The sequence below is a fragment of the Anolis carolinensis genome, chromosome 2, assembly GCF_035594765.1.
Source record: "Anolis carolinensis isolate JA03-04 chromosome 2, rAnoCar3.1.pri, whole genome shotgun sequence".
NCBI lineage: Eukaryota > Metazoa > Chordata > Lepidosauria > Squamata > Dactyloidae > Anolis > Anolis carolinensis.
Window position 1 is genome coordinate 215,186,208 of NC_085842.1, and position 71,560 is coordinate 215,257,767.

The 71,560-nt window shown below is 40.5% G+C and overlaps 4 protein-coding genes across 7 annotated transcripts; 3 read left to right on the forward strand and 1 right to left on the reverse strand.

Annotated features, from left to right (window-relative positions):
- Positions 1-10,073: 10,073 nt before the first annotated feature.
- smu1 (SMU1 DNA replication regulator and spliceosomal factor) lies at positions 10,074-24,664 on the forward strand. Its single transcript, XM_003224635.4, has 12 exons — positions 10,074-10,234; positions 11,966-12,176; positions 13,057-13,209; positions 13,685-13,795; positions 14,250-14,378; positions 15,247-15,366; positions 16,438-16,554; positions 19,226-19,353; positions 19,433-19,559; positions 20,810-20,977; positions 22,281-22,433; positions 24,178-24,664. Exons 1-12 carry the CDS (start codon positions 10,209-10,211, stop codon positions 24,274-24,276), a joined length of 1,542 nt encoding a protein of 513 aa, XP_003224683.1. The 5' UTR covers positions 10,074-10,208; the 3' UTR covers positions 24,277-24,664.
- A 1,461-nt stretch (positions 24,665-26,125) lies between these two features.
- dnaja1 (DnaJ heat shock protein family (Hsp40) member A1) lies at positions 26,126-36,875 on the reverse strand. The gene is made up of 9 exons (XM_003224634.4): positions 36,714-36,875; positions 34,645-34,790; positions 34,093-34,270; positions 33,469-33,573; positions 33,120-33,347; positions 30,739-30,853; positions 29,700-29,815; positions 28,734-28,834; positions 26,126-27,690 (listed from the first exon to the last, which is right to left on the reverse strand). Exons 2-9 carry the CDS (start codon positions 34,774-34,776, stop codon positions 27,475-27,477), a joined length of 1,191 nt encoding a protein of 396 aa, XP_003224682.1. The 5' UTR covers positions 34,777-34,790; positions 36,714-36,875; the 3' UTR covers positions 26,126-27,474.
- Positions 36,876-37,006: 131 nt separating this feature from the next.
- On the forward strand, positions 37,007-59,113 carry aptx (aprataxin). Of its 4 annotated transcripts, XM_062971719.1 has the most exons (9): positions 37,007-37,091; positions 39,696-39,756; positions 50,200-50,333; positions 51,967-52,013; positions 53,635-53,961; positions 55,141-55,200; positions 55,744-55,970; positions 57,124-57,227; positions 57,998-59,113. In XM_062971719.1, the coding sequence occupies exons 3-9, from the start codon at positions 50,204-50,206 to the stop codon at positions 58,150-58,152; spliced, it is 1,050 nt and encodes a 349-aa protein (XP_062827789.1). In that variant the 5' UTR covers positions 37,007-37,091; positions 39,696-39,756; positions 50,200-50,203; the 3' UTR covers positions 58,153-59,113. The 4 variants fall into 4 exon arrangements, with proteins under 4 accessions (XP_062827789.1, XP_003224681.1, XP_008114832.1 ...); XM_003224633.4 differs by lacking the exons at positions 37,007-37,091; positions 39,696-39,756 and adding an exon at positions 45,961-46,082; XM_008116625.3 differs by lacking the exons at positions 37,007-37,091; positions 39,696-39,756 and adding an exon at positions 46,095-46,319.
- A 3,685-nt stretch (positions 59,114-62,798) lies between these two features.
- Positions 62,799-64,285, forward strand: actl7a (actin like 7A). The gene has a single exon (XM_008116623.3). It carries the CDS (start codon positions 62,873-62,875, stop codon positions 64,094-64,096), a length of 1,224 nt encoding a protein of 407 aa, XP_008114830.1. The 5' UTR covers positions 62,799-62,872; the 3' UTR covers positions 64,097-64,285.
- The last annotated feature ends 7,275 nt before the right edge of the window (positions 64,286-71,560 follow it).

Genomic DNA, 71,560 nt, shown 5'->3' on the forward strand with positions numbered 1-71,560 from the left:
TTCATACTTAGGCTGACTTTTAAGTCTAAAGTTTAGGATGGTGACTGGGTAAATGCCCTTGGAGGGCCGCATCTGGCCCACAGTCCTTAGTTTGAGGATCCCTGCTCTAGAGTCACTTCCTCTCTCTTGGCACTGTGTACATGATGGACAGCAATTCCAAGGTACACATTAGTCATGTATGACAGTTAAGCTCTGTGTGTTCTTGGAGGGGAAGCATATATTCATTGCCCAACCGATACAGTGTGTCGGGGAGGTCATAAATCCCCATGAATTTTCTGTGCCAGGAGATGGAACTGGCAAAACACCAGCATTGGAAGATGTGCAAAAAAGCTCAGAGAGGTCAGAGAGCTCTTGAGCAAAATTGCATGAGATGGGTCTCTGGCAGCGATCTTGTAGACAGCCTAGGAACTCAGCATGACTCTTGGCCAGTAAATGAGGCATGTGACATCAGCAAATAAACAAGTTATAGATGAGGTTGTGCAGCTCTTCCTCTTGGTGCCGATCACTTCTGCAGGAAGTTAAACTACGCCATAATGCATGAATTAGGAAAGCAGTCAAAAGTTACATCGTCTGGTAAGGTGTGGAACAAAGAACATATTACCATTAAATTGCAAGGAATATAGAGAAGTATAAGGGCCCCCCAGTTCTGAGGTGCTGAGCTTGCGGACCAAAAGGTCACAGGTTCGAATCCGGGGAGCGGAGTGAGCACCCGCTGTTAGCCCCAGCTTCTGCCAACCTAGCAGTTTGAAAACATGCAAATGTGAGTAGATCAATAGGTACCGCTCCGGTGGGAAGGTAAACAGCATTCCATACGGTCATGCTGGCCACATAACCCTGGAGGCGTCTACGGACAACACCGGCTCTTCGGCTTAGAAATGGAGATGACCACCAATCCCCAGAGTTGGACACGATTGGACTTAATGTCAAGGGAAAACCTTTACCTTTACCCTATAGAGAAGTATTTCTTCCATACAAAATGCAAACATTTGCTTACAAATAAATAGTTGGGATAATTGACCTTGATTCCAATAGAGGCATTTAAAGTTGTGTCGAGGAGCATTAAAAGACATAGCAGATTTGTTCAGCCTCCTGCATGGCACTGTGTATAGCTGAAACAATGTTTTAACCCCCTCCTCGTGTGTCACACAACACATGGTTTTCATGAAATATGTAAGAAGCAATCATGCAAAGATGTATTCTCCCTTTCCTCTATCATCCTGACTTCCACCTCAGCTAAAAATCATTTTAAGTTGTTGACTGTTCCTGTTGAATTCTTTAAAAAGCATTTGACAGGAACTCTCCAAAACCCCAAATTCCTGAAGCTTGACCCCCGCTTCCTTCCGCCACCCGGGGCAACAAAACAAAACAGGAAACTCTTGCAACAGAGGAGAGTGAAAGCCACAATGGGCAGGATAAACAGAGACTGTTTTCTCCCACTGAAGTTCGCTATTTGCCCCCTCAGTTGGACTGAAATCTGGAGGAAAACCATAAACTTGTATAAACTTGTATGTGTATAAAATCCACATTGAATTGGATTATATGGCAGTGTGGACTCAGATAATCCTGTTCAAAGCAGATATTGTGGATTGTCTGCCTTGATATTCTGGATTATATGAATGTGTGGAAGGGCCCTCTCTTTTGCCTCGAAGTGTGCATTTCCACCACATCCTGGAGACAGGACAAAAGATGGGCCAGGCTTTATGCATTTAGGGGGGAAGCTCACCATAGTATAAATGAATTAAACTTGTCATATCCTGTGTGCTCCTCCTGCTGATCAGATACTTGATGCGGAACTTGAAGTTTCACGTTGTGGTCCCTTGCTCCCTTTTCAGTGGTGATTTATCCTGAAATTGGACTTGGTCTTCAACCAGAAGATGCCTCAACGAGTGTTGTCTAAAATGGGTCCAGGAATGGCCTAGAGTTACCGCGCTTGGCTATGAAAGCCTGGAAAATGATATTCAGCTGAGTCACACCACAACTTTTCATTTCTTTCTCAACTATGGATAAATTCCAAGAAGGGAAGGCTAAAGCCCCTGGCAAAGTACGCACAGGGAGCGTCCTGATCCCACTCAGAACACAATGGATTTCTCCCTCGGAAAATCAAATCCATGTGTGTTGTCGAAGGCTTTAATGGCCAGAATCACTGGGTTGCTGTGAGTTTTTCAGACTGTTCCAGAAGCATTGTCTCCTGACATTTCACCCACATCTATAGCAGGCATCCTCAGAGATTGTGAGGTCTGTTGGAAACTAGGCAAGTATCTGTGGAATGTCCAGACTGGGAGAAAGAACTCTTTGTCTGTTTGAGGCAAGTGTGGATGTTACAATTAGCCACCTTGATTAGCACTGAATAGCCTTGCAGCTTCAAAGACTGGCTGCTTCCTACATGGGGTGATCCTTTGTTAGGAAACGTTAGCTGCCTCTGATTGATACATGTCTTGAATTCCTCTATTTTCAGAGTGTTCTTTATTTTCGGACCTGATTTTAAAGTTTTTTTTAATACTGGTAGCCAGATTTTGTTAATTTTCATGGTTTCCTCCTTGAAATTGTCCCCATGCTTGTGGATTTCAATGGCTTCTCTGTGTAGTCTGACATGGTGGTTGTTAGAGTGCTGCAGCATTTCTGTTGTGTTGTGTTCATGTGCTCTGCTATATCTGACTTCTCCAATTGAATTACTCTGCACTCTGCTGTGCCTTTCATGCTCCATGGTTCATGTTTGGGCAATGCTGCATTTGGTGGCCCCTATGTAGACTTGTCCACAGCTGCATGGTATACAGTAGACTCCTGCAGAGGTAAGAAATAACACACAGCAACCCAAATCCATCAGTTGGGAATGGCCACCCATTGTCCCATCAAGGGAACTTTACCCTCTGGCAGCCGATGCCAATCAGCAGACATTGTTTACCCAAAGCAATCCTATCCCAGACTGATGAACTATCCACAGGCACCAATCACAGACTGTAAACCTTATCACCATTAATGGCCTTTTGAACCAATAAGACTGTGGACTGTAATTTCCACCAATCACAGCAAATGCCTATTCTTTCAAACTTCTATAAAATGTCCATGCTTGTAACTGTGGGTTATGTTGGATTTGGGAAACTTTCTCCTGACATCCCTCTTTGGCTAATGGAGCAATAAATGATCTTTGATGCTGTCCTCTATCTCTGCGTGTCTCTATTGGAATTGATTGGTGCCAGCATGCTGGGAAAGTGAACCAGGAGATTTCGGACATCAGAAGGGCTGCTTGCTCACAGTCCATCAAATAAAAGACCCATCCCAGCATCATTACAGCTCTCTTGATCAGTTGAACACACCTCCTTTCTGGTTCCCAGCCAGCATCACACTCCATTCGGATAACTCTCTCCAGCATTTGTGTGGTTATGTATCTCAGCTTTAGGCTAGGAGCCCCTGGTGGCTCAGTGGGTTAAACCCTTTTGCTGGCAGGGCTGATAACTTGAAAGTTGGGTTGCTGACCTGAAATCAGTCAAATCCAACCTGGAGAGAATGGGGATGAAGCCTCCCACAAGGATGATAAAAACATCAAAAATATCCAGGCATCCCCTGGGCAATATCCTTACAGATGGCCAATTATCTCACACCAAGAAGCGACTTGCAGTTTCTCAAGTCACTCCTGACATAAAAAAGCAGCTATATCCTACCTCCTCTCTTTGTTCATCCTCAAAACTGACCTTGTTACCTCATCATCATAACACAAGTTTTGCATTACTCTTCACACACACTGTTTACCTATGAAGGTACCTGCCAAGTGTGTTGGTGCCTCACCAAACTAAAAACTGGGTGAGTATGAAATTAAAGTGTTGTCTGTAATTGCCTCAAGGATGCTTCTAGGCCAAGAATCCTCAAGCTGCAGCCCTCCAGCTGTTTGAATCTCCAACTCCCAGAAGTTTCAGCCAACTTATTCAATGGTCAGGAATTCTGGGAATTACAAACAGCTGGGGAGACACAGGTTGAGGATGCCTGCTCTAGGATGAGGACTCCTACTGCTCATAACTGAATGTTGTTCTGCAGCAAATGTGACATTTTTCCTGAATGAGTTTTACCTATTTTTTATTTATTTACAGTATTTATATTCCGCCCTTCTCACCCCGAAGGGGACTCAGGGCGGATCATATTGCACACATATAAGGCAAACATTCAATGCCATAACATAGAACAGAGACAGAGACACGACGCAGGCACGGGCTGGCCTCAAACTCATGACCTCTTCGTCAGAGTGATTTGTTGCAGCTGGCTGCTAACCAGCCTGCACCACAGCCTGGCCTAGAGATATAATCAATCACCGTGACATCACTGGAGACAGAGGAAGTAAGGTAGGGCAAATAAGGTAAAAGGTAAAGCCCTTGATGGTGCAGCAGGTTAAACTGCTGAGCTGCTGAACTTGCTGACTGAAAGGTCAGCGGTTTGAATACAAGGAGTGGGGCGAGCTCCCGCTGTTAGCCCCAGCTTCTGCCAACCTAGCAGTTGAAAAACATGCAAATATGAGCAGATCAATAGGTACAGCTCCAGTGGGAAGGTAACGGCACTCCATGCAGCCATGCCGGCCATATGACCTTGGAGGTGTCTACGGTTAACACTTGCTCTTTGGCTTAGAAATGGGGATGAGCACCAACCCCCAAAGTCGGACATGACTAGACTTAAGGTCAGGGGAAAACCTTTACCTTTCCCTATAATCAATCAAATCTGACAGTGTGGTGACATCACTGGAGACAGGAAGTCAGGTAGCGCAAATAAAGGCAACTATTATTGCAAGAATCAGCCTCGATTCTAATACAGGAATAGATCGTGGTTCTGGTTCTCATCTATGTACAACAATGTCATACTTTACTTCTTCATGCAGCAATTTCTCATAAAGAGGAAATGATAATGATGCCGTTCACACTTTACTAAGGGCCAGCATGGGCTATAAGCCAGCGCTTCACTTTGCCAAGAACATCTGTAACCTCTTAGGATAAACATTTTGGCAAAAGCCCTCACGTTGTGATTAAAGAGCCAAGAAAGCAAACATACAAAGCTTTTTGTGGCGAGAAGATTTGTTAATTTGAATCCCATTCTTGTTTCGTATTTTATTTTTCCAAACACAAAAGGTCATATTTATTCAATGTTAAAGATGAAAAGACATTCCCATAACAAAAACCAGACAAGTTGCCTTTCTTGGGGGTCCTAGACTTTGAATTCACTGCATAATTATTTGCTGAAAGTTATTTATGTATAAAACTTTTATTAAAGCCTGTCTTCTTGAGAAAAGTGTTTTGTATTCCTTTAAGGGATGTGTATGTGTGCGTGTGTGTGTGGGGGGGGGGGGGGAGGGGGAGGATATAAAGTTTTCATCCTTTCCTTCCTGTCTACGAAAAAGCACATCTGTGCCTCCGGTGGCCTAGGGGATAAAAGCCTTGTGACTTGAAGGTTGGGTTGCTGACCTGAAGGCTGCCAGGTTCGAATCCCACCGGGGAGAGCGCGGATGAGCTCCCTCTATCAGCTCCAGCTCCATGCGAGGACATGAGAGAAGCCTCCCACAAGGATGGTAAAACATCAAAAAAACATCCAGGTGTCCCCTGGGCGACGTCCTTGCAGACGGCCAATTCTCTCACTCCAGAAGCAACTCCAGTTGCTCCTGACACGAAAAAAAATCACATCTGTGTGGCTGAAGAAGCTTCAGACCAAAGGAGAAGTGAGTGATTCTCAACAAAGATAAAAATGCCAATACAGAAAGGAAACAAATATCTTGACAGAATTAAAAACAACAGCTCTAAATTAATCAACAAAAATACAAAAAATATAAATAAAACCAAACTTCAAACACGATTTTTGTCAAGCATAGATCCCCCCCTTCCGGGTCAAAATATAAAATTGATGAAGTTTGTACCTCAGCGAATGGGTCCAGTGCCTCTGGACCTGCTATCCAGTGAGTTCAAAAGCAGAAATATTGTCCATGCTGATAGAATTAGATGGTCTGTTCCCGAGAAAGGGGAAATGTCATTGTTGGAGAATGGGGCATGACCTCCTGGCGTAATGGTAGTTATACCAGCTGATGATTGTCATTGTAATGTCCAAAGGACTGATACAAAGGATGGTGGCCTTGCAAATGGATCCTGCTGTTCTCTGTCCAGTATAGAGCCAGTAGAGATGGACTAGCCCAAAGATGATGGGTGATTAAATCCTTCATGTGTAGATAAAGCCCAGTAGGATAGCTGGATGGACTTCCCAGGGCATTTGGTGCTGGCAAAAGATCAGTTAGAGGTATACTTGTCCAAAAGGATTTTATATTGAGACGTAAGATATCATATAGTAAATGCACACATGCAAAAGGATCCATGGATATCGAGGGAACCCTGCGAATGGGTAGTAAGATAGATATCCTTAAGGAAGAGAAGACGTACACAAGGAATCCGTGGCTACCAGGGGAAATCCTGCAAATTGATATGTCTTGGTATCCACGGGGGAGGTTAGAGTTGACATGGGGTTATTGGGAAAGCAGGAGAGAGTTCTATATAAGATATTCACATAAAAAAGGGAAAAATAAAGATCTGTGGATATGGGTGCTCCCACTGAGAGAACAAGGGCATCCACAGAGATGGGAGATTGACTAAGGGGTTCAGGGAGAGGGTTAGTTCACCTTGATTGAATCTGACACTAATTGCACTTTTTTGGTCCAGTTCGTTTTTAGAGCCGACCCAGGATTTTATCATAGTATATTTATCTTGACCTGTGACTTGTTTTATTGTTGATTGTTTTATTGTTATGTTTTTATATTGTTTGTGACCTGGGCTTGGCCCCATGTACGCCGCCCCGAGTCCCTTCGGGGAGATGGGGCGGGGTATAAAAATAAAATTATTATTATTATAATATTATTATTATTATTGGGGAAAAGAATAGAATGAGCTCCGTTCCAGGGACTGTGGAGGGTCATGGAGGCCATGAAGGCCAGGTGCCAGCTGTGTGTGTGTGTGGGGGGGGGGGGGGGGGGGATGCGAAAACTGGAGAAAGGGAATCAAAAGGCAAAAAGGAGAAATACAAAGACAGATATAGAGGGAACCCTGCGAATGGGTAGTAAGATAGATATCCTTAAGGAAGAGACACACCAAGGTGCATGTTTATTTAGGGTTTGGGGAACAATATAACTAAAAAAAGGGAAATATTGTATTGTAAAGTATCCCAGACACCTGTAGCTGCTGCTGGGGCTCCTCCATACCTCTGGTTGTTCATAAAAAGGGAATTTGAAAAATAAATAGATCCCGCTACCTGCGGAACTCTTCGCTATGGTGTCAAATGCATCAATTTAATATTTTGACCTGGGGAGGGCTGCTCGACAACAACCTCCTTGTTGTATTTTTCCCTTTAAATGTTAATTACATTTCACTGAAACAGAAACATAGATAATAATCCAAAACACATTTTAAAATCTCAGTTTTGAAACTCCATATATGACAGTATAGATGGGCTTGTGTATGGAGGCAGACTTCAGGCAGAAGGAAAGCAGTCTATATTTACTGAAAGGTAAGTTCAATTTTATTCAGGAGCATTTGTTTAGCTTATAAATCCTATCGAGGGTTGCTGTAAGTTTCCGGGCTGTATGGTCATGTTCCAGAAGCATTCTCTCCTGATGTTTTGCCCACATCAGGAGAGAATGCTTCTGGAACATGGCCATACAGCCCAGAAAACTCACAGCAGCCCAGTGATTCCGGCCTTGAAAGCTTTCAACAACAAATCCTATCGAGATTTGTCCATCCTTTATATTTTCAGCATGAGTTCTGTAAGGTAAAAGTAAAGATTTTTTCCTGATATTAAGTCTAGTTGTGTCTGACTCTGAGGATTGGTGCTCACCTCCATTTTTAAGCTGAAGAGCCAGCGTTGTCTGTAAACAGCTCCAAGGTCATGTGACCAGCATGAGTGCATGGAACGCTATTCTTTAATGATGCAAAATCTTCAGAGAACGGCTGGATGAGTTTAGAAAATGACTGCATGGGTTATCTAAAGATGCAAAATCCCAAAATATCGGAATAAACTCTGTAGACATGTCTCAGGGCCCTTCCACATAGCCATATAACCCAGAAAATCCCACAATATCTGCTTTGAACTGGGTTATCTGTGTCCACACTGCCATATATCCCAGTGCAAAGCAGATAATGTGGGATTTTATTCAGCTGTGCGGAAGGGCCTCCTATGACCATGCTTTCAGGCTATGAACCTATACCAGTTGATAAGCTGTTAGGAATTGTGGGAGTTGAAGTCCAAAACACCTGGAGGGTCAAAGTTTGCCCTTGCCTGACTTATACATTGACTGCAATGGGATTTACGCCTGAGTAAGACATTTATAGAGTTATATCACCGGCATTCTCTTCATTTTGTCATATTGTGCAACAAAGTGGTTCTTCATTGCAGAGTTAATGCAGTTTGACATCACTTGAACTGCCATGCTCAAGGCTATGAAATCAAGGGAGTTGAAGTTTTACAAGGTCGTTAGCCTTTTCTGCCAAAGAGAGCCGGTACCTCACTAAACTACAGCTTCCATAGCATTGAGCCATAGCAGTTTAAGTGGTGTCAAAACTGCCTGAATTCCAATGTAGATGCATCCAAAGAGTCGGCCATTGCTGTACGTTTTCACGAAGCAGAGTAGTTGTGACTTGGGTTGCAGTGAGTTTTCCGGCCATGTTCCAGAAGCATTCTCTCCTGACTTTCCCCCACATCTATGGCAAACATCCTCAGAGGTTGAGAGGTCTGTTGGAAACTAGGCAAGTGGGGTTTATATAATAATAATAATAATAATACTTTATTTTTCTATCCCGCCACCATCTCCCCGAAGGGACTCGGGGCGGCTAACATGGGGCGATGCCCAAAACAATACAGAATTAAGCAATTACAACGAATATCAAAACAAAAACAGTTAATAACATAAATCAAACAAAATAATCAATTTAAACATTAAAAAAACAATGAAACACATAAAATCAGAACAAATGAGTAATAATACAGCATCAGCCACTGGAGATAAAAGGGGTGGAATAAAGTCCAGGGTGGGAGAAAGAACTCTTGTCTGTTGGAGGCAAGTGTGAATGGTGCACTTGGCCACCTTGATTAGCATTGAAAGGCCCTGCAGCTTCAAAGACAGGCTGCTTCCTGCCTGGGGGAATCCTTTGTTGGGAGGTGTTAGCTGGCCCTGATTGCTTCCTGTCTGGAATTCCCCTGTTTTTCAGAGTGTTGTTCTTTATTTGCTGTCCTGATTTTTGAGTTTTTAAAATATTGGTAGCCAGATTTTGTTCATTTCCATGGTTTCCTCCTTTATGTTGAAATTGCCCACGTGCTTGTGGACTTCAGTGGCTCCTCTGTGTAGTCTGACATGGTGGTTGTTAGAGTAGTCCACCATTTTTGTAAATAAAGTAGAGTCTCACTTATCCAACATAAACGGGCCAGCAGAACGTTGGATAAGTGAATATGTTGGATAATAAGGAGGAATTAAGGAAAAGCCTATTAAATGTCAAATTAGGTTATGATTTTACAAATTAGGCACCAAAACATCATGTTGTACAACAAATTTGACAGAAAAAGTAGTTCAATACGCAGTAATGCTATGTAGTAATTACTGTATTAACGAATTTAGCACCAAAATATCACGATGTATTGAAAACATTGACTACAAAAATGTGTTGGATAATCCAGAACGTTGGATAAGCGAGTGTTGGATAAGTGAGACTCTACTATACTTACTGGTAGCCAGATATGGTTCATTGCTATGGTTTCCTTTGTGACTTGCATTGGCAAGAAAGCTTCGATCCTTCTGTTGCTGCCACTCAGGATTCCAGCGAGGCGGCGACACAGAGCCTATTGAGTGCCCAGTGACGTCACGACGGAAGTATTTTCATTGGTCGCAGCTTCCTGGTTCCGCGTTGCCAAGGGAAACCGAAGGAATCGACGGTGGGGGGAGGTAGGGGAGGGGATCACGTGACCCGCCACAAGCCGGCGGGAGGAAAAGCGACGCGCGCCTCCCCCTCCCTCGTGTGACGCGCCTTGCACTACTTCCTCACGTGACTGAAATGCTGTCTCAGAACAAAGAAAGCTTCCACGCTATGTATCTCTATGGCAGTGGTCTGAGAGAGGGGTTGACCCGGAAGCGGATCCTCGCTGAGGTGGAAGTTGCGTTTAGTTTCCGTTTGCCTGGCTTTTGGAGCGACGAGAAGTGTCTCTAGTTCAAGATGTCGATAGAAATCGAGTCCTCGGAGTGAGTCTTTCGAGGAGGGAGGAGGGAAAGGGAGGGTTTGGGGTTTTCGATACATCTTTGTTGATATCTAGTTATTAGGACCGAACGCCTCTCCCTCCCTCTCAATTTTCCCCACACTCTCTGAGCTCATCTATACCAGGCATGGGCAAACCTGGGCCTTCCAGATGTTTGTTATATTTATATACCGCTTTTCTCACCCCAGGGGGGATAATGGCAAAATTCAATGGCTAGCATACATATAAAACCAAGTCATTGAATCTAAACAAGAAACATATAACTATGCTTTAAAATAAATAAGACCATTAAACAAGATACAGTAGAGTGTCACTTATCCAACACTCGCTTATCCAACGTTCTGGATTATCCAGCGCATTTTTGTAGTCAATGTTTTCAATACATCATGATATTTTGGTGCTAAATTCGTAAATACAGTAATTACTACGTAGCATTACTGCATATTGAACTACTTTTTCTGTCAAATTTGTTGTATAACATAATGTTTTGGTGCTTAATTTGTAAAATCATAACCTAATTTGATGTTTAATAGGCTTCTTCTTATTATCCAACATATTTTCTTATCCAATGTTCTGCCGGCCCGTTTATGTTGGATAAGTGAGACTCTACTGTACTGGCATTCTGTGTGAGACTCTACTGTATAGACAACATTTAGACATGAAGACATAGAATTAAAAACATCCTAACATAAACATTAAAATCACATGATCCAAAATCGTAGACCAGTAGAATTGTAGAATTCCAGTTGTCAATTGCACATGTTCCCTGTTTATTTCTGCACTGCATTAATTTACTGGCCGAAAGCTTGGTCCCATAACTTAATTTTCTTTCTGAAGGCCAAAAGGGAGGGTGCTGATCTAATCTCACTGGGGAGAGTTGCAGAGCTGGGGAGCCTCCACTGCAGTGGTTGTCAACCTGTGGGTCCCCAGGTATTTTGGCTTACAACTCCCAAAAATCCCAGCCCCTTTACCAGCTGTTAGGATTTCTGAGAATTGAAGGCCAAAACATCTGGGGACCTACAGGTTGAGAACCACTTCTCCACTGAGAAGGCAAAGCAGGTAGGACCGAGAGAAGGGCCTCCCCAGAAGATCTTAACCTCCATGATGGTCCATAGAGGGGGATACATTCCCTTTATAGTGTACATAACACTATGTAACAAAAACTGGAAAAAAATCTATATTCTTAGTTTGAAAGTATCATTTCCTGTTTAATTGTGTGGTACTTATTTTGAAAGTAGTTGATATACTCCAGAAACTTCATTTTTGTGGCTGCCACAAACTATGTTGAATTGGTTGAGACTCGAGGAGATATTCATTGAAAAACTATAGCAAAATGTACAGCAGGATGTCCCACAAAAACAAACTTTTTTTCAGTTTAATAAACTTTTTCCATGTTTTTATGATAGAATCAATTAGGAATTGACATCTATAACCCAAGAACAAAAATAGTGTTGCATAATGTAATGACATGTCTTGGTGATGGGACCCAAGTTTAATTACAAAGTCCACTGATGTTTCAAATACGCTGTACACATATAGCTTGAAGGTAATGTCATACACCATGGTTTTGTACACAAAACAAAGTTTGTGTACAATAAACCATCCAAAAGCAGAGGTGGGTAATAAATAAAATGTTATTATTGTTATTGGTACTATATTATGCTTATGTTTAGCTAAAGAAACATACCAATTAATTGTACCCATCTTTTGTGTTTAGTGTCATCCGACTAATCATGCAGTACCTGAAGGAGAACAGCCTGCACCGTGCCTTGGCCACTCTGCAGGAGGAAACCACAGTGTCCCTGAACACAGTGGACAGCATAGAAAGCTTTGTGGCAGACATTAATAGTGGTCATTGGGATACAGTGTTGCAGGCAATACAATCCTTGAAACTGCCGGACAAAACACTCATTGATCTGTATGAACAGGTTAGCACTTTTCCTATCTTCTGTATTTGCAAGATAATAAACCATTTGCCTTTTAATCTGTACCTTATATGTATACTTGATATCAGTATATGATGATAGTTTCCTCTTTCTGAAACTAACTAGTCCCAATAGAGAAACTAGCAATTTTTCCACTGTCTTATTTTTCTGCTTTCAATTTTTTTGAGCGTACAGTAAAATGTTGAAGTAGATAACACACATAATACATACATTCCTGTAGCTTAAATTTTACAAGCAGATGAATTGTTCTAAAAAAAAATAACACTTAAGTAAGAGGTTTGGCATTGAAATAAAACTGTTCAGCCTGCAGATTGAAAAATCCTGTTGGAATAAGTAGTCCTTTAGATGACTTATATAGGTGAGCATTCATCACCTACATCAGAAACAGACCTACTAGATACCAACCTAGACATACACCCATCACCTTCTGTCTAAATACATTGTGTTACCAAGTTTATTACTTTTTTGACTCCTGTCATTTCCTCTTTATATGCAGTGATAGGAAGACCAATGATATCTGTTTGCACTTCTCTATATTTCTCTCTCATAGATGATCAGTTAAGGGATAGTGAACTGTTGAGAAGCTGAAGCTGTTTTTACATGTGGATAGAGTTGACTAAGAACTATTTTGTGACTGACTGACCCTGCCTCCTCTGATCTGCGGCCTTTGCTACTCTAGTTCATTAGTCTGTATCATGCTTTGTTTAAACAGCCTAGTACTTTAATTTTCTATTTTCTACCTAAATTGAAATTACAACCTACCTTGGATTTTAATTTAAGCAGTAACTCAGAATAAAATGTGATGTCAATAATTGGATAGATTGAAGTTTCATTGATGTTCTATTATTTTCTGATACTTTAGGTTGTTCTGGAATTGATCGAGCTTCGGGAATTGGGAGCTGCCAGAAGCCTTCTGAGGCAAACTGATCCAATGATCATGTTAAAGCAGACTCAGCCAGAACGATACATTCATCTGGAGAACCTTTTGGCTCGGTCCTATTTTGATCCACGCGAAGTATGTATACATTTCATAATGTATGTTTATTTGGTAACCTCTATCATTAATAATTTTACAATAAGTACAATTCTTTCTTTTTTCTGCTGCAAAAAATCTGTCTACAAAATGCTGAGCCTGACGGTGTGTTTATGAGCATCTGAACCAAAGGAAGTAATGTTTGGGAAAACAAACATTTCATTTAGTAATTGGAAGTCAGTGGTAGTTGTTGGCTGGACTAATATTTTGCTTTGAAATTGGGAAAGATATCAATTCTATCTTGAAGTATCATTTTCCAGTTAGTTAGTCTTTAAAAAACTCAGTCTCCACAGATGTAAAAGATGTATGTGTACCTAGTGTACTTTATTTGCACATTTACATCACTATGTCCTAAAACATACAACTGCTATATATATTAAATAAATAATATATGGAAATGTCTTGCTGTGTTCCAAGTTTCTAGAAAGTTACTAGTCCTTATATTATTTTCTGCTAGGCATACCCAGATGGAAGCAGCAAAGAGAAGCGGAGAGCTGCCATTGCCCAGGCTCTGGCCGGTGAAGTCAGTGTTGTGCCCCCATCTCGTCTCATGGCATTATTGGGACAGGTAATTTTTTTCCCTATAGATGTGCATTGTATGAAATTGAAAATGGAGAACTTTGTACATTATTGGATGCTGGTTTAGTTAAAGCTTGGTCCTTCACATTACATTTCAAATGTGATTTTTCATGGGATGGGTTTAAAAAATCTCAGTAACAGAAAATCTAACCGTAGCTTAGTGCTGATGAGAGCAGCCAAGTACCTGTCATTAAGGAAAGGCATACAGTTGTCCAGCATTAGCATATTGCAATTATCAAGTATTTTATAAGTGTTGTTTTATGTTAATTGATATGGTTATTGTTTAAATGTTGATGTAATTTACTTGTATTTTATGTGTTTTATGGCACTATTATGGACTGTGCTGTAAGCCACACCGAGTTCCTTCTGGTAGATGGATACAAATAAAGTTATTATTATTATTTATTGAAAAGCTGTCTGATTAATCCCTTTTAACTTCTCAGGCTCTGAAATGGCAACAGCATCAAGGACTACTCCCTCCTGGTATGACTATTGATTTGTTCAGAGGCAAAGCAGCTGTTAAAGATGTTGAAGAAGAAAAGTTCCCCACACAACTGAGTAGGCATATTAAGGTGGGCCCTAATATCCATTTACAAAGAATGAGCCTTTTTAAAAAAGTGAATAACACTTTACTGAATAACAGGAAAGACGTAACTTCTTCTGTTGACCCCATTGGTATAGTCAGGTCTGTAACCATAATTATACAGAGTGAAGGAGGGTTGGTAGTTTTGTTGGGATAAAATAACAATGGTGGCAATAATTTTGTTGGGATAAAAAACAAAAACAAAATCTCAATCTATCTGAAATGCCTTAATTTGTTCATTTATAATTTTCATGTGTTTTTCCTTCCAGTAATTCTAATTCTTTTTACAAGAAGCAAGTATTTTTTTTTTACTTTTTTTTGCATTTTAAGAAAGCATCTTAAATTGATCAAAGTAACAGCTCTCTTACATCTTTAACCCTAGATATAGTCACACATGTTTGATGTTTGAATGGTGAATAATTTTGCTGCTTTGAATTTGGCTGTAGAAGGGAGAGCTGCTATCTTTTTGCAATACTTTGTCATGTGCAGGCTGGCTGGCTTTCTTGCCTCTATTTCAAGTCATAGTAGTATGAGTGTTGAAATGACATGTTTATGTGATAATGGTTGAAAAAAACGGTCATTCCAGTTTGGCAAATGAAATATAAACTGGGTTTAGCCTTTGGTTTTGGCTTTTAACTACTACAGAACTCATAGCAAATGCCTTTTAAAGTTTACTTCTTTCATTCAAAAAGAATCTAGCATTTTAAAATATTCATTTGGCTTAAGCAACTAATGTGATGTTGCAACTGATCAGTCTAGAACTATATTATATTATAGCAGCAAGAGAAATACAAGATAAAATATAATTTACTATTTTAAAATGCAGCAAACTCTTTATGTTTGTTCACTCAAAACAGTTTGGCCAGAAATCTCACGTGGAGTGTGCTAGGTTTTCCCCAGATGGTCAGTATCTGGTCACAGGCTCTGTTGATGGATTCATTGAAGTATGGAACTTCACCACTGGGAAAATCAGAAAGGTAAAATCTTGGCTTTCAAGTAGCTTGTTGAACATTCTTTGGGTTAAATAAGCAAATTTGGGTTAAATCAGCAATGTTGAATTACAAGTAAATATTGCCTGTACACTTGTTGAATTTGGAGTTATGATATACTGTAATTCACAGATTCAAATGAGAGTTTTTCTCTATTTTCAGGGGCTTTAAAAACAAGGTGCACCTTAAAATCAGTGGCGCCTTAGATTCGCCATGTTTGGGTTTTTTTCTTTGCCTTTCAATTACCTTGCCTCCAAGAGAGGAGGAGAAAGGGCCCCAGCCCCAAACAGCTCTGGTTTTGCCTATTTTTTATTGACTTACCTCCAAGAAAGCGGGAGGGGGGTGGGAGGGAAGGGCCCCAGCCCCAATGGCTCTGCCAGGCCCCCACCATTGCATCCTCAGCCAGACGGTTGTTTACTGATCTGGCTGAGCCAAGCACTACTTCCTTGCCTCTCCAAAGGCCCATAGAGCTAGTAAAAAAGGCTCATGCAGGCGAGATGATTTCCAGGTTGAAATAAAAACGTGTTGTGAATGCAGAGGAAATTCTAAAAAATATTCATAGAAAACATGAATCAAAGGCTTGAAAATTGGATATGCCTTACATTCGATGGTGCCTTAGATTTGGTAAAATACCGTAGCATTCCAAAGCGCATGTCACTTCTGCAAAAAAATACTGTTTAAAAACTAACAAAATATTCTGTTGTTTGTCATTGTTTATCAATCACTTTACATTATGGTGAAATTTTAATGCTCTCTCAAACAGATGTGTTTCTGTTTTCAGAAGAAGCTCATATTGATGCTATTTTGGCGAAATACATTTTTTTAAACTTGAGGCTGATCAAGAAAGGTCAGAAAAATAGAAAATTAAACTGGGTAGCAAACCTGGATTTAGAAATCTACTAACAAAAATAGAAAACAGCACCTGATAGATAAACTAGTGATGTGGATTAGTAGTAGGCAGCTTCTTTTCTGAATTTCATAACCATATATCTACTACCATCTTGTTTCTCTTGTTGTCCTCCTTATGGTTTTGGACACTTTGTTCACTGCTCTGTTTAGGATCTGAAGTACCAGGCACAGGATAACTTCATGATGATGGATGATGCAGTCTTATGCATGTGTTTCAGCAGAGATACCGAAATGTTAGCGACTGGAGCACAGGATGGGAAGATCAAGGTATATGTTACTAGTTTTATTACTAGTTTTTAATTCTGTGGTTGTTTTGAATTGTATTTTTGGGTACTAATATTCATTGTTCGTATTATGTTTACATTGTTGTATGGTTTCCTTTGCTATGTTGGAAATGGCCCTGAGGAGATAGGGTGGTATATAAATAAATTATTATTATTGTTATTATTATTATTATCATCATCATTATGTGGTGTGGGGAACTAGAGGCAAGGAAGATTGTCTTTAGTAGTGATTTCTAAATATGGGGGAGCTGTGATGAGTTTCTGAGTTAAATTTGAAACATATGTCCCTTTTAAAAGCAGAAAAAGTAAAAATGGTCCACCCACAGAGAGATAGATCTCTGTGTTTTTGTGACTTTTTACATTTTTTTCCTGATGACAAAGAAGTAAACACAGAACAATATCTCATGCGGTGAGATAGTATAGAGAGAAACATTTAAGGCAGGTCATGTTGGTTCTTCTCTTCATTAAGAGTAATGTGAACAATCCAGTTACACACACTGATGAAGAAACAAACATTGCAGAATTGCGCTCTCCAAATAATGAATGTCAGTAACATTGAACGTACAGAAATTCTGGGGCCAGCATCATCTGGGTGAGAGTTTGGGCTTATTAGTCTGTTCTATTTTTCTCTTGCCATACACAGTTTGAGCACTGCAGTCTTAAATGACTCAGAAGTTATATATTATCCTTGCTTTTGAAAATATCAGCCTACAAGGTGATAAAAATGTGTTTCAGTTTTTCGTGGTAGCAATGTCTGATGGGATTATCTTCTTTAAAGCCTTAATGCTGATCTTCCTAACTTCTCAAGAAAATGCAAATGAATTTGTTTTAAGTGGGTTTATTTCTATGGGTAGTTCAATTGCATTTTAGCAATAATTGTGCTTTAATAATAATTGTAATAATAACCTTTTGTATGTTTCAGTTTATGATGTCATGCATATTCCAGCCATGTTTATTTTACCTTTAGTAAGCCGCCTTGAGTCCCATCAATGAGGCAAAGGCATGATATACTATATTTCACTACATAATAGTCAATTTTAATTCTTTTTTTTCTGGAAAAAAAGCAGGGGTGCTATCATGAGAAGAAGAAAAAAATGTGCCAGTGTTGCATATTTGAAAGTCATGGCTGACTGCACCCACGACAGCTTTGCCTGTGCACCCCCACTCCCTTTGCAACTATGGCTCTTGAGTATGAAAGCACTGGGTTGAAGAGTGACAACACCAGCTTCCGAACTCAAGCCAGTGAAAAATCATAGCTGCAAGGGGAGGACAAAGCTGTCATGGGTACATGTGATGAGGAAATCCTGGATTCCTCCCGCACTACCTAGACTGTACAGTTTGTCTGCCAGCAGTACATTGGCATGACACACAAGGCATGGTGAATCAAAGCATGCACCAATTACGCAAGGAAAGGCAAGACACCAGTTTGGGACCCAAAAAGAGGAGAATGTGATGAAAGTGCTCACATTCTTTTTCAGACTTTTCTTAAACTTGACCATTAGTTGAGCTGGGGTTTATAGGAGTTGTAGTCCAAAACAGCTCAAGGGTGCCATGTGGCTGATTTCTGATATAGGTGCTTTTGTAATATATTTGCTTCAGAATAGGTATTCCATTGGTGCTAAACTTGTGGCCCTCCAGGTGTTTGGGACTTTGGCTCCCAGAATTCCTTTCCATTGGACATTGGTCAGAATAGGATTTGTCGGAAAGGAGAACTGGGGAAGCAGGGTGAACTACAGTGTGCCATTGGGGTTTGGTTCCATGACTCTCAGTAGATACCAAAATCAATTGATGCAAAAGTCCTATTATATACACTGGAGTCAAATGATAACTGTTACATAAAATGGCAAAATCAAGGTTTGCTATTTGGATTTTTAAAAATTTAGCCCTGGATGGTTGAATGCATGAATGCAGAACCTATGGGTACAGAGGACACATAGAAAACTTTTGTAGGTTTATTTGCAAGTTGGTTTAAATACTAAAATGCAAAATGAGTATGTTCATTTCTCTACTTCTGTTTAGTTAGCCTGTTTCTCCCCAATCTTCTCTGCATATGGAAAGATTCTTCATTTTTACTAATGTCAGGTAATCAGTGGAGGGTGATTAAAATGATCAAGGGTTGGAGAACAAGCCCTATGATGAGAAACTTAAAGAACTGGGCATGTTTAGCCTTCAGAAGAGAAGGCTGAGAGGAGACATGATGAGAGCCATATATAAATATGTGAGGGGAAGTTATAGGGAGGAGGCAGCAAGCTTGTTTTCTGCTGCCCTGGAGACTAGGATGCAGAACAATGTCTTCAAACTACAGGAAAGGAGATTCCACCTGAACATTAGGAAGAACTTCCTAACTGTGATAGCTGTTCAACAGTGGAATTCTCTGCCCCGCAGTGTGGTGGAAGCTCCTTCTTTGGAGGCTTTGAATGTGATTTCCTTGCTTCTTGGCAGGGGGTTGGACGGGATGGCCCAGAAGGTCTCTTCCAAATCTATGATTCCATGAATATATGCCTGCATCCTCACTTGGTTCTAAATTAAGAAGAGAGAATTTGCCGGGGAGTATAACTGACATTAGCCCAAGTAGAAAATACTAATAAGAATTTTTCACTCATTTAAACTCTGACAATTTCCTATTTTAAAACTTTTTTAAAAATTTCTTCCAGGTGTGGAAGATTCAGAGTGGGCAATGCCTGAGGCGATTTGAAAGAGCACATAGTAAAGGAGTCACTTGCTTGAGTTTTTCAAAGGACAGCAGCCAAATCCTTAGCGCCTCTTTTGACCAGACCATCAGGTATGTTTCGTTTTTTGAGCTTTACTAGTCAGCCTGACTTGGAGGAGTGACCCTTATGGTGGCTTTTATGCTGTAACAGGATCCATGGCTTGAAATCTGGGAAGACGCTCAAAGAATTCCGTGGCCATTCTTCATTTGTGAACGAAGCTACATTTACGCAAGATGGGCATTACATTATCAGCGCATCCTCTGATGGCACTGTGAAAGTACGTTTGGGCTACTGACTTGGCACTTGTCGTTTTTGTTTTGCTGGAGTGAATACTTGTTTAGCTATGTTGTAAATAGCCTTTCGACCAGTGAGGCTTACAGGAATGGAGCTGACATTGTGCAGTAATATACTCAAGTGATGGAAAATCACTTAGTGGTTTTTCACTTTTCTTCTACTTGTATCTTTCTCAGATATTGTAAAATGCATGCTCTGGAAAGAAATCTCAATTTTAGCTGACCTTGTTTCTAGAAAAGCTGCTTATTTTAAAGAAAGTCTTATTTTTGTTTTATAAAGTCACTGAGGGACGTGTCTTCTTGCTGCGGATTCGCTTTTTTGAATTCAAAAAAGTCAACCCCAAGTTTATGCCAAGGGCAGTTTTTTGGGGGGCAGAATTATGAATTTTGATAAATTGAGGGTCATTCTACAGAAAGGGGGAAATGCCAGCACTACCTTAGGGTTTTATTTATTTGCTTTATTTACACCTCACCTTTTTCTCCATGGAGACTCAAAGAGGCTAACAACAACATACTTTGATTACAGTTTAAAACCAAGTGAAAACCAGAATTACAAAACAATTAAATATTCCCATATGGATTTAGGTTAAAATACAGTTAAAATATAATAAATACAATTAAAAATGCATTTAAAACTCACAACCCACCACCTCCCCAAATCCCACCTACGACCTCCCCAGCAGCATGCCCCTAGTAGACTTATATTTGGGTATAAATCTTCTGTTTTCAAAAAAATCTACTGTATATCATTGTTAATTTGCAGTATTCAGGTGTGGATCAAGGAAGTGATTATAATAGGGGTGAGTTTTTTTGTTTTTTTTGTGTCAGGAGCGACTTGAGAAACTGCAAGTCACTTCTGATGTGAGAGAATTGGCCGTCTGCAAGGACGCTGCCCAGGGGACACCTGGATGTTTTAACACCCTTTGGGAGGCTTCTCTCATGTCTCTGCATGAGAAGCTGGAGCTGAGAGACAGGAGCTCACCCTGCTTCCTGGATTCAAATTGCCAACCTTTCGGTCAGCAGTCCTGCAGGCACAAGGGTTAAACCCATTGCGCCACTGGGGACTCCATCTGGGGTGAGTGTAAGTGTGGAATATTGTGTTCTATTCTCAAGACACAACTTACAAGCACTTGCAGAGTTGGAATTCCATATTAGTGAATGGCAAGACCTTTTGAATTGTTTTTACAACATATATCTGTATCAATCCTTCTCTCTCTTTCTTTCCATTTGCCAGGTTTGGAATATGAAAACTTCGGAGTGCTCTAATACTTTCAAATCACTTGGCAGCACAGCCGGGACAGACATCACTGTGAACAGTGTGATCCTGCTGCCTAAAAATCCAGAACACTTTGTTGTTTGCAACAGATCGAATACAGTTGTCATTATGAACATGCAAGGACAAGTATGTTATTGGAGGCCAATAGTTTTAAAAGGAGTGGGAGCACAGTTTAAATTCCTTGTAGGGTTAAATTCCTTTGACTTGGTGAAGCCAAATTCCTTAATCTCTCTTTTTCCCTATATATGAGGTGTTTTTTAAAGTTATTGTGACTCAGGATTGCTCTGGTTTGGATACCAGACCATGCTCTGATTAGTATTCTCAGTCAGAAGAGGTACACCCTGAAATTTTGTGATGCTTCATCATAATTTTTCTTTTCCTTTATAACTGTTTTTAGTGATTTCTTTAATTAATGAGTAGTACATCAAAGCAAAAACAGATCTGCTCAGGGTCCTTAACATACTTCCTTTTCCCTACGTACCTTTGTCATCTGACACGGCTATACTTCCTTATTGTTAAAGGTCTCCAATAAGGCTGATTTCTGTCCCTTTCCCAGCATGTCTTAATTATATAATACATTTTGCACATGCTGTGTCTAGAATCCTTTCAGCAAAATAGTCATAGTGGCTGATAATATCCCCATATTTCAAATTTTCATTGTTATAATGAAGCCTAAAGGAAAGTGTTTTTTCTATTAATGTCTGGCTGACCTGGGCTGTGTAATGCATAGTTTCCCCTCTAGTCATTATGCTGCATTAAGAAGATAAATGCAGCACTTTTTCCATCTTCCATTTTTGGACAAGAATCAGACTTGTCCAAAAGCAAAGCCACCATTTGACTGTGTTTGTCATAGAGTACGTGTATCAAACTCAAGGCCTGCAGCCCAAATCCGATCTACCATGTCATTTTATGTGGACTGCAACTCCTGTATTCCTTATCTTTAGATATCATAACTAGAGCTGATGGGAGTTGTAACAGGAACATCTAGAAGGCTGCAGTTTGTTCTGTTTAGTCAGGATAATGGAGTTTGGATTTAGACGCAAGGCTTGTGGATAGGATGTCTGACTTTAAAATATTCATTAACCTTTCCACAACCTCAGGGCCACAAATGCTGTTGGGTTGCAATTCCTGTTATCCTTAGTCCGCAAGGAGGATAATCAAAAGTGATGAGAGTTGTTCAATAATATCCAAGGACTCAAACTGGGTAAAAACTAAAGTGCACCAACCACTATGTAAAAAAATATATTTGACCCTTTTAATCCATGGATTTTTGTCCATGGATTCTGTGGCCCTTTGAAGCCTGCCATAAAGCTGATGTGTCCCTCAATGAGTTTTACACCTGACTCATAGAGGTTGAGATTTTCTTAATGGTTAGGCCTAGTCCCCTGCAAATCATTATAGTGAAAGCCTGATTTTTCTACTTTGATAGATTGTGAGAAGCTTCAGCTCTGGTAAAAGAGAAGGCGGTGACTTTGTCTGCTGTGCCCTTTCTCCTCGAGGCGAATGGATCTACTGTGTGGGTGAAGACTTTGTGCTCTACTGTTTCAGTACAGTGACCGGCAAACTGGAGAGAACTCTGACCGTAAGTAGCAGAGAGGGGTGCCCAAGAAACTTTGTGTAACTATTTTACCTTAGCTGAGTTTGAATATCATGGTGTTAATGCAAGTGGTTTTGTCACTAGAAATCTGTTTTGAAGAATGGCTTACATGAATCATACATAAATAATAAAAATTCTTAATAAAAATTTTGGGAGGTAGTCTTTGAAAATGGAATGATTACCGGACATAATTCCAGACAGCCTACATATCCCCCCTTTAAGGCAAAATACATGGGCATGTCATTAGTTTCCACTTTATTTGGCCACTATTTATAGTGGTTGTAGTGTATGCCTTTTCCTTTTAACCATAGTGGGAAAAAGAAATCCAGAGCTGTCAGTTTTGGCAGCAGCTGTGTGTCATTTTTAACATGTATTTCTCGTCTTAATCCCCAAAATATCCCAATGACAATAGTGCTCACATTTCTGTCCGACAAAAAAATCAGCCTGTTTAACAAGCCTTGCAAATGCTGATACATTTTCAGTAAATGTTTGATTTTATACTTACTTTATATACCGAAATATTGGGAGGTGTAAAAATTTATCAGGTGGAAATATGTCACGAGTGGAAAAGTTTAAGAAGCCCTGGCCTGTATAGAAGTGTTCCAAGGACCTCATGATAAAACTCAACTTGTCCGTAATTTAGAAGATATGTTTTGCTTAGTTGTCTGTGAGCTTGGAGACAGAGACAGGGAACATTCTCTCACCTGGCCACTCTCTTGTTCCCATGTGGTCCCTGTATGTAGGCTGACATGAGAGGCTGTTGTAGAAGGAAGCTCAGAAGTATTGTTCCACTTTTCTGCCTCTTCAACTGCTCCTCTTTCACCCTTTCATTTTTATTTATTTATTTACAATATTTATATTCCGCCCTTCTCACCCCAAAGGGGACTCAGGGTGGATCACAATGCACATATACATGGCAAACATTCAATGCCATTAGACATACTACATAGAGACATACACAGAGGCAATTTAACATTTCCAGCTTCATGAGGGTATGCTCAATTCCGGCCACAAGGGGAGCTGCTGCTACATCATCCAATTGTGATACCGAGTCCTTGATGGAGTACTTCCTCATTCCTTTCCGTACGCTGCTGGAAGTTTTATGGTGTTGTAAATTAGCTTCCCCGCATAAAGCGGTACCTACATTTTCTACTCGACAGATGCAACTGTCTTTTGAGCTGCTTAGGTCAAGAGTGAGCTAGGCTATTAATGATCGGGAGCTCAATCTAACCCTGGGCTTTGAAAGATTATTTTCCTAAATATTTGACTTTTGCATCACTGCATCACCCACATTTTTTCATGGCTTCCTTACCAGCTGTCTTATCTCTCCTGTGCTATTCCTTATCTGCAGCCATAAACTACCTGAGACGTAGCACAGTGTACTCTTCCATAACCTAAAGCAGGCCTCTTCAACCTGCAGTCTTCCAAGTGTTTGGGCCTCCAGCTCCCAGAAGCCCTAGCCAACTTATTCAATTATCAGGGGTGCTGGGAGCTGAAGTCCAAAACTTCAGGAGGGCCACAGGCTGAAGAGGCCTGACCTAGATTATTAGGTGAGAGATGCATACTGAAACACTCCTTTATCTCACTCTTAATGTACCACTCTATATTCTCCCTTATTTCAATCTTCTAATAGTTGGTATGTGGGGGAATAACAAAAATAATTTGAGTTTATATTCCTGAAGAAAAATACTCATCATGCATTCATTTACGTATTTCTTCTGATCTCTAGGTTCATGAGAAGGATGTAATTGGTATTGCTCACCATCCCCACCAGAATTTAATTGCTACCTATAGTGAAGATGGACTTCTGAAACTGTGGAAACCATAGAACTTATTTTAGTCCCATTCAGTGCATGGCTCTTGAAGGCACAAGGAAAGTATGTGTATTGTTGGGCGCTTTTCCCCCAGTTCATTTTGAGGTCCAAAAGTGTTAGTTTATCTTGAATAATTTCATATATGCATCCAAAGAGAGATGCCTATGTTAATTTTGAGACAAATGTAATTTTAATATCTAAATGACTAGTTATGTGACCAGGAAGCAAAAGCAGTTCCACTTCAAAAAATGTTCTGTAAGATCCGTTTCCTTTTACTGCTAATTATAGAATTATTCATAATTCATTGTAATTAAATTGACTTGGAAAGATACTTCCAGCTACAACAAAATGAAGGAAAACAAGCATAGAGCTTTAATGTCATAAAGTAATTGCGTTAAAGTTTTCTGACTTTTAAGAATCCCTTCATTTTTGACTTGTAAGCTACATTGTATGTATGTTGTAGCAAACGCTAAACACCTGGAAATCCCAGTGGAGTCTAACACATGCTTATATATTGCCTACTGAAAGGGGGCTGTAACCTGGCCATGTTCCATACATTTCTTTTTTTCTGAGCCCTCCAACAATCTTTGTTAAGCTCTTGTGACTTTTGGCAAAATTCTTGACTTCAGTCTCCTACAGGCAAACTATCTTTTATCTCCTCATGAGCACAGAAAATAGCTGTAAATGTTTTATTGTTTTTTAAATGAGATCTTAATTTCTTTTCGCCTCTTAGTGTGAATGTCTAGTTTCATCTGGCTAACTTCAAAAACATGCTCATCCTTGATCAAAACTCTTAAAAGAGTAACTGCTATTCAGGGTGTGGTCATTTTCTGGATTTGTATAACTTTTATTTTGATTAAGTTTGTGGTACTTATTTTTTTTAATTCTGCAACTTCTACAATAAAATCTCACTACAAAAAAATCTGGCACATTTGAACACTTTTTAAAACACATGATATTCAACTTGTGCTTGACAAAACACTCATTCTTATGGCTGGTGATGTAGTTTCTCCAGCATTATGGATGGACTTGGATTTGTGAAGATGCTTACATTTATCAAGTGGTGGCCTGGCAACTCTCACATAGAAATGTCAAAACTGTGCATAATACTGTCAAATGAAAAAAAAACTGTCCTCACGCACACAAGAAAACTAAACCTTTTCTTTCTAAAATAAATGTAAATCCACACCAAATGCTAACATAATTTCATGTGCTCTTCCACCAAAATTATGGGATACTACAGAGGGCAAGATTCTACACTGTAGTTGAATATACACAGCTGGTATGTACTGGAAAATTGGGGGGAAATCTTGGCTGTGAAACGAGCCTGACAAGAGGCAGAAGCATTTGGGGAAGTGGTAGCTTGAGGTTATGCCAACATGCCACCCACATATCCTGACCAGAATGTTCTCAGTATGCTCAACAGAACAGGTATCTTTGCTAGAAAGCAAACAGACCACTATAGAAGTACGTATATTGTATGACTGTTTTACCATGCAGATTGTAGGGCGGAATTATAACGGTTGTTTTGGATCGGTGTTAGGATACTTAATAGAAATCCTTACACAACAATGAACTTGTCTCTTTTTACTGCATTTATCACAGTCATGGATCCTTGAATATCAAATTCTCAATCTAGAATGTTCTATCAAAGGATCCTAAGAGACTACAAAATATTATCCATATCTTTACTATCCTTTCATAAACCTCTTGCTATAGTACCCATTTCTAAACCTTCTGAACAGATGATACCTGTTGTATGAGATGGGAAACATGCAGTTATTGCCACAGCAAGCTGCCCCTAAGGCATTGTCTTATTAACACACCTTAAATGTCTCATCAAAAAGCAAGAAAAGATGAAGCTGTTAGAAGATAGTGTTTATTTCCCCCCATGGGTTGAAACTCAAGTTTGAAGTACAATATGCAAGCATTTGTCAAGTCAGATTCTTCGTTCCACTAACATACTTGTTTCTATTAAATCATTCTTATCACAAGGACCATAAATTACAATGCAACTTAAACCCCTGGGAAGAAGCCATAGATTAAAACCTCAAATGCATAAGACCTGTGTTGAAATGGCAGAGCACTGGAATGCCATATCCATTAGCCCACCTGCTCTATATGCACAGCATAAGGGCTACAGCCGGGCATGCCTATCAAATATCAACATGGGTTTATTAAAGAAAAAGGTCAAGGGTCAGCGTAAGTACATTTTAGTCCTAGAAGAGGCACTTGAATCGGTTTAAGCCTTCCTGCAGTTACTGAAAGGCCAGCTGTAATCTGTGAAGCTAAAATACAAATACTTTGAAATGGCAAATGGTAGAGGTAGCCCTTTTCAGGAACTAAGAGCACACACACATCCCCTCAAATTATGGCAACTCATTCATTCATGAGTGACACAAATTTAGAAGGGAGCTTTCTAAAGGTGTACATATAGTCTAAGAAACTGAAAGTTAAGAGTCACTGAAACCTACTTACGCTAAAAGTCAAAACTTCCGTTAAATGTACAGTAACTTTCTAGCTTTACTACTTTTCAGTTGAGTGGCTTATTTTAAAATCCCACATATTTCCTATTCAAAAATGTTAAACATTTGGTTTTCATCCTACATAAACTATTACAGGTTGAATTTTCAACTCCTTACGAATTAGCAATGCTAGGATCCTGCATACCATTAATAGAGGGATTTTACAGCGTTGTAGCTAAAACTAGGGGGCAGGACTTAACTCTCCAGGGGAGGAAGGTATACAGTGCCATGCAGGTGCCTTGTGAAGCCTCACCCAGCCACAGTACATCCAAAACACACCAATGTATCTAGAAGCTGATGAATACAAAACTTTTAATTTCACATTTTTAACATGAATCATAAATACATGTGCATACTTAAGAGGAATATAATTTATAATACTAAACAGAAATCACTGAATACTAAGCCAGTGCATTTGCACACAATACACTTATGATGCACAAAATAAAATTAAAAAGCCAGAGCAAATTGACTTCTGGTTTCCTTAGGAGGCCATATGGAAATAGAACAGCATTTCAACTTGATTGAAGTAGTTTACAGATTTTAAGTTTGTTAACTTGATTTAAAAACAACTATGTCTAAATATTACAGGGACAATGGCAAGTTTGAGAGTTTAGCAACTTTAATCCTTCACTCATTCACAACTGACATACAAGACAAGCAGCACAAGGAAAACCATGAGGCCTTTTAAGACGTCTGGCACTGGACGCCACCTCTGGGATGGTGCTCGTCGTCTTCATAGGCTTCCCCATTGTAATGCCTTCTTTCCTGAGAGGGGTCAAAGTCTACCAACTCTACCTGGTCCATGTCTTCAGTTTCCTCCACTTCTTGCCTTGGAGGCAACAGCTTTTCTAACAGACATAGCTTATCAGAGGAAAGGAAGCCACTATCTGGAAAGATCACCTGAAATTTAGTAGACATGGTTACTATTTCTATATGGGAAATATGGTTTCAAAACCACAACATTAAAGGAAAGGTCACATTTGCTTAACAGATATTCTCCCTTTAAACCAGTATCACGAGGCATTATGCTCTAAAATGTATTCAAGAAATTTACATACCACAATGACCATAATGACCAGTCACTTAGGAATACACAATCAAAGCATTCCCAACAGATGGCTATCTCTAGAGAAGGCGATTCCACCACTCTGAAGCAGCATATTCAATTATGAAACAGCTTTTATTGTGCCATCTTCAATATGCCATCCTTCCAATTATTTAAACATGGCTCTCATGTCCCCTCTTAACCTTCTCTTCTCCAAGTTAAACATACTCAGCTCCCAAAATCATTCCTCATATGGCATGGCTTCCAGATCTTTTGCCATTTTGGTGAAGTGTGGTGCCTAAATCTGGACACAGTGTGATTCCAAATGAGGTCTGACCAAAGCAGAAGAGAATAGGACTGTAACTTCCCTCAATCTTGACACTATACTCCTATTGATGCACCCTACGAATTTATTTTTTTAAGCTGACGCATCACACTATTGACTCATGTTCAGCTTCTTGAGTACTATGATTCTTAAATCCCTTTTACATGTAGTGTTGCCAAACCACGTGTCATCCATCCTTTATCTGTGCATTCCTTTTTTCTGCGTAAGCGTAGTACCTTACATTTCTCTTTGTTGAAATTAATTTTTTAGTGTTGGCCCACCGTTCTAATCTGTTACAGTCATTCTGAATGCTAATCCTGTCCTCCGCCTGCTTACCTAATTTAGTACCATCTACAAAGTTACTAAGCATGCCTACTATTCCAACATCCAAGTTGTTTATATAGATGTTGAACAACTCTGGGCCCATCTGTTTCCAGGATAAAGAGGAATCATTTCCGAACATGTCTCAAATTTGGTTGGTCAACCAATTAAAAGTCCATGCAATAACAGCATTGTCTAAGAAATGTCATTTTATTTTCAGAAACTTCAAACTTAAAATCAGCTGCATCTCACCTTAAATTCAATGATTAGACGACCCTTTTCGTATGGTCTGCGATAGAATGGCATTCCCTCATTCAGTATACATTTAATGTCTCCATGTTTGACAACCTGACCTAGAAATAAAAAAGGATATTTATCCAACCCAGTTACAAATTAAACAAGATAGATGTCCAGCCTCATGTTAGAGCACTTTATTAAAGATGTATTCCAAAGTTTTGCATCTATTTTGTAGGAGGAAAGAAAAACCACAACTGATGTTATTTTCTGTATCAATTAACCAAAAGTAATAGGAGTCCATCAATGTAAAGATACTGTTCAGAATTCTATTATATATGCTACTTATGTTATATAACTGTTAGATGCATAACTAATTTATCACTTCCTGGGCCAACTCCACCAAACCGATTTAGCAGGCTTCTGCTATGCAGATAAAAGTGTCAATTCTGGAGATAATCAAGCTGTGGGCAGCTGACATACTGCCCCTCCCAAACCAGCAAAGTTGTGAACAGAAGCAGGACCTCCTTGTTGCAGCTTTACTGGCTGGCAAGAGAGGGGTGGAAATGTCATCCACTCACTCCCCCATTGGCAACAGAATGAACTTACTCTCCATGCAGTTGTTGCCAAACAAAGCTTTGGCAGGTTACAATCATGACACTAGTGCTATAGTTATGACTGTGTAGGAACTGTGAATATGGATGCACTATGGCTAACTCCAGGTCACGCACCTGTAAATCTGATCCTGAATTCTAGCCATCATCTTTGGAAAATAGGCATATTACGAATGGTAGCTTTCTACCATTCTACTACCTAAAGACATATAAAGAATCTAATATGCTGTAAATCTGCATCCCATAAATTGGAGAACATTTCTAGAGATAATGGTGATTTACTTACTTTGTATTTTAAAACAGACATATTTGACCACTGACATCGTTTAATATTTCCAAGGTGTATTTTGTCAAAGCAATACATACTTACCAGGATGAGAAGTAATGATTATGGTTCGATTGTCTAGCATTGCAATTGGTTTTTGGAACCCACACAGTGCCTCAACTAGTTGAATGTCCATGGACATGACCAGGTCTTCATTTCGTCTGCAGAAAAAGAGAATAAGCTGCGTAAGTAGGATAGTACATCGCAAATGGTACTGGACAGCAATTTGAGAAGGACACAGCACAACCCAACAGAGTCAACACAATACTTAAAATAAGTGAGATGGTACAAGATCTGTGAATTAATTCTAGCAACACCTATAATTTTATCTCTAATCTGATTCCTGGGGGATTAAAAGTCCCTAAGAATTCTGTAAGATGATACTTTACAACCCATTCTGATTTCAGGCTTTTCTTTATCACAAAAGTAGGAAGGCTTAAGGATTTTATGGTTCACCAACCATTTTATATACAGTGTCAAACAGCGAAACGGAAGTTACACACAGCTATCACATGATTCTGCAGTTACTAAAGGCAACACATTTTGACATTCAAAAGAGGCTAAAGATTCTAGCAGAAGGTTTATAACTAAAGGCACTTAAAGCTATAAAATGACTAAGCTTGCATTCAGCTATCTAGTGTTCCCTTCTAACTCTCCTTTTCTTATGTAGGCTTCTAACAGCAGCCTAATACATGAATGATAAATTCCATTAGGAATAAACATAAGAAATGATAACCCTAAAGCACCAGATCCCATCATATATTGGGAGCTAAGCAGGATCAGACCTGGATAGTATTTTGGATGGGAGACAGGCAACTTAAAAGCACATATGTACATCAGACATAACTAAAAATGACAACTCATTTCTCTGACTTTTCCAGCATTTTGAGGGGAAAATAGCTGAGCCTTGACAACATATATATTTTATTGTGCTCCTCTTACACCACTGATCAATACACATATCTAAAATACAATTACAGACCAAGAGTGGGACTACAACTCCCATGAAACCCTAGATAGTATAACCAACACTACGAAAGGTTAAATACCACTTGAAGTGTCACATGAGCTTGACCCCAATTACCTTGTAAACACAGAATGATCTTTTTGATCCAAGACAATAATGATATCTCCTGGCTCCAACCCTGGTTCCTGGTCTCCTTCACCATGGAAAGTTATCTTCTGACCATCTTTCATTCCTATTCCAAAAAATCATACAAGAAAAATCTGATATGGTAAAAGAATTCCACATGTTCTATCATCTAACCATTAACTAATAATAAACTAACCTATTAAGATCTAACAATGTATAATATTCTTCACTGTTGGTGAGAAGGGTACAAGATGATATGATATGCTGCACTTTATGTAAAATCGTTCTCTCATTCCGTTCCTTCGTGTCTTTTAATTTTATTCTGACTTTCTAGTTCTGTTTTCAGGGTATCATGCATTGCATTTTACATGTTCACTTATGCTTTTTTGCCACTTTAAATTGCCATTTAACTTTTAATAAAAAGCATCTTTACACTTTCAGGTGGATGAGTAGAAAGTTTTAACATAATTTTCAAAGCTTTAAGGTAAAAAGAAATATTTTGCTTATTTTCAAACACGTTTTCCACAGTAAAATGAGACCCCTCCCCAAAAAAGGAAAGGAAAATATACATGATCCTCTATTCTTTCTGTACAGCAAATCTGCCACTATCCGTAACAACAGAATAGCTGGAACCACTGTAAAGATATTACGTGAGGCGCATTTAGGCTTTAAACTAAATAAGAAAACAATATAACTCAAAATCCTTCAAGTGATAGATCCTTGAAGTATAACACACACATGACTTTTTATCAGCATACATGTAGCATCTTGTAACCAAAAAGTCTATAGACTTTGGCTCACCTAAGTGGGTCAAGGATAATCAGAATGGAGTGCTGAGCAAGAAATACAGACAGGGGAACTTAGAACTAGTTTATAAAGTAGATTGGTAAATGCTTCACAACTTCTTGCATAAATTGTGGATACCTGACAGCACTGTAAATGTATCATGCAAGTGATGTGGTTTAAAACAATATTTATATCGAAAGTTTGAGATGCAGGTGGGAAATACAACAGCATCCTCCTTGCTATGCTGCTTTTTCATGTTGTATGTTTAAACCTCATCCTTTGAGATGCCGTTTTATTTACCCACTGATGCTTCAGTGTTCCACAAATCAATTGAGGAATCTCCATAGGATACTTCAGTTGCCTTTCCCATGTCAGACCATTAAGCCTCATGGCAACTCAATTTCAACAATCTAGCACTGCAGAATAATTTCCCCAAAAAACGTGAAGGCTAAAGGATGGGCAAGCAGAGTTCTGCTTATCTAACTCCAAATCTGAATAATAAATTATGAGGGGTAGGAAACATGAATTTTGAGGATGGGAAATTGATGAGGAATGTACACTGTGTGGTATTCATGTGGTGACAATCTTAATCTCTATTCTAAAGGTTTTATTGTAGCTAGGAGCAAGGCTGATTTCACAAGTGAAAAGAAAAGGTATGTTTCTGAATCCTAATCGGTGTTCTCCAGAACATTTTTAGTTCCGCCACCATTCTTATTTTTCTTATTGCATCAATGTAATTTATATCATGCAGCTGATATACTGCTACCCAATGGAATGGCTCACAGATAGCAGGAAGTATGTATCGTGTTCACAACCTGGCACACTGCATGAACTAGTCAGCTATTTTCTGGCACTAAAACAAGCCCAAAGCCTTGTGGTTCAGGCCAAGCAAAAAGCTGAGATTGCCAACCTCATTTCCCTAGGTCCCAGCTGGACAGGGAAGGGGAAGATACACTGATTTGTTTTGCTATCTGCTGAATAACTAACTTGAAAGAAGCTGAAGGCACAGAGGCAGAACAAAACAACATACCCCACTGCTAAGATTGACTGGAGGCAAGAGTCACATCTGTTTGTCCTTCACCATCTTCTCAATTTCAGCAGTGTAGCATGAGGCTGGGATATGGACTTGCTGCTTGGGGCAAGGGTGAACCATACTGCTTGTTTGGTCGAAGTCATACTAAATTTGCCCAACACTTAACCCTCAACTAACCCTTTTCAAAATGGTTTAAATGTTTTTACCACATAGCCTGAGGGCCCCAACAAAGATGGATTGATGACACTTCTGTCATGGAACCACATTCATTATCCTCATTGTAAAGGCTCATCAATAATTCTCCTGACTAGCTATTGTACTATAAAGTTATTTCTACTGCCTAGTATTCTACACTATTAGTAGTATCTTACTGCTCTTCTGAAAGTTCCAGAATCCAGGTTTTCTGTGATGATCCATACAAACACAATGCAATTCAGCTATATGATAATTATTATTATGTTTATTTATATCCCACTTTTTCTTTCCGTCCGGAGACTCAAAGTGGCTAACAATAAAAAGCATTACAACTACAAACCCCAAGTACAATACACACCTTTATCAATATGGACTTCAAGAATTTTCTTCTCTCTAACAATCTTCCTTCCATTGCAGCTTTTACATCTATCCTTGGGACTGATGCGCTCTCCATGGCCCTGGCATTCCATACACACCGACTGGATTTGCTGAACCATTCCAGGTCCTATTTGGTGAATCCTTATTTGCATGCCTGTTCCTCTGCAATTAAGGCAGCATTCCACTGCACCTTTCTTGCCACCTCGACCTATAGAAGAACATGAAGCAGAAAGAAACATTTATGTCTCCTCCCTCCCTCACTTGCTACATATAATTTGTCATAGATGTCAATTTCTACTGGATTAACTGAATTTTTTGTGCCAACATACCTTCGCATTTGTCACAAATCACATTCTTTTGTAGAGCGAGTTTTCGTGTTGCTCCATTGTACAAATCTTCTAGAGTTACTGACAACTGATGAACAACATTTTTACCTATAACGAAAAGCAGGTTTTGGATGACAAATGCTCCAAAGAGTTTCATTACTGAGGTTTCAGATCCAAGCTTCTGATTCTAATTTTTTCCACTATGGGAAGTCACTATAAGGATAAACATTGACTAGTATTGTATCTACACTAAAAAAAAGGCCAACGGGTTCTCCCCCAAAGCAATGTGAGGAAGTCATAGTGCTTGATCCTTACTGAGGGAAGGTAGAACCAACAAACTAAGGATGCAATTCTCTGCCTATTCTATACATATGGAAAGCATTAACAGAAACTCAGTCGAATACTTCCAAATGAACATACAGAGAATCACACTGCACATCAATTAACAATCCATGCAAAATGCAACATATAATTATTTTGGGTCCTACCTCTTTCACTTGAGGTACTTCATAAATGAAAACACACATTATCCTAACATTAACTTTACCCTTTTGTTTATTAGCCAAGAATAGTTCATATGAACTACCAAGGCTTCTGTGAACTACTTCAAGTAAAGTTGTACATTACCTCTCCTCTCTCGTTGCATTCTGCCACCTCCTCCAAAGAACATATCAAATATATCCATGGGTGACCCAAAGCTGCTTCCAGTACCACCCTCTTTAATGGCTTGTTCACCACCTTTATCATACAAATCCCTTTTCTTGGTGTCAGAAAGAACTTCATAAGCTTGAGAAATCTGTTTGAACTACAAGAACAAAAATAACAAAAAATCAGATAAATACTATTTAACAGAAAGAAATTTCTATCACTATAATATTTACTTTGTACCACTATAACTGCTTAAAGGTAAGGAAGTGGCTCGAGATTAATAGCATGTTATTTAGCAACATTAGTTCTCAGCTCTAATTTGTCTGCTAACAACCAACCTGCAATTTTTGAAGTAAAACTCATAGAGTGCAGCTGCAGCATGACATTTACAAAAAGGTAAAAACTAATTCAGGATAGATATATCAGAATCCAACCCATTCACAACAATGAAGCAAAGCAAGGAGACAATACAGCACCCTCCACTAAGCTAATAAGCAAAATATTTATGAGCGAGTGAGCCTGCAAACTTGCCTTTTCACCTTCATTTGGATTCTTATCAGGGTGGTATTTCAATGCCAGTTTCCTATAAGCCTTTTTCAGTTCTTCTTGGGACGCATTGGGTTTCACGCCAAGCACATCATAGTATGTGGTCTCCTTCACCATGGTACAATAGATACCTGGAAGGGGGAAAGATGAAAATTAAAACAACAAAAGGAATGCAAGACAGATGATGTCATGAATACCGCCCACTTCCTTATTTCCTCAAGGACTGTGCCCATAAAGGGACCTCTGGTGAGACCAAACTCATATCTTCTTGTGCTGCCTCACTCTGAGCACCAATTACTCTGGATTCTCTACAACAAAGTTTTCTAAACTGTGTGTTAAGACACATTAATGTGTAAATGTGTTGCACAGATATGAGAATGACATAAATCTCGGAAATGTATGTTATCTTACATATCGTACATACATTTTCCAAAAAATATAAATGAATGCTTTTAGTGAGATATGTTGTGTCCCCCATACATTCCCTTATTACAATATATAGCCAAATAGCCTTGACCTGAACAGTTTGGCTTTAAAGGTCTACATCTATATTTAAAGGTTTGTATATTTACCAGCTCCCAGTGGCACAGTGGGTTAAACCGCTGAGATGCTGAATTTGCTGACCGATAGGTTGGCGGTTAGAATCCGGGGAGCGGGATGAGCTTCTGCTGTTAGCCCCAGCTTCTGCCAACTTAGCAGTTCAAAAACATGCAAATGTGAGTAGATCAATAGATCCTGCTGTGGTAGGAAGGTAACGTCGCTCGCCGGCCACGTGACCTACAGACATCGGCTCTTTGGCTTAAAATTTGGAGATAAGCACCAACCCCCAGAGTCGGACACAACTAAACTTAATGTCAAGGGGAAACTTTTACCTTTATCTCACATCTACCAGTCCTTGCTATTATCGTCACATATATCAGGCATGGGAAATCTTTGGCCCTACAGATATTCTTGGACTCCAACTCCATAATTACTAGGAATTGTGGGAGCTGGAGTCCAAAACACCTGGAGGGCCAAAGGTTGCCCATGCTAGTCATACATGATGATTCTCCTTGTAGGTTTATTGATTTGTACTCTATCATGTTGCGAAGATGTCTGTATTCTCTTTGAAGGGGTTGGTTAGCTATTAAAAACAGAACGTCTGTGTTGCGAAATGATGTGTGACTAAAGAAATGTTGGGAAAGCAGAGCCTTTCCACACAGCCATATAACCCAGGATATCAAGGCAGATAGCCCACAATATTTTCTGCTTCTTACTGGAATATATGACAGTGTGGACCCAGATAGCCCAGTTTAAAGCAGATATTGTGGGATTTTCTGCCTCAATATTCTGGGTTACATGGCTGTGTGGAAGGGCCCGAGCTTCAGGCAAACCAGGCTCGCCCCTCATTGCTTCAGTTTCCAGCCCCACGTGACAATAGTCACTGGGCCTCCCCAGTGGAAAAAAACACCCCCTAGCTCAGTGGTTCTCAACCTGTGAGCCACAGGTTCTCAATCCCACAATATCTGCAGGCGTTTTGTCCAACACCTCCCAGAAATCCCAGCCAGTTTACCAGCTGTTAGGATTTCAGGGAGTTAAAGGCCAAAACATCTGGGGACCCACAGGTTGAGAACCACTGGCCTCTTTTCTTGTGCCAAACAGCAGTTAGAACAAGGGCACTTCCACACAGCCATACAATCCAGAATATCAAGGCAGAATATCCCGCAATATCTGACTTGGACTGGGTTATGGGAGTCCACATTGCCAAATATTCCAGTTCAAAGCAGAAAATGTGGGATTTATTCAGCTGTGTGGAAGGGGCCCAAGGTTCCCCCTCTCACACCACTACCCTGCTATCCCTCATCCTCTTCCCCCTCCTTTCTTCCCTCCCTCCCGCCCGCCAAATCCCCTTCTCTGCCTTCGCTCAGAACCCGGAGTCAGCTGACCTAACCGTCGCGCGCTTCCCCCACCCGCGCGCCCGTTCTTTGTGGAGAACAAGAGGAAATGGGAAGGGGGGGGAAAGATACCTGAGGTGACCCCTCCCGCGCCCGGCTTTTCCTTTGTCTTTTACTCACTTGCGCTTTACACCCTTAGAATCAAAGCAGCCCTGTTCTCTCGCCCTCGCTCCCTCAGCAGCCGGCTCGAGCTTCTTCTTCTCCCTCCTCCTCCTCGCGCCGACTTTTTCTGGAAAGTTCCGAGCCGGTCTCAAGCTAGGCTAGGCAGCATCCGGGGAGTTTTCTTTCCCTTTCAAGAAAGGCCCGCCCTCCTCCCCAGGTGCTGCTATTGGCCGGCTTTATCGCAAACGGTGGCGAACCCCCAATCATAAGCCTCCCTGGCCCTGACGTCATCCGCCGGGCACTACAAATCCCGGCATGCCTCCCTAATTCCTGTCAACGCCTTTCTTTGGCCCTGTCAGAAAGACTTCAGCGTCCAGAATGCAACGCGGCAGGGAGGTTCGTCCTCACAAAGAAGCCTCTCTTCATTGGAATTGGCCTGTCCTTGTTGACCCGGGAGGAGGTGTCTACTCACTTTTCAGGCAAATCTAGGGGCCCTTCCACACAGCCATATAACATAGGCCCCTGCCACACAGCTGTATAAAATCCACATCAAACTGGGTTCTATGGCAGTATGGACTCGGGCCCCTTCCACACAACTGAATAAAATCCCACCTTTTCTGCTTTGAATTGGGTTATATGGCAGCGTGGACAGAAATAACCCAGTTCAAAGCAGATATTATGGGATCTTCTGCCTTGATATTCTGGGTTATATGGCTGTGTGGAAGGGCCCTCAGATAACCCAGTTCAAAGCAGATATTATGGGATCTTCTGCCTTCATATTCTGGGTTATATGGCTATGTGGAAGGGCCCTGCATTATATGCCATATAATCCAGTGCAAAGCAGATAATGTGGGATTTTATACAGCTATGTGGAAGTGGCCTAAGGGGCCTTCAATAATAATAATAATAATAATAATAATAATAATAATAATAATAATAATAACTTTATTTTTATACCCGGCCCCATCTCCCCGAAGGGACTCGGGGCGGCTTACATGGGGCCTAGCCTGATAAAACAATCAAATATCAATGATACAACAATAAAACAATTATACCAATAAAACCTCAATTATCACTAAATCGATAAAATCAACATGAAGCATACAATATTAATACAATACAGCCATATAACCCAGAATATCAAGGCAGATAATCCACAATATCTGCTTTGAACTGGATTATCTGAGTCCACACTACCAGATAACCCAGTTCATAGTGGACTTTATACAGCTGTGTGGAAGGGGACCTAAGATGTCCACCGTCAAACACCATAATCCCTTTTGGAGGCTCTTACCTTTCTTAGGCCAACCAGCAATACCTAAGGCCCCTTTCACACAGCTGAATAAAATCCCACATTATCTGCTTTGAACTGATATATGGCAATGTGGACTCAGGTAACCCAGTTCAAAGTAGAAATTGTGGGATTTTCCACCTTGATATTCTGGGATATATGGCTGTGTAGAAGGGTCCTTAGAGTGTTTTCTAATTGAACAGTTTCTTCCATACATGCTACCCAGTGCATTTATATTTTAACTCACCTGTTGTCATTGTAAGGAGCCCCTGATGGTGCAGCGGATTAAACTACTGAGCTGCTGAACCTGCTGACCGAAAAGTTAGCGGTTCGAATCCGGGGAGCAGGGTGAGCTTCTGTTGTTAGCCCCAGCTTCTGCCAATCCAGCAGTTCGAAAAAATGCAAATGTGAACAGATCCATAGGTACCGCTCCAGCGAGAAGATAACGGTGCTGCATGCAGTCATGCCAGCTTTGGCTTAGAAATGGAGATGAGCACCACAATCACCACCACCACCCCAGAGTCAGACATGACTAGACTTAATGTCAAGGGGAAACCTTTACCTTTTTATTGTCATAGTATAGTAATATTGATGGATGGTATCCTTGAAGTGACTGGCTTGACCTTGAAGGAGCTGGGGTGGGCTGGTCCATGAGGTCACGAAGAGTCGGAAGAGACTGAACGAATAAACAACAACATAGTAATACTGTATTAGTATGACTTCGGTCATCTGGAGAGGCCCTGCTCATGATCCCGCCTGCGTCGCAAGCGCGGTTGGTGGGGACACGAGACAGGACCTTCTCTGTGGTGGCCCCCCGACTCTGGAACACCCTCCCCAAGGATCTCAGACAGGCCCCTACATTGGCAGTCTTCAGAAAGAACTTGAAGACCTGGCTGTTCCAATGTGCCTTCCCAGATTAATAGGAAATCTCCAATACCAAGTCCCATAAGCACTTTATTAGAACTAAGATCGTATATCGCACTGTGCACTTGCCCTAGAAGCCTTATATATCACCTGTCACATCAGCACTTTTAATCTTGTACCCATTACTCTGGCCCGGCCCAGTTTTATTGTGTTTTAGCGTATTGTTTATTGCTTGTTGTTTATACTGTTTTAATTGTTTTTAATTTGCCTTTTGTTTTGTATTGTTATATTGTGTGTTGAGGCCTTGGCCTTTGTAAGCCGCATCGAGTCCTTCGGGAGATGCTAGCGGGGTACAAATAAAGTTTAATAATAATAATAATAATAATAATAATAATAATAATTAGGTTTCCACAAGGTTCTGTTCTGGCCCCTTGTTACTTTCTTCATGTATTATCTTTGGGTAATCTTATTTGTTCTTATGGTTTTCAGTAATCTTAATTTTTCCAGTTGCAGAACTTCCTTTTGAGACTGAACTTTTTTTTCATCCATCTCAACATGGATGTTTCACTGTCACCTAAAACTTAATATGGCAAAGACAACTCCTTGTTTTTCCCTCGAAGCCGTATTTGCAACATACATTCTCCGTCACTGTTAATACTATCCTTGTGTATCCTGGAAAAGAAGCATTTTGCCTTGGTTTTATTTTTTGCTTTTTCTTTGTCCTTTGTTCCTCACATTGAGGCTGTAGGAAAGTCATGTGCCTTTTTCGTTATGATATTGCCAACCAGATCTTTCCGCTTTATTCCTCTGTAAAGTAATAATTTAATGCCTTGATTATTTTCCAGACAAGTTTTCAATATTTTATGCTAGCATCTGAAGAGGAAGCAGGAAGCCATTTAGTTCAAGGTAAGCCTTGTATCTTAGAGTGCACTAGAAAGCTGAGTGTTTGTTTGTATGTTGTTTAAAGGCTAGGTACCTGTTTATAAGGTGGTGAGTGTATTGTTAAGGCATCGTTCTGTGACTCCTTCTGTTAATCTGGAGTTACACAATCGATTTAAAGTTCTCTTACCAGTAACATATGATGAGGAAATACAATACTTTGGGGAGGTTGAGAGCTTCTTAGACACAACTGAGTGGATCGTCCTTGATCAATGCATGGGGGATGTTTCTGGGGAGGAGGACAGTTTAGAAACATGGAATTTGCAGTTACAGAATGAAGCAGAGACTCTTTCCCCAATTGTAGAAGTGGCAGAACAAGAACACACTAGGGAGAATGAGGGGGTCTTGGACATATCTGACTGGATTATCCTTGATGAATGCAGGGGGGGTGTCTTTGAGGAGGAGGCCAGTTTAGAGCTATACAACCCAGTTCAAAATGAAGAGGAAAAACAGTAACAGGATCAGTTTGCAGAGCACCTTACAGAAAAGGGACCCTGTCAATCCTGGTGTTTGTGATACAAGGGAAGAGGGAAACTAAGAGAAGTCAAACATACTTTCTAGACTTTAGGAAAGCTGATTTCAGGAAATTTAAGGAATTACTGAGCATGATTCCATGGACAGGAATACTAAAAGAGAAGGGAGTTAATGACGGATGGGAGTTTCTTAAAAGTGAGATACTGAAGACACAATTGCAAACAGAGAAGTGTAAAGCAACCAGAATGGCTGTCCAAAGAACTTTTAATGGAGCTAGGATTTAAAAGAGACATGAAAAAATATTGAAAATGGCGTGGGGGGGGGGGGGGGGAGAATCACCATAGAAGAATTAAAAAAATATGCAGGGAAAAGGTTTATAAGGCTAAAGTGCAAAATTAGTTCAGGCTTGCCAGGGAGATTAAAAACAATAAAAAATGTTATTTGGTTATGTCAGTGGAAAAAGGAAAGAAAAGGAAAAAAGCAGAGCTGCTCAACACCTTCCTTGGTTCAGTCTTCTCCCAAAAAGAGATTGGTGTTCAACCTGAGCAATATAGAGTGGAAGAGGTAATAGGGGAAATGCAACCCAAAATAGGTATTTATTTATTTATTTCCAACATTTATATCCCTCCCTTCTCACCCAAAGGGACTCAGGGCGGCTTACAATGGCAGTAATTCGATGCCTACACAAGATCAAAATTACACAGTACATAAAATCAATTAAAACTATTAAATACAATATAAAAAATTTAAAACAATTTTAAAACAAATAGTCAGATCCATTAGTCCACAAAAACCTCGTGCTTTAGCTATAAGACAGTCCGTGTCATCTTTGCCATTATTCATTAAAAGCCTGAGCACATAACCATGTTTTTAGGGCTCTTCTGAAGCCCAAAAGTGTTGGAGCTTGTCGAATATCTCTAGGGAAGGTGTTCCACAGCCGGGGAGCCACCACCGAGAAGGCTCTGTCCCTCGTTCCCACCAGCTGCACTTGTGAGGCAGGCGGGACCGAGAGCAGGGCCTCACCAGATGACCTTAGGGATCTTGCTGGCTCATAGGAAGAGATACGTTCAGACAAGTAGATTGGGCCAGAACAGTTTAGGGCTTTATAGGTCAAGACCAGCACTTTGAATTGGACTCGGTAGCATATCGGCAGCCAGTGGAGCTGGCTTAGCAGGGGGGTGGTGCGCTCCCTTTATGCCACCCCAGTTATTAATCTGGCTGCCGCCCGTTGTACTAATTGGAGCTTCCAGGCCGTCTTCAAAGGCAATCCCATGTAGAGAGCGTTGCAGTAGTCCAGACGGGATGTAACCAGAGTGTGGACCAGGCGTCCCAGAAGGATACCGTGATCGACGGTATCGAAGGCCACTGAGAGGTCCAGCAGAACCAGCAGGGACACACTCCCCCTGTCCAGTTCCCCGCATAGATCATCGACTAAGGTGACCAAGGCTGTCTCGGTACCATGTCCCGGCCTAAAGCCAGACAGCGCTGGATCTAGAAAATCGGTGTCTACCAAGAATGCCTGGAGTTGTGCAGCCACCACACATTCCTGGCTATTCTAGATGAATTCAAATCTCCAAGGCCAGATGAAGGAACTAGCAGAAGTCATTTCAGAGCCACTGGAAACAACCTTTGAGAATTCTTGGAGAACAGGAGAAGTCCCAGCAGACTGGAGAAGGGCAAATGTTATCCCTGTCTTCAAGAAGGGAAAAAAGAGGACCCAAACAATTACTATCCAGTTAGCTTGACATCAATGCCAGAAAAGATTCTGGAGCAGATCATTAGGAATGTTGTGATTACTAAAACTCAACATAGATTTCTCAAAAACAAGTCATACCAGACTAATCCTATTTCTTTTTTGATAGTTACAAGCTTAATAGATGCAGGAATTTCTGTGGATGTAGCATATCCTGATTTCAGTCAGGCCTTGAACAAGGTCCTCCATGACCTTCTTGAAAGCAAACTAGTCAAATATGGGCTACACAATGCTACTATTAAGTGGATCTCTAATTAGTTAAGGCCGAACCCAAAGGGTGCTCACCAATGGTTCCTCTTCATTCTGGAAAGAAGTAACTAGTGGAGTGTCGCAGGATTTGGTCCTGGGCCCAGTACTGTTCACCATCTTTTTTAATGAATTAGATGAAGGTTTAGAAGGTGTGCTTATCAAGTATGCAGATGACACCAAATTAGGAGGAATCACTAATACTCCAGAGGATAGGATCAGAATACAAAATTATCTTAACAGATTAGAGAGCTGAGTCAAAACTAACAAAATGAAGTTCAACAAGGACAAATGTAAGATACTACACTTAAGCAGAAAAAATGAAATGCAAAAATACAGAATGGCTGATGTCTAGCTAGACAACAATACATGTGAAAAAGATCTCAGTGTCTTCGTAGACAAGTTGAACATGAGCCAACAGTGTGATGCAGCAGCTAAAAAAGCCAACAGGGTTTTAGGCTGCATCAAAAGGCACAATGACTTTTAGAGGGAAGTCATCGTGCCTTTGTATTCAGTTTTGTTTAAAGCCTCACCTGGAATACGGTGTCCAATTCTGGGCACCACAGTTAAAAGGAGGGATTGACAAACTGGAAGGTGTTAAGAGGATGGCAACTAAAATGATCAAAGTTCTGGAGACCATGAATCCCTATGAGGAGTGTCTTAAAGAGCTGGGTATGTTTAGCCTGCAGAAGAGAAGGTTGAGAGGAGGCATGATGTATAAATATGTGAGGGGAAGTCATAGGGAGGAGGGAGCAAGCTTGTTTTCTGCTGCCCTGGAGACTAGGATGTGGAACAATGGCTTCAAACTATAGGAAAGAAAGGAGATTCCATCTGAACATTAGAACTTCCTGACTGTAAGAGCTGTTTAGCAGTGGAACGCTCTGCCTCAGAGTGTAGTGGAGGCTCCTTCTTTGGAGGTGTTTAAACAGAGGCTGGGCGGCTATCTGTCACGGGTGCTTTGTGCTTTTCCTGCATGGCAGGGGATTGGACTTGATGGGCCATGTGGTCTCTTCCAACTTTATTATTCTATGAGTCTAATGTAACAATCTTTCACCTGATCTTTTATCTCACCTTAACCCACTGTTTTCTAATTTACATTCAGATGCTGAGATTTTTATTTTGGCCTATTGTTTTGATCTTGTTACGTCACTTGTTATATTTCTTAATTGATTGCCCAGTTCATTTAGGATTCAAACACGTACAAGCATTTTAGCTGAACTCATAAAGCCTACATGACCTAGTTCCCTCCTATCTTTCAGCCCCCGTATTTACCAGTCTGCTCAAGATCTAAATCCTAGGAACTCATGGCTTTTCACTCAGACAGGGATTTCTTCTTTCTTCGCTCATCTATTTTGTTTTATTTATTGCTCCAACTTTCTGGAATTGCTTCCCTGAATCTTTATGGACTGCTCCTTCCCTCTCTTTGTTTAACTTTAAATTAAAACTTGTTTTTCAAAGTGTTGTTTCACAATCTCATATATTTATGTCACATGCATTTGTGAGTTTACTTTGTATTGCATTTTTTAAAAATGTATCTGAATAATTCATTTTATAATTGTATTGTATTTGCATAACCTCTTCCTTCCCATATATATGTGTGTGTGTGTTATGTTGTATGTCTTTGGCAGATTGTCTTCTTTATTGTCTTACCTTGTAAAGTACAATGTACACTGATGCTGCTGTATACATCAATGATGACAATGATATATATTTATTTTTAATGAGATTTATGCAACCTTCTTGGTAATACTGGACTATAGCATCCAGCATTACTTTCTACTGGATAAGCTGGCTACTGGGAGAGGCAGGAGGGTTGCATGATTTCCACACCTGATTTAGAAGCTACCTTTTAAAACATCCCCCCCCCCCAAAAAAAAGAAAAAGAAAGCTAAATCCCCTTTTAAACCCCTATGTGGAGGTTGGGCTTGGTAGGATTTCTGTATGCATAAATTAACATGCCTATAACAAGGTGGTACAAGAAACCCAAGTGTAACACAATCTGGTGATCTCAGTACCAGCCACAGTGCAAATAATTCAGGGCCCAGGAGAATGTCAGATATGAAATGTAAGGGAAGTACAACAGCTGTGTAGTATCACTTCCCCACAAAGGTTTTTCAGAAACAAAGGACTGTGGCATAGGAAATGTGTTACTGCAGTTCAGTAGTAACATTTTATTACAAACAGTGTTACAGTTATACTTTGGAAAAACAGATCCCATAAAGTTTTCTAAGCCTTACTAATCCTTGTTGAGGAGCCCCCAATAGCACAGCCAGTTAAACCGCTGAGCTGCTGTACTTGCTGACCGACAGGTCGGCGTTTCGAATCTGGGGAGTGGGGTGAGCTCCCGCTATTAGCCCGTTTCTGCCAACCTAGCAATTCAAAAACATGCAAGTGTGAGATCAATAGGGCGAAGGTAATGGCGCTCCATGCGGTCATGCTGGCCACATGACCTTGGAGGTGTCTACGGACAATGCGGGCTCTTCAGTTTAGAAATGGAGATGAGCACCAACCCCCAGAGTTGGACACAACTAGACTTAATGTCAGGGGAAAACCTTTAAACCCATAGCTAAATGAACATAATAATGCAATCTATTTTTCAGTGCCCCATCCCCATATATTTATGAACTAGTCATTTATCGGTATGGTGTAGTGGTTTGAATGCTGGGCCAAGACTCTGGAGACCAAGGTCCCTTCTAAAAGGTAAAGGTTTCCCCTGATGTTAAGTCCAGTCATGTCTGACTCTGGGGGCTGGTGCTCATCTCCATTTCTAAGCCGAAGAGCCGGCGTTGTCTGTAGACTCCTCCAAGGTCATGTGGCTGGCATGACTGCATGGAGCGCCGTTACCTACCCGCCGGAGCGGTACCTATTGATCTACTCACATTGGCATGTTTTCGAACTGCTAGGTTGGCAGGAGCTGGAGGTAACAGTGGCCGCTCATGCTGCTCCTGGGGTTTGAACCTGGGACCTTTCAATCTCCAGCTCAGTGCTTTAACGCACTTTGCCACCGGGGCTCTAAAGGTCCCTTCTACACAACTGAATAATATCCTACATTATCTGCTTTGGACTGGAATATATGTCAATGTGGACTCGGATAACCCAGTTCAATGCAGATATTGTGGGCTCTTCTGCCTTCATATTCTGGGTTATATGGCTGTGTGGAAGAGCCCTAAGTATCCAAATTTGTTCAGTGGTGAGAATATCATAATACAGTAGAGTCTCACTTATCCAACATTCTGGATTATCCAACGCATTTTTGTAGTCAATGTTTTCAATACATTGTGATATTTTGGTGCTAAATTCGTAAATACAGTAATTACAACATAGCATCACTGCGTATTGAACTACTTTTTCTGATAAATTTGTTGTTAAACATGTTTTGGTGATTAATTTGTAAAATCATAACCTAATTTGATGTGTAATAGGCTTCTCCTTAATCCCTCCTTATTATCCAACATATTCGCTTAGCCAACGTTCTGCTGGCCCGTTTATGTTGGATAAGTGAGACTCTACTGTACATTGAAACGTCAGGAGAGAATGCTTCTGGAACATGGTCATACAGCCCGGAAAACTCACAGCGACCCAGTGATTCCGACCATTAAAGCCTTCGACAACACATCGGCCTGAATGTTCTCTTTCCTCCCCTCAAAACAAACTTAACTAATTTCCTTCCGGCGCGGAAGTTGGGGTGGAGACGGCTAAGCCGGGCACCACAGAACGGCTGTGATTAGTTGTGGCTCGGATCAAGCGAGCGACGATTGGTTAACGTAGTTGAAGTGCGTGCGGGGGGCGGGGCTACGGCGGTGGCGATGGCCGCGTGGAGGTGAGCGGAAGCGGCGGGAAGGGAGGAAGGAAGGAGCGCGTGCGCTGAGGAAGCGGCCTTTGGGTTTCAGGGGAGGGCTGGCAGAGAGAATGGCGCGAGAATGACCAGGACGTCATTTATAGGCTCAGAAAGCATTCGTGTTGAGGATACGCCTCTGTTACTCTTCTTAAACTATTCTGCTAACCCTTGAGCGTCTAAGGATTTGTGGGACTTTTAACTCCCAGAAGCCCCGCAAAGGTTAGCCCACTCTCAAGAACTCTGGGAGATGAAGGGCCCTTCCACACAGCCCTATATCCCAGAATATCAAGGCAGAAAATCCCACGTTATCTGAATGTGGACTCAGATAACCCAGTTCAATGCAGATATTGTGGGCTTTTCTGCCTTCATATTCTGGGTTATATGGCTTGTGGAAGGGCCCTAATTATCCAAATTTGTTCAGTAGTGAGAATATCATAATACAGTAGAATCTCACTTATTGTGGGATTTTCTGCCTTGATATTCTGGGTTATATGACAGTGGAAGGGTCCCAGTTTGTAATGCCTCGAAAGAATGGCAGGTTTTTAACACAGATGGCAGCTACCCAGGATCCTCATTGGTTCCTGTCCAGGAAACATACGGTATGCTTCTCTCCACACATCTTAATAAAATCCCAGGTTATCTGCTTTGAACTGGAATATATGGCAGTGTGGACTCAGATATCCCAGTTCAAAGCAGATATTGTAGGATTTTTTGCCTTAGTATTCTGCAATATAGGGTTGTGCAGGAGCCTCTGGTGGTCTAGGGGATGTGACTTGAAGGTTGGGTTGCTAACCTGAAGGCTGCCAGGTTCGAATTCCACCCGGGGAGAGCACGGATGAGCTCCCTCTATCAGCTCCAGCTCCATGCGGGGACATGAGAGAAGCCTCCCACAAGGATGGTAAAACATCAAAAACATCCGGGCGTCCCCTGGGCAATATCCTTGCAGATGGCCAATTCTCTCACTCCAGAAGCAACTCCGGTTGCTCCTGACATGTTGTGTGGAAGGGCCCTTAGGCCCCATCTACACTTCCACGCAACCCAGTTTCTGAGTCCAGATTATCTGCTTTGAATTGGATTTTATGGCAGTGTACACTCATATAATCCAGTTCAAAGCAGATAAACTGGATTCAAAGACTGGATTACATGGCAGTGTAGATCTAATCTCAGTTTCAAATCTCTCACGCTCAATATAATCCTCTCTCCTTATCCACAGATTCAGCCATCCACAGTTTGGAATTAAAAATCCAAAAAGCAATCCTCAATTTTGCTATTTCATATAGGCGATGTCATTTTACTAGGTCATTGCATGTAATAGGATTTGAGCATCTACGGATATTAGTATCTATGGGGACCTGGAACCAAGTCTCAGGGCCCTTCCACACATGGTCCTATATTTCAGAATATCAAGGCAGAAAATCCCACATAATCTGAGTGTGGACTCAGATAGCCCAGTTCAAAGCAAATATTGTGAGATTTTCTGCCTTGATATACTGGGATATAGGGCTGTGTGGAAGGGCCCCCAGTGGATACTAAGAGCCCCGTGTACTTAGAGTGAAATTTTATCCTGGTTAAACCTTAACTGAGGTGCCTTCCACACAGCTGAATAAAATCCCACATTATCTGCTTTGAACTAGAATATATGGCAGTGTGGACTTAGATAACACAGTTCAAAGCAAATATTGTGGCTTATTTGCCTTGATATTCTGGGTTATATGGCTGTGTGGAAAGGCCCCAAGTCAATCTGTCAGGGTTGTGGTCAGAGAATTAAGGTGTTAATGTGAGCTTGGAATTTGGCCACCCCCAACCACCTAATTACGTGTCCTTGGTCGTCCCTGGCTCCTGTTCTTCCCTATTCTTGTAGGCAGAAGGAGCTCTTCCGGTTTGGGCAAAACCTACTGCCAAGTGTGCCTCTCTCACCTTTCATTCATGCCCCACATTTTTGAAAAGTTGTCCTGTCTCATGGACCAATTGCTGGGTTGTGCTACCTTGTTCAGTAGTCCATTCTCAGAAACAGACTTTTTTTGTTATTCAGGTTGCTTTTACAGATATGCACTGATTAACAAATTTGTGAATTACAAAGCAAGACTTAGGCCCTTTTCACATAGCTGAATAAAATCCCACATTATCTGCTTTGAACTGGAATATATGGCAGTGTGGACTCAGATAACCCAGTTCGAAGCAGATATTGTGGAATTTTCTGCCTTGATATTCTGGGCTTTATGGCTGTGTGGAAGGGCCCTTACAGCCAACTGTAGACTTGCCCTTATCTCCTGAGAGTCAGGCCTACTAGTAAGGAAGGGAATAAGCTCTTCTCATGCTCAGATATTAAACTAAAAAAGATCCTAACTTACTGAAGTGTTTACATTGGAAACGAAAACTGTTTCCATTTCCATATTTTCAGTTCAAAAATTACCATTTACATAAAGAGGTTTTGTGCTGTTTGTTGGTCATAAAAACCTGTAAAGCACATTTGTGTTTTTAGAAATTGTCCCATTGAATGCATTGGGGCTCACCCCCTCCTCTCAGTGAATACATTTAGAGTTGAGAACATACAGTCGGGTTTCTATACCCACAGTAACCACTATCTGTTATCTTGAAGAGATCCCCTCTCCAAATAAAATATTCGAAAAAGCTTTGCCATTTTATGTAAGGGATACCATTTTACTTCTTCATTGCATTAAATGGGACTTGAGCATGGACGTTGGTATCCACTGGAGGCCCTGGAACCAAATCCCCAGCGGATGTCCCAGCCGTAATTCAGCTGCTTAGTTTCTGTAATTGAAGCTACATTTATGATAAAAGTTATATTTAAGAAACCTGAAACATTGTACACTCAGAATATACATACTCAAGTTTTTCAGCAATGAAAAGTTTGAAATATATGTAATATTGTATATTAAAGTTGACAGGAGCTGGTTGTCAGCCTTTCTCCTTGGAGGGAGGTGAGAAAAGAACTCTGCTCCAGGGTGAACCAGTTATCTTGCTGGAAACCGCTATTAATTTGTGATTTGCTGATTTTATGTTACAGGTATACTTAAACCTTATGTATTAAGATAGTAAATGCTCAGGTGAACGAGAGCCTTCTATATCATGGGGTAGCAATACCTCTACTCCCCAAATTCAATTCCTATTTGTGTTTTTGTGGCAGTTAGATTTTGGAAGGATGTGAGGGCTAGAGATACATATTGTAAACTAACCAGAATAGCTATTGACTTTTTATCATTTTTAAACCAGGAAAAAAAAGGTTGCAAAGGTTTTGGGACATTCAGATAAGACTTAAGGATAAAAACAGAACAAAAGGCTTTGCGGGCTGCTTGCTCTCTGTGACCACTCCTTGCCTCTTTTTTTTTCTACAGGCTGTGTAGAAAAGCAGGCACATGTAAACAAATATTTGTCACTCACCACCTGATTCCTGTCTTCTTGAGACAGGGAATAGTGCATTTCATTCTACACATCCTTGTTATTTATTTGTAATTAGTTCTTCCAGTTCAAGTGTGACATAAATTTAGATTACACATGTCAAATGCAAGGCCCGCAAACTGAATCCGCCCCCACCCCAGGTCATTTTATCTGTCTCCACGAAGTTTCAATGCTAGTGCAACATAGTTATATTTATATGGTTTTACAATTACAAGTGGACCTTTGAAGGCAACCATGAAGCTGAATGGGCTCCTTGATTAAAATGAGGGCCCTTCTACACAGCCCTATATCCCAGAATATCAAGGCAGAAAATCCAGAAAAGTGTGGACTCAGATAACCCAATTCAAAGCAGATATTGTGGGATTTTCTGCCTTGGTATTCTGGGATATAGGGCTGTGTGGAAGGGCCCTGAGTTTGACACCGCTGAGTTTGATCAATATTTTCAATTGGGTTTTTTTATCTTGAAAATATTTTTCACCTTATTGACATTTTTGACTCTTTAGCTTCATATTCCTTTCCATTTATACCTGGACAGATTCTTAAGATTAAGTTAAATCCCTATCCTATGTCTACTCTCGAATAGAATATGGATGTTCTGTATAATCTATCAATCATTCTTCCTAGTTAAAATATGTTTATTTAATAAAATGGAGTATTTCTTTTTTTTCTTCCCGTTGAGAACAATGCGTGTGTGCTGGCTAGTGAGCAAAGATAGAAGCTGTCAACGAATTAAATTGCCACACTTAGAAATGGTGGTAATAGGGCGTGGCCCCGAAACGGAAATAACAGACAAGAAATGTTCACGAAGACAAGGTAAAGTAGAGATTCAGGTTGCAACCTTAAGCATTCCTGGAAGTAAGTCCTGTTGAACCCAGTACTTCTTCCTTCTAAGTAAATATGCTTAAGATTGCACTGCAAATTGATTTCTACCTTTGTTGGCATGGGGGCATAAGTGCTTTGATGCCAAATATGTTACTAGGATAGGTGGCATTGTGTGCTGGCTAAGAGACTGAGGTTTGCTGAAGAATCTGGTTTGATCCTTAACTCCTATACTCATTTGGTTTTTGTCAAGAAACCATTTTTGATTTCCTGGCTGTAACAAAAGAAAATAAAACATGATTGCTGTCATTACTCCCTACATCTCACAGAGGCAAGTAAGGATATTTTGTGACAGTGTAGCTCACACTTTCTTTAGAGCAGGGGAACAGAAACTAGATACTGTTGGAAAATTCTTGATTGTTGCCTGTTGTGACAGGAGTCCCCAGGTTCTGCTGCTGTATTAAAGAGATTCCTTACATCTTTATACATTGCTGAGGTCTCTTATCTGTTTGCGGTACTTGTGTATGTCGAGGGATCTGACTTAAACTTTGTCTTTTATCAGCTTTTGAATCAAGACAGTACCAAACTGATCATAATGGTTTTAAAAATACAGGCTGTCTCTGAGTTGTAAAACATCCGACTTATAAACAGCTCATAGTTAAGAATGGAGATGAGACAACAGGAAATGAGAGAAATCTATCCCTTGGAAGGAAAATTCACTCCTGGAAGAGTTATCATGGGGAAAAGGTGTCTCCACTGTGGCTTTTTCACCAATCCTTGTTTCCACACCAAGCCACTTTTTCAAAATCTAATTATCACAGGGACAGAAAGCAAGCATCACTAGGATATTGACACCTTCCTATGCTATCCAAAACTAAAAGATAGCTATTTTTGAATGGAGTTATACTTTAAAATGTGCCCGTTCCAACTTACAAACAAATACAATTTAAGAACAGAACAAACCTACAGAACCTATCTTGTTCGTAACTTGGAGACTGCCTGTAAAGTAAAAATACTTTTCATAACATTGAATCGCATAATGATTCTCATTATCATTGTTAGAAAACCAGATTCCTAACATAATCAAAAACTTTTACAGTCTGAATAGCAGAATGAGTAGAAAGTCATATAATGGTATTTTGCATCTATATGTATTGATTTGTAGCTAGCAGCTGAAACCTGAAGAAATTTAGTGCATGTGTGTGTAGTGTACACTAACATGATTTGGAAAAGCCATTTCCTGTATCTAAAGAAAAAACATTCATATGGGAGGAGGGCAGGGACAAACAGCATTTGAAGACTTCTCAGTAAATACAGACAGTTGGAAAGAAGTAAAAACTTTTTGGAACAAAATTTAAATATCTGTAATAGCATTAATTTGGCTACTTATAGATATAGCTGCATGGTAGTTTTGTGGCTGCATTTTTTTTCTGTAAGCTCATGGTGGACTAACTTTCTTTGAGAACAAATTGTTAGAATTACCAAGAAGAACTGTTTTTTGCCATTGTAATAAAATTAAATTGTATCCAAGCATCGCTTCTTTTTCTCTTTCACTTTCCTGTTGGCTAGCAGACCTTTTGTTCGGCTTTACCATTCTGATGGTGTTTCCTCTTGTTTTTCTTTTTAGTTCAGCTAAAAGCAGACTACAACAAAGGTTATGTCACAGTTAAACAGGTATGTCAATTTCCTCTCTTTTTAGTATTTTCTGTTCAGTGCTCCCTGGGTAATTCCTGAAGCTTGAACTAAAGAATAAAATACTTGTTTTCCTGTATTAACTACCTTTGAAACTCTGTCATGAGCAGGATTGTATGTTTTTAATATCTTCAGAATGCATTGACTAACCCTCCAATTTCATATCTGTTTAAAATCTTTATGATTATAGAGCATCTTCTGCAAATTGATGGCTTTTTTTCTGGTAGTGGCATGGGACATAACATAAACGGCACATTTAATAAGCTCCTAACAGCTTTGAATGTCACCATCTGCCTGAGGAATCCTGTATACTGTCTATTATTATAATGGTTTGATGTTGTATCTATTTTTAAAAATAAAAATTATCTTCATTCTCATAAAATTACATTCTCCAGTATTCTTCAGGAAAAGCCAATGCATTTGAACCAACTTCATGCACATTGGAAGATACGATATAAATTATACACACATAACCCTAGGATATCATTGTGATCAGAAAATGTCACCGCCTTTGCTGATTACCATCTTCAAACATATTTTAATGGATATAAAAAGGAGGAAAAGCCTCCCTAGTCTTCTTGCACAGAGTCTGCCCTCCACTACTGAGCTAATACATATTTAGGGAATTCTCTTCTTGTCTGCTTTGGGCTCAGCTTTTTTGTTAAGATACATTTGATTTCTCTGCAATTCCTAGTGCTGTGTTAGGTCATTGCCTAGGCAACCCCGGTAGCAAGGCCAAACATATGCCTCTTAACTAAAAGGAAAACCTTGGGGAATGAAAGCTTGGCTTCTGTTTCAGTTACAGAAAATGAGAGGACTGGGGAGGGGTCATCACATAATGTGTCTTTTGTTTGATTTCGGGTGCATCTACACCAGGCATAAACAAAATTCAGCTCTCCAGGTGTTTTGGATTTCAACTCCCACAATTCCTACTAGCCGGTAAGCTGGCTGGGATTTATGGGAGTTAAAGTCCAAAACATCTGGAGGGCTGAAGTTTGCCCATGCCTGATCTCCACTGTAGAATACAGTTAGGTACCACTTCAACTGCCCAGGCTCAGTGTGATGGAATCACGGATGTTGTAGTTTTAGAAGGTCTTTGGCTCCTCTGTCAAATACTACTCTTGCCTCTCCAAACTACATCTCGCGTGATTCCATAGTGTTGAACCATGACTGTCAAAGTGCTGTTAAACTTCATTAATTCTACAGTATAGACGTGGCCTTCCATAGACTAAGAAGAGTTTTCTAATGGTTGAGCCTTTAAACACAAGCCCATTCCACACAGCTGAATAAAATCCCGTATTTTCTGCTTTGAACTGGAATATATATAGAATCATAGAATAATAGAGTTGGAAGAGACTACATGGGTTATCTAGTCCAACCCCCTGCCATGCAGGAAAAGCACAGTCAAAGCAACCCTAACAGATGGCAGTGTGGAGAGATAAGAATTTGTCCTATTACTCACCTAGTTGCTAAGGGCTATGCCACCAGTGGAAGAAGGTTCCGTTAATCCCAGTGTACAGCTAATGGGATGTAGAAACCAAATAGCTCTGTCATGTTGGTGTGGTGACTAATGTTCATGCTGGCATTTCCTTTTGTTCCCAAGATAGGAGTCAATCCAACCAGTATTGATCTAGTGGATGTTGGCAAAGACCAGGAACAAAAACTGAAGCCAGGACAAGTTCTCCATCTCGTCAATAAGTTCTATCCATACACTATCCAGTTCTCAGAAGAGATGGGAACATGTCTTGATCGGGAAGCAGCAGAAGTGAAAGGTGTGAAGAGGCCGCAAGAGGAGTCTGAAAATAGCAACGTGGAAAGCAAATCCTCAGGAAAACAAGTCAAAATGGAGCAACGAGGCTGTGGCTCATGTTCCAAGCAAAACAGTGACAGTAGTTCTGTTTCGTCAAATGAAAACATTTCTAGCAAAAAGGTGAGCTATTGGTGGCAATGGATATTTTAGCATAGGATGCAACAGCTCCTGTAGCACAGGTATTGAGGGGATGTGGGAAGGATCTAGGATGATAAGCAATAAGGAAGGTAGACTGGAGTGCATTTATCTTGTTACCAAACAACAGATCCAGATGTTGTTTTTGGTGGCATTTCATTTAACGGAACACCTTCCTTCCCTTAATATCTGATCCCGTCTGGTTTCTGTTATTGACTTTGATTGGTTTAACATACATTCTCTCTCTATGAGGAAAACTAGAACTTTTAAAGAGAGAACCCTCAGTACCTGCTCTAAGGCCCCTTCCACACAGCTGAATAAAATCCCACATCTGCTTTGAACTGGAATATATGGTAGTGTGAACTCAGGATATCCCAGTTCAAAGCAGATATTGTGGGATTTTCTGCCTTGATATTCTGGGTTATATGGCTGTATGGAAGGACACCAAGCCACCACTGCAATCCTTTTAGGAAAATAATTTAAACTGGCATAGGTCAGAATCCAACCTCATCCCAGGAAATGTATATTGACATTATTCCTCTCCCCTCTGCTCCCCTACCCCCATAATTCCCTTTCTAAATCGGTTCTGGAGAACCCATCAGTTCTCCAGGGGGATGTGCAGGGGGCTGGATGATGAGGAGGTGGAATTGCCCCCTCCCCATTTTTCTGAGAGAGTAAGGATTAATTGATAACAATACTGTTATGTGTGAAGTGTATACATGGCTTGTTAATTGGGAAACATAAGAGAAATATTAGCAAAAAGTGCTTAGATGTCTGACTGCTTCAAAGAGGGGGGATGCATATAATAGATGGGAAAGCTTGGAGAGTGCTCCTTGGGTCATTAGCATTTTGAATCTTATTATTAGTTAGAGCAAGTCTCCATCCAAATTGCTGATACTTTTCAATGAAGGACATGTTTCTAATACTATTTGTTTCCATGAGTGATTTCAGAGTAACAAATACGTTGGAATTAGGTCTATTTTCAAAAGAAGATCTTTAGGGATCTCTTAAAATTGTTTTCACTATTCTTGCAGTGTGGCCTAGCTACAATTCAGTTCTTAAGTATGCTAATTATAAAACATGGCTTACTTAACTCATTGGAACTTATTTTAAATTCTGAAGAAATATTCCCATATGATTTAGGTTTTCTTGTTTACCCTTCAGGAATATTCAGCGTACTGGGCTCAAGGTCTTAAGGCTTCCATGAACAATCCTAGTATGCAGGTAAGGGTTTCATGTTTATTTTGACTGAAACTTTAAATACGGGCAGACCCTAGGGTACAGACAAGATAGGTTCTGTAGGCTTGTTCTTAAGTTGAATTTGTATGTAAGTCAGAACAGGTACGTTTTTAAGTGTAACTCCATCCAAAAACATATCTTTTATTTTGGATAGCATAGGGAAGAGGTGAATATCCCTGTGTCATTTGTTTTGTAGTCTGTGTCCTTGTTCCAAAGATTTCACCTCACTTTCTGTCCTTGTGACAATTGGATTTTGGAAAAAAAATGGGTTTGTTGTGGAAACAAAGACTGGTGATAAAACTTCAGTGAAGACCCCTTTTCATCATGATAACTCTTCCAAGAATGAACTTTCCTACCTAGGGGTAGATTTGCTCTCACTTCTTGTTGTCTTACTCTTGTTCTTAACATTGAATTGGATGTAAGAGGTGTTTATAACTCAGGGACTGCCTGTATGAGAATTACTGCTGTTCTCCATGACAATAGCATCAGTTTGCAATGTAGACATGGATTTCTTTGTCTATCTTCTAGGTGTACAAGGATGAAAAGGCCGTTGTTATAAAGGATAAATATCCAAAGGCTCGCTTTCACTGGCTAGTGCTACCATGGCATTCCATCCCTACCTTGAATGCCGTAACTCAGGAGCACCTTGAACTTTTGGAACACATGCATACCGTTGGAGAGAAGATAATCGAGCAGTGTCCTGAGAAAGATTGGCTGCGCTTTAGACTAGGCTACCATGCTATTCCCAGCATGAGGTAATGTGTAATTGTGTTCAGAGTGAGTTTGTGCCATGTAGAACATAGATATGTACCCCAGTGGTAACTGTAAAGGTAATTCTTGTGATTGACAGGTCTTGGTCTGTTCCTGCCAAAAGCTCACCAATCAGCTCCTACCTGTTGTGTCACAAAAAGCTGTTTGGTGTCTCTGTTATCGTGGGGTGATTAATTTGCCCTTGGTTTTAATGTTGGTTTTTCCTCACCTGTTCTGGGTTAAACAGGGACTGACTAAAATGATCAAGGGTCTGGAGAACAAGCCCTATGAGGAGCAGCGTAAAGAACTGGGCATGTTTAGTCTGCAGAAAAGAAGGCTGAGAGGAGACATGATATTCACATATAAATATGTGAGGGGAAGTCATAGGGAGGAGGGAGCAAGCTTGTTTTTTGCTGCCCTGGAGACTAGGACGCAGAATACTGGCTTTAAACTACAGGAAAGGCGATTCCACCTGAATATTAGGACAAACTTCCTCACTGTGAGGCTATTCAGCAGTGGAACTTTCTGCCCGAGTGTGTGGTGGAGGTTCCTTCTTTGGAGGTTTTTAAGCAGAGGCTGGATTGCCATCTGTTGGGGGTGCTTTGAATGCGATTTCCTGCTTCTTGGCAGGGGGTTGGACTGGATGGCCCATGAGGTCTCTTCCAACTCTATGATTCCATGATTCTAAGAGCAGAATGGCCCAGGCAAGGATGGCTTTTTTATTGTGGAGTGGAAATCCACACCCAGTTTTTATAGCAACTCCACAGCTGCTCCAGATTGTTCAAGATCTGTCCAGGTGATGAATCTGTGTTGGAAAGGAGGTTCAGGATTAGGAAAGCTCCTGTACAACACGAACCAGTTGTTATGGAGCTGCTCATAAAACCAAGGGTGAATTCCTCTCTTGGCAGTGAAGGACCCAACAACTTCCTAGGTGTTTTGGCTGCCTTTAACATTTTGTATTTTGTCCCTCGATCACCAGGTGGTCAATTTGTAGTTCTCTAGATATAGCTGGAGTTCTACACCATTACTCCTGAACAGCATAGCTGATGGTGAGGAATGAGATTTGCATCCCAACATATGGACAGCCACAGATAGCATATCCCTCCTTTCTGGTAAGACGGTAGAATTATTCTTTCTGTGTTTTTTCTCTCTTCTCAGCCACCTCCATCTTCATGTTATCAGCCAGGATTTTGATTCTGAATGCTTCAAAACCAAGAAGCACTGGAATTCGTTTACCACAGAATACTTCATAGATTCCAAAGGTTGGGTCATTTCTTTTTAAAATCTATTTTAAAGCTAATTGTAATTTTTTTTCTTTTGATTTTTTTCCCATGTCTCTTGTGTTAAACTAGCCTCATGGTGACTGCATCCACATTGGCTTAATCTAAAATTTGCATTAGTCACAGATGAATTTTGGTTTTAATATTGAGAGAGGCACTTTTCTGACAGTGCTTTTCTGGTACTAATATCGAGGTGGGAGAAAGTAACTGGATGATAGTAAGTGAGGGGACAGTTCGGATAGCATAATCCCCTCATTTTGTATATGAACACTGTGACCTAACTAAAGATGCTGCTAATGTATAGTTTTATCTGGTTTTACGGTATATAATTTTTCTAGAACAGAGGTAAGATTGTCCCTTCAGTATAAATGTGGGTAAGAGTATGTTTCTGCACTAATGTATATTTGGGGCACATTGCTCAAGAGCAAATGTTTTTAAATATATTGCTACTGGTAAAAGGAGCTGTTTATAATAAGCACAAGAGATTTCACTTAGTTTTCTTACCATGCACATTGGGGGAGAGAACTGTTTCTCGGTGCTTGGGTTTGGTCAATCAACTTTCAGATATTTTTGGCTTATAGTCTCTGTCTGATGCAATCACCAGAGCCACTGATGAGGGACTGTGGGAATTTCAGTCCTAAACCAACTCTCTGTGTTGAGATAATGTTTTGACAGCTGAGTCTTATAACTTTTAAAGCTATGAATATTGCTGAACTTTAATCTGAAGTCTCCTTCTCCCCATTCCCATTCAGATGTAATAAAGATGGTGAAGAAGAAAGGAAGAGTAATTGTAGATAAGAATACGTCCGCACTCTTGAATCTACCTCTGAAGTGTCATGTGTGCAAACAACAGCTTCCAACTATCCCTCAGTTAAAGGAACATCTTAAGCAACATTGGCCAAAATGATCTGTCCTAATCTCTTTCCTGGTTCAAACATTAATCTGGATACCTTATTACACTGTTTTATTAAATATGCCAAAATGTGAGTGTGACAATCTGCAGGTAGTTGTTTTTCAGGTGGACATAAGCAGGATGAGTATAGAAGGACTTCTTGTACAGGAGGCAATGCTTTATCTTTTGCATCCGTAAACCTTCACCTCTAACACCCTGGTGTGCTGTTAGCATAAATAAGCCATTTTATATTTAGTGGGCTAACTGAAATGCAGTTTGGGTTTAAATTTGTCCATTTGGCATTCTCTGTTTATTTTTTGGTTACCCAATAGCAAGCTGACATTAGGTTTGCTGCATGTGTTTTCAGGAGTAAGCAGATTGTATTTTGTCTGAAATCTGTCAGATTGAAATATTAGCATGATGGTCCTTAAATACATTTGGTATTTCCTTCTGCAATTCAGATTTGATCCCTGGCTTTATTTCTGTATCTGTTTCAAAGCAGCCACTATGAATGTGAGACACATAATGATTTCTGACTTCAAGATCTTGACTAAAGCTTGGATGCCAGTTCAAATCCTACACCTATTGGTACTTGGTGTGAGTTTGTGCAAAATAAATGGTAATGAGCTATGTGAGTGGGGCCTCTTGAATGCCATTTAAATTTTATCCAGGCTTTCTTCTAATGAGTTCAGAATGTCACATAAAAGTATTCTCTGTCTTATCCTCACAACAATCTTGCGAAGTAAATAAATCTGGGATAATAAAAGGCCTTCCTTTACCCAGGCAAACAGGAATTAATAAATAGTTTAGTGTATGAATACATTGTTTTTATATGTTGGGTTGTTAATTTTTGTTATTATGGGTTATATTGTTGTTGTGTTCAGGCATTGAATGTTTGCTTTTTATGTTTGGAATCTGCCCTGAGTCCCTCTGGAGAGATAGGGCAGAATATAAATAAAGTGTTGTTGTTGTTGTTGTTGTTGTTGTTGTTGCTATTGCATTCCTAAATCCCAGTCAGATTATCTCTGTTATATAGGTTGTGTGATACTATGTACACTTATCCAAAAGTAAGTCCGCTGGACTCAAATGAGTTGACATCCTCCTGGATAGACATGCATAAGATATTACTGTCAGCTTTCAATCCTGTATATACATAAGAATTTTTGTTCCCTGAAATGTACACAGCATTAAAATGCAAGACTAAAACAGAGAGCATGACATATAAATGCTTCCTGGAACTGAAGTGTCTAAAGCAGTGGGTGAAATAACAACAAACAGAAGATAGGCAGATGGTTCTTTGGAAGCATGGGCGTTACACAGCTGGGAGTCACTACAAAGGAGACTTTCTTATACATCACAGTCAGGATGCATAAAAGAAATTTCCCAGTTTATCTCAAAGGGCAAGTGGGATTATAGAACAAAAATAACCATAACCAATAGTGTTGTTGAATCACATGAGCCAAGGGACCAACCCACTCAACAAGGCTGCTCTGTGTTGTCCTTGCTGAAGGAACTTCCATACATACCGTGTTATCTCAAGGTGACTACAGTATGGCATGGCTAGATCTGCTTTCTCTCAGAAAGGCACATGAGCCAAAAGGGAGAAAGAGCACTCCTGCCCACATCTGTCACCTGATATCTATAATGTGCATAATTCTCATGGAGTAATATATATATATAATGTGCATAATTCTTATGGAGTAAACAACAAAACCACAGGACCAAATCACACCAAATTTGGCTACAAAAGACATTAGTCATGCAATCAATCTGCATGCAACAGCGTGTCAGCAAAAATGGCTAGGCGTGTCAGTGCTGACACGGGTGTAATACGTTGGCCATCACTGATCTATGATATCCAGGACAAGGCTTGTGGATATCTCATATTATGGTGCATTTGACACATTGGTTGGGAGGTAGATTTGATAAGACCATGTTGATAGAAGTCTGTTTGACATGTCAAATAAACTTGTTATGGTCAAGTAGGTTTATGGTGGCTTCAAGTCACTTCTCATGCTTCCTTGCTTTTCAACATCTACATAAAAGTGCTGAGGAGCAAGGAGCAGGAGTGTTTAATGTCATTGATTTTGTGGTGCTAAATCAGCTCCCTGCTATCTTTCTTCCAAGGAGGGTTGTGGAAATTCTAAATTGGTGCCTCAGGTGAGTGAAAGTGTGAGTGTGCATTAAAAAATTAAGCTCAATCCCCGTAAGACTAAAGGGTTCCTAGACAATAAGAATGCAAACTGGCCTGTTAAGGGTTCTGTAAGGTTCCACTAGATAAGTTTGCCACTTGGGACAACTCTGAGGGACAACTATATATATATATATATATATATATATATATATATATATATATATATATATATAAAATGTGCATAATTCCCATGGAGTAAACATATATATATAATCATTCTATTATTCTATTATTATTATAGTATATTATTATATTACAGGTACCATAGATAGTTGTACATGGAAATAATGGTAGTAAATAGTTTTTGATTTATTAAATACAGTTATATATTACAATTATATATTGTTGTTATTTAAACTATATATATTGTGAAATTATGGTTTTTTTCTCGAAGTGACACACCACCCAAGTCATGCTAGGTTTTTTGGTGAATTTTGATACACCAAGTGCAAAAGGTTGCCCATCATTGTCATAAATCCTTCTAGACTAAATCAGTGGTTCCCAACCTGTGGCCCCAGAATGAAAATATGGTCTGTGGCCTCACCGTTACTACACCATTGCAACGAGAGCGACTGGTTTTGTGAAACCCACTTGTAGTGCTGAGGCAACGGGGATGTCGGGTGAGAGAGGCTGACTACCCACAAAAGGCAGGACAACAAGCCTCCTGATTGCTGCTTCTCCTCCTCCCTCTGATCAGAGCCATTCTATGTGGCGCCTGGAAGTGGGGGCGCCTTGGTGTCTTCGTTTTTAGGCCTGTTCCTGGGGTTATTTGGGATGCTGATGCCAAAAATTGCATTGGATTGACCACATCAGCTCTAGATTATTGAATACGGGTTTTTGTGGGCGAGCAGTTGGTGACTACAGGATGGCATATGTTCTGTATCAGAAACTAGAGCTGATGTGGTCTATCCAATGCAATTCTCTGAATTAGCACCCCAAATAACCAAACCGAATCTAAAGTTGAGCAAAAAACTGATTCATAACCCTTTTGGTAGTAATGTTGGAGAGTGGTCCCTGGTCAAAATGGTCCCTAGTCCATTCTTTTTCCCCTCTCCCCTCCCTTGCTAGAATCCTGCAACACATGAAGTGCTCAGCTGGTATTGAATGTAGCACCTGGTGTTGAAATTGCACCCCAATACAATTTGCTGTGAGTGAATCTGAGGCGGGAGGTTAAAGAACCCCAGGAAATACCATATATGGGCAGAGATGGCGACAGCTAGCGACCCGGGTGCATAAACTCACAGAAACATGTGACTTCTGGGAAATCATGTGTTTCTGAAGAAATGAAAGCTAAAGATAAACAAACAGCGCATGCGTACGCAGGCGCTCTGAATGATTGTGAGCACGGCACAGAAAGAGTGCGGCCGGCCCGCTGGTCAGCACTGATTGGGTCCAAGTCAGGCAGCGTCACAACTCTAAGCCAATGAATTTGCTTGTGGGCGGGCATAACCCGAACCCTGTAGTGTGTATAAATATTTACTCAGCCCGCCACTGGGGGTTCTCCCTGGGAAAAGCACTTATTTTGTGCGAGGGGGAACCCTAGTGGCCATTAGCCAAATAAAACTGCTTTCTTGGAATTATTCCAGTTGTCCGTCTCCAATCCCTCCACTGCGCTCAACAAGGACCGTAGCACAAAGGTTCCGCTACAAATCCACCACTTTTTGTTATATAAATTATTTCTGACTCCTGGTCCTAGGGATAGTTACATGGAGCATGGTAGAGGCATTGCTGTTCTTTCTCAATGGACCCAGTGGGTTTACTGTAGCTGGCACTGATGATGGAATTCAGGTCAGTGTTGACTGTCCTCAAATAGGCTTTTGACAACTCCTCTTCCCCATAAACCCTGTTACTGAATTTACCTGGAGGATGAGGAAAGCTGACATTCTGAGACAGTTTTAAAATGTATTACCAAGGATAGGCCACAGCATCACTTAATAGGCCAGAAAACAATTCATTAACTACAAGATATTGTTTGCTTTGGTCGTTTGCTTTGGTCTAATTCATACTCAGTAATTTAAATTTCAGAGAGCTCCCGGTGGCGCAGCAGATTAAGCTGCTGAACTTTCTGACCAAAATGTCGGCAGCTTGAATCCGGGGAGGGGGTGAGCTCCTGCTGTTAGCCCCAGCTTCTGCCAACCTAGCAGTTTGAAAAAATGCAAATGTGAGTAGATCCATAGGTAGCACGCCAGTGGAAAGATAAAAATGCCCTGTGCAGTCATGTCGGCTACATGACCTTGGAGGTGTCTACGGACAACGCCGGTTCTTTGGCTTAGAAATGGAGATGAGTACCATCCCCCAGAGTCGGACAAGACTACACTTAATGTCAGGGGGAAACCTTTACCTTTATCTACTTCAAATTTCAGCTCTGGAAACCCCCAGAAAGTACAGTTTTCTTGTGACTAGCCATTTCCTGCCTAAGGCTGCATCATGGATGATGTCACAATATACAGTCTTGGTGTTGTGAAAGTTCTGAAATATCCTGCCATTTGACCTGACAGTCAGTATACAGAGATGGGATTTAAATGAGGACCTGGAGAGAAAATGTCAGTACGAGGGAATACAAGTTTCGGATCTGTACCATCAAAGAAAAGAACAGTAATCAAGCCCAGCAGCAGATACAGAGAGGAGAAAGATTCCGCTCCAAGGAGGATAGTGAAAGAAACCAGAGCAGTTGTCATAGATATTGGTACGGGCTCTTGCAAATGTGGGTTTGCAGGAGAACCAAAGCCAAACCATGTGGTCTCAACTACTGTAGGTAAGCATCTCCAGGAAACTGCAAAAACAGGTGATAATAGGAAAGAAACCTTTGTTGGCAGAGAACTTGAAGATGCAACAATACCCCTGAAGCTTGTCAATCCTTTGGTACATGGAATCATAGTAGATTGGGATACCATTCAGGACATATGGGAATATCTTTTCCATGAGGAGATGAAGATTCGACCTGAGGAACATGCAGTTTTAATATCAGATCCTCCGCTGAGTCCGACCACCAACAGAGAAAAGTATGCGGAAATGCTCTTTGAAACCTTTAACACCCCAGCCATGCACATTGCTTACCAGTCTAGATTGTCGATGTATTCCTATGGAAAGACATCTGGCCTCGTTGTGGAGAGCGGCCATGGTGTTTCCTATGTGGTTCCTATTTATGAAGGTTACACTTTGCCTAACATTACTGAAAGGGTGGATTATGCTGGATCGAATGTCACTCAGCACTTGATGAATCTCTTAAACCATTCTGTAAAATTGTTCACGGAGAAGGATTGGAGTGTCTTGGAAGAGATCAAAGAGAACTATTGCTTCACTTCACTGGATTATCCTCAGGATACAGCTGCGCCTTCTAGGAAGTATGAGATTGAATATGAGCTTCCTGATGGGCAAACCATCATTCTTGGCAAAGAAAGATTCGCATGTACTGAAATACTCTTCAAGCCCTCCTTGGTAAACTCCCAGCAGCTGGGACTTCCTCTCCTGACCATGACTTCTCTGAATAAATGTGATGCCGCCCTCAAAAAGAACCTGATGGGCAACATCTTGTTGTGTGGGGGCTGCACCATGATCAAGGGCTTTGCTGACCGCTTCCAGAGAGAGCTTGTTCGAATGTGTCCAAATGACAATCCCATTTCATCGGCTTCCCCTGAAAGGAAAACGTCAGTATGGACTGGAGGCTCCATCCTGGCATCCCTCAAAGCGTTCCAACAGCTCTGGGTTCACAGGAGAGAATATGAAGAACGGGGTCCGTTTTACATTTACAGGAAATGTTTCTGAGCTCCTAAGGTACCTGAGTCTGTTCCCTGCAGCCAAAACCTGCCTTGCTAGATCTGGAATAATCTGAGAAGGCTCACACTTTCTTTTTCAGCTTTACCTTCCAAAATATAACTTGGTCCGTGAACACTAAATAATGGTCTCCTTCCTGTTCTCCTGCTATTAAAAACTCCCAGTTGTAGTTGCACAGTGTTAGCAAAGTGGTTTCCCATTTCTTGATGTAAGTGCCATTGAGTACAGGTGTGCATGGGTAAGACCTTTTAATCAGGTTATCTATATATATAAAAGGATTTAAAAAATTGGCCTAGGAAAAAACAACAAAACTACACATCCCAGAAACACAAAACTTGGCAACACAACCCCTCATCCATGCCTCTACGTTCATAGAACAAAAAGAAAAGAAAAATAAAGTCCTAATTAGAGGGAGATAAATAATTGTATTTTATCCAATTGCTGCCAGTTACAAGGCTAAACTTTGCTCGCTTGGTCTCCTAGCAACCTACTCAGCCCAGGGGACAGGCACAGTTAGGCCTCCGGCCTCTTCCACACTGCCTATAAGATACAGATTATCTGATTTTAACTGGATTATATGGCAGTGTAGACTCAAAGCCCTTCCACACAGCTATATTACCTGTTTATAATCTTACTAGCTGTGCCCGGCTACACGTTGCTGTGGCAAAGTGGTGTGGTATTGGTTAAAAATTGTTGTGGAATTTTTATTTCACGTTATTTGTATTTTATAATTAATTTTATTGTAACTTATCTTTTTTATTTATTATATTTTATTATTTTCTTGTATTATTTTTAGTTATTTTCTGTTATTATAGTATTTTATTGTATTAATTTTTTAGTGTTTTTTATTATTTTTATTGTATTATTTGTATTTATGTTATTTTTATTCTTTTATTATTTGTGTTTTATTATTTTATTTTATTATTTGTATGTATTATATTTTATTTGATTATATTATTTTTATTTATTTTTTTAAATTGTATTATTTTATTTTGTTTTTTAAATTGTTTTTTGTATTTATTTTATTCCTCTCCCTCTAATTAGGACTGTATTTTTCTTTTCTTTTTGTTATCGGAACCTAGGGGCAAGGATGGTGGATCGCGTGCTGCCAAATTTCTAGGTTCTGGGGCTTGTACTTTTGTTGTTTAGTGGGAGGGGAGGACACCATTACTCTTTTATATATATAGATATTATCTGCTTTGAACTGGATTATCTTGAGTCCACACTGCCAGATCATTCACTTCAGTGTGCATTTTATACAGTTATGTAGAAGGGGCCTCATATAATCCAGTTCTAATCAGATAATATAAGATTATAAATATACAGTAGAGTCTCACTTATCCAACATAAACAGGCCGGCAGAACGTTGGATAAGTGAATATGTTGGATAATAAGAAGGGATTCAGGAAAAGCCGATTAAACATCAAATTAGGTAATGATTATACAAATTAAGCACCAAACATCATGTTATACAACAAATTTGACAGAAAAGTAGTTCAATGCTCAGTAATGCTATGTTGTAATTACTGTATTTACAAATTTAGCACCAAAATATCACAATGAATTTAAAACATTGACTACAAAAACATTGACTACTAAAAGGCAGACTGCGTTGGATAATCCAGAACACTGGATAAGCGAATGTTGGATAAGTGAGATTCTACTGTAATATGAAATAATTACTGTGGTAATCCAGTCCAACCCAATTCTGCCATGGAAGACACAATCAAAGTACGCCCAACAGATGGCCACCCAGCCTCTCAATAATAATAATAATAATAATAATAATAATAATAATAATAATAATAATAATAATAATAATAATAATAATAAAATCATACAATCATAAGGTTAGGAGACACCCCTAAGGATTATCGAGTTCAACTTCCTTCTACCATGCAGACGACACAAACCAAGCATTCCTGATAGATGGCCATCCAAGATCTGCACAGTAATAATAAAAATCGAATCATAGAATCAGACAGTTAGGAGAGACCCCTAAAGGCCATCCAGTCCAACCCACCTCTGCCATTGGACGATACAATCCAAGCACTTCCAACAGATGGCCAGCCAGCCTCTCAATAAGAATAAGAATATCATACAATCCTAAGGTTATCAGATACCCCTAAGGATCATCCAATTCAACTTCCTTATATCATGCAGGAGGACACAATCCAACCATTCCTGACAGATGGCCATCCAATATCTGCACAATAATAATACACATTGAATCATAGCATCAGACAGTTAGGAGACACCCCTAAAGGCCATCCAGTCCAACCCAATTCTGCCATGCAGGACACAATCCAAGCACTCCCAACAGATGGCCACCCAGCCTCATTGTGTCCTCATTGTGGAAGAACGTGCGGGTCAAGAATATGGCTCCACAGTCACCTATGTATTCACCACCAGGACACTACACCTGGAAAACAATCATACTCAGACAACGAGGGATCGCCTAAGTAAGTAAGTAAATAAATAAAGTAACCCTTTTCACTTATAAAATCAAAGGATTGTGCAAACTGGTCCAATCATATAACCCTGGGGGTTCCTTTTAGGGATGCCTCTCTCTTTCAGCTTTGTTTATGCCACATTTGTGCAATTGCTGTTGTCCAGTCCCTGAGTTGTGACGGGCTGGGCAAAGAGGATACTGGGAACTGTTTTGTACAAGAGGCTATCTCACAACTGCAGAGAAGAAGCCTGGCCCCTGTTCTAGAACTGATAAGTACTCTGTCTTTCTCAGTACATGATTGAAAAACATGACTGTAAGCCTAATTCTTCACAAATAGGGAGATGCTGGTATAATTTTCACAGAATATGGCATTTTATTTCCTTTAGTCCATGGGTTGTCCCTTCGTATGTTCTGCAAGGGAATCAGAAACGAACATTCAAAAATAAATATGTTGGAGGAAAGATAAATAGGAAACATGCCATGTGCATCTGTTTCATGGGGTTTATGGTGGTGCTAATGACACCTCACTGGTTTTACTTGCTGACATTTCTTGTTTGAATTTCAGCTCTGTATCAGAAGTTCCAAATGCTGTCTACTTCCAGGTCCATAGAAAATCAACTGCTGTATATGTTGACATGTAGTGTGCTACCTTCCATTCTCTCTTTACTTTATACCTAAATACAGTAGAGTCTCACTTATCCAACACTTGCTTATCCAACGTTCTGTATTATCCAACACATTTTTGTAGTCAATGTTTTCAATACTTCATGATATTTTGGTACTAAATTCGCAAATACAGTAATTACTACTTAGCATTACTGCATATTGAACTACTTTTTCTGTCAAATTTGTTGTATAACACAATGTTTTGGTGCTTAATTTGTAAAATCATAACCTAATTTGATGTTTAATAGGCTTTTCCTTAATTCCTCCTTATTATCCAGCATATTTGCTTATCCAACGTTCTGCTGGCCCGTTTATGTTGGATAAGTGAGACTCTACTGTACTAGGAGCCCACGGTGGCGCAATGGGTTAAATCCTTGGCCGGCTGAATTGCTGACTGACAGGTCAGTGGTTCAAATCCAGGGAGTGGGGTGAGCTCCCGTCTGTCAGCTCTAGCTTCCCATGCGGGGACATTAGAGACGCCCCCCACAGGATGGTAAAACATCAAAAACATCTGGGCGTCCCCTGTGCAAGTGACTTGCAGTTTTTCAAGTCGCTCCTGACACGCACAAAAAACCCCTGAATGCTTTCCAATATTTTTGCAATACTTTATATCTGAAATCTTTTTCCAAACTAACGTGTTATTACATTGAAATCCCTAAAATCATCCTAATCTCTTACTGAGCAGAAATGCATATGCGCACACACACTTATGTACTCAATTAATGAAGAATATATGTTCCTGGCCTTTAATATTTTAAACAGAAACTTTGGTTCCAGAGGGAGTAATAACATGAAAAGGATAGGTTCCTATATCACACACGTACACAGAACAAAAGAGAACAGTTCAGCATATTCTAGCAAATGTTTTATTCAAAACAAGCATTATGCACGTTTAAAAAAAAAAAACAACAGCTAGGGAAGTAAGTCTTGCATAAGTAAACAAAAACATTTTGAATCTTCCAAAAGCCATTGAAAGCATACTCTAACATGCATCCTGGGATTATTATTTTTTTGTGTTTCAACAGCCTTAACTTTTCTTACGATTTTCATTTTGGTGGTGAAACTTACCAATCTATGTTTTTTCAATATATTAGGGCAGCTGGTGAGGCAGGCTAATCTGTTTTCCCCTTTTCTGTTTTCATAGAATCATAGAATAGTAGAGTTGGAAGAGACCTCATGGGCCATCTAGTCCAACCCCCTGCCAAGAAGCAGGAAATCGCATCCAAAGCACCCCCGACAGATGGCCTCCAGCCTCTGTTTAAAAGCCTCCAAAGAAGGAGCCTCCACCACAGTCCGGGGGAGAGAGTTCCACTGGCGAACAGCCCTCACAGTGAGGAAGTTCTTCCTGATGTTCAAGTGGAATCTCCTTTCCTGTAGTTTGAAGCCATTGTTCCGTGTCCTAGTCTGCAGGGCAGCAGAAAACAAGCTTGCTCCCTCCTCCCTATGACTTCCCCTCATGTATTTGTACATGGCTATCATGTCTCCTCTCAGCCTTCTCTTCTGCAGGCTAAACATGCCCAGTTCTTTAAGCCTCTCCTCATAGGGCTTGTTCTCCAGACCTTTGATCATTTTAGTTGCCCTCCTCTGGACGCTCTCCAGCTTGTCAACATCTCCCTTCAACTGTGGTGCCCAAAATTGGACACAGTATTCCAGGTGTGGTCTGACCAAGGCAGAATAGAGGGGGAGCATGACTTCCCTGGATCTAGACGCTATTCCCCTATTGATGCAGGCCAGAATCCCGTTGGCTTTCTTAGCAGCCGCATCACATTGCTGGCTCATGTTTAAGTTGTTGTCCACGAGGACTCCAAGATCTTTTTCACATGTACTGCTGTCGAGCCAGGTTTCCCCCATTCTGTATCTTTGATTTCCATTTTTTTCTGCCGAAGTGAAGTATCTTGCATTTGTCCCTGTTGAACTTCATTTTGTTAGTTTCGGCCCATCTCTCTAGTCTGTCAAGATCGTTTTGAATTCTGCTCCTTTCTTCTGGAGTGTTGGCTATTCCTCCCAGTTTGGTGTCATCTGCAAACTTGATGATCGTGCCTTCTAACCCTTCGTCTAAGTCGTTAATAAAGATGTTGAACAGAACCGGGCCCAGGACAGAACCCTGCGGCACTCCACTCGTGACTTCTTTCCAAGATGAAGATGACGCATTGGTGAGCACCCTTTGGGTTCGTTCGCTTAGCCAATTACAGATCCACCTAACCGTAGTTTTGTCTAGCCCACATTTTACTAGTTTGTTTGCCAGAAGGTTGTGAGGGACTTTGTCGAAGGCCTTACTGAAATCTAGGTACGCTACATCTACGGCATTCCCTGTATCGACCCAACTCGTAACTCTGTCGAAAAAAGAGATCAGATTAGTCTGGCATGACTTGTTTTTGGTAAATCCGTGTTGACTATTACCAATGACTGCATCTGTTTCTAAGTGTTTGCAGACCACTTCCTTAATGATCTTTTCCAGAATCTTGCCTGGTATCGACGTGAGGCTGACCGGACGGTAATTGTTTGGGTCGTTCTTTTTTCCCTTCTTGAAGATAGGGACCACATTCGCCCTCCTCCAATCTGCTGGGACTTCTCCCGTTCTCCAAGAACTCTCAAATATGATCGCCAGTGGTTCTGAAATAACTTCCGCTAGTTCCTTCAGTACTCTTGGATGTAGTTGATCTGGCCCTGGAGACTTGAATTCGTTTAGAGTGGCCAGGTGTTCCTGGACAACTTGTTTCCCTATTTGGGGTTGGATTTCCCCAAATCCTTTGTCCATTTCATGTTGCTGAGGTTGAAGATGGCTTTCTTTTTGTGAGAAGACCGAGGCAAAGAAGGTATTAAGCAGTTCTGCCTTTTCCCTGTCCCCTGTCGCCATCACCCCATCTTCTCCTCGCAGGGGCCCTATCGCCTCCTTTTTCTTCCTTTTTCTACCAACGTAAGCAAAAAAGCCTTTTTTGTTGTTTTTAATGTCCCTGGCAAGCCTGAGCTCATTTTGCGCTTTAGCCTTGCGAACCTTTTCCCTACAGGTGTTGGCTATACGTTTGAATTCTTCTTTGGTGATTTCTCCCCTTTTCCACTTCTTGTGCATGTCACTTTTGAGTTTTAGCTCAGTTAGAAGTTCTTTGGACATCCATTCTGGCTTCTTCGCATGTGCCATATTTTTTTTCTTTGTTGGCACTGTTTGCATTTGCACCTTGAGTATTTCACTTTTAAAAAATTCCCATCCATCGTTAACTCCCTTGTCTTTTAATATTGGCATCCATGGAATGCTGCTCAGTATTTCCTTCATTTTTTGGAAGTCAGCTCTCTTAAAGTCCAGAATGCGTGTTTGACTTGTCTTAGTTTCAGCCTTCCATTGTATCACAAACTGCAGGAGCACATGGTCACTTGCCCCTAAGGATCCGACGACTTCTACTGTATTGATCAGGTCTTCCACATTTGTTAAGATTAGATCAAGAGTTGCTGATCCCCTTGTTGTCTCCTCTACCTTCTGGACCATAAAATTGTCTGCAAGGCAAGTGAGGAATTTGTTGGACTTTGTGCTCTTGGCCGAGTTTGTTTTCCAGCAGATATCAGGATAGTTGAAGTCGCCCATGACTACTATATCTTTTCTTTGTGCCTGTTTGGTCAGCTGTTGACAAAAGGCTTCATCAAGTTCTATATCCTGGTTCGGAGATCTGTAGTAGACACCCACGACAAGATCTTTTTGAGTCCCGGTTCCCTTGATTCTTATCCAGATGCTTTCAAGCTGGTTTCCCAGATTACAGTCTTGCATTTCTTCTGCAACGTAACTGTTTTTGACATATAAAGCTACTCCCCCTCCTCTCCCCTTTGTTCTATTTCTGTGAAAGAGGTTATAGCCCTCAATGGCTACATTCCAGTGATGGGAGTCATCTCACCAGGTTTCAGTGATGCCTATGACGTCGTACGTGTGGTGCTGTGTTAAAAGTTGGAGTTCGTCTTGCTTATTTCCCATGCTCTGTGCATTAGTGTAAAGACATGTAAGCCCCTGTGACCTCCCCTTGAGCTGTTTATTTGGGATTATTGTGCTCTCAGTAGTTGGTCCTTGCTGTGTTTGTGCAGCCCTCCGTTTAGCCTTTTGGCAGTTCCCTGTGGTCGTGGGTAACATAGTGTTTTCCAGGCTGTTGTTCCCCTCCCCCAGTGGATCTAGTTTAAAGTGCGCCTGATGAAGTTTGTGAGTCTGTGTGCAAAAAGATGTTTTCCTACTTATGTGAGATGCACCCCATCACTTGCCAGTAGGCCATCCTCCTGGAAGAGTAGACCATGGTCAAGGAAGCCAAAATGCTCCTCTTGACACCATTTTCTGAGCCAGTTATTGACCTGTACTATTTTTC

Excerpts from the sequence above, each read along its gene's own strand:
- smu1 (XM_003224635.4), top strand. The coding sequence starts at position 10,209 with ATGTCGATAGAAATCGAGTCCTCGGA. Across the intron at positions 13,796-14,249 it reads TCATGGCATTATTGGGACAG|GCTCTGAAATGGCAACAGCA; the intron begins GTAATTTTTTTC and ends TTAACTTCTCAG. Across the intron at positions 16,555-19,225 it reads CACAGGATGGGAAGATCAAG|GTGTGGAAGATTCAGAGTGG; the intron begins GTATATGTTACT and ends AATTTCTTCCAG.
- dnaja1 (XM_003224634.4), bottom strand. The coding sequence starts at position 34,776 with ATGGTGAAGGAGACCACATACTATGATGTGCTTGGCGTGAAACCCAAT. Across the intron at positions 33,348-33,468 it reads GATTTGTGACAAATGCGAAG|GTCGAGGTGGCAAGAAAGGT; the intron begins GTATGTTGGCAC and ends GTTCTTCTATAG. Across the intron at positions 27,691-28,733 it reads GTCTAATCATTGAATTTAAG|GTGATCTTTCCAGATAGTGG; the intron begins GTGAGATGCAGC and ends ACTAAATTTCAG.
- aptx (XM_016995867.2), top strand. The coding sequence starts at position 50,111 with ATGTTCTGTATAATCTATCAATCATTCTTCCTAGTTAAAATATGTTTA. Across the intron at positions 50,334-51,966 it reads GAAATGTTCACGAAGACAAG|TTCAGCTAAAAGCAGACTAC; the intron begins GTAAAGTAGAGA and ends TTTTCTTTTTAG. Across the intron at positions 57,228-57,997 it reads ATACTTCATAGATTCCAAAG|ATGTAATAAAGATGGTGAAG; the intron begins GTTGGGTCATTT and ends ATTCCCATTCAG.
- actl7a (XM_008116623.3), top strand. The coding sequence starts at position 62,873 with ATGTCAGTACGAGGGAATACAAGTTTCGGATCTGTACCATCAAAGAAA.